This window comes from Lytechinus pictus, chromosome 15 (assembly GCF_037042905.1).
Source record: "Lytechinus pictus isolate F3 Inbred chromosome 15, Lp3.0, whole genome shotgun sequence".
Lineage (NCBI taxonomy): Eukaryota > Metazoa > Echinodermata > Echinoidea > Temnopleuroida > Toxopneustidae > Lytechinus > Lytechinus pictus.
In genome coordinates this window covers 31,040,076-31,112,164 of record NC_087259.1, presented here as the reverse complement: position 1 = coordinate 31,112,164, position 72,089 = coordinate 31,040,076, and the positions used below count along the sequence as shown (strand labels likewise).

General features: G+C 36.3%; 1 protein-coding gene across 2 annotated transcripts; it reads left to right on the top strand.

Moving 5' to 3' along the window:
• Positions 1 to 26,253: 26,253 nt before the first annotated feature.
• On the top strand, positions 26,254 to 61,475 carry LOC129278095 (cell division cycle and apoptosis regulator protein 1-like). Of its 2 annotated transcripts, XM_064110710.1 has the most exons (20): positions 26,254 to 26,343; positions 28,055 to 28,233; positions 30,385 to 30,581; positions 30,743 to 30,935; positions 31,212 to 31,277; positions 32,465 to 32,648; positions 33,834 to 34,185; positions 35,638 to 35,863; positions 37,541 to 37,821; positions 40,066 to 40,294; positions 41,506 to 41,607; positions 44,351 to 44,635; positions 47,324 to 47,515; positions 49,245 to 49,361; positions 51,735 to 51,899; positions 54,537 to 54,633; positions 55,001 to 55,188; positions 57,209 to 57,341; positions 57,777 to 57,968; positions 59,635 to 61,475. In XM_064110710.1, exons 1-20 carry the CDS (start codon positions 26,280 to 26,282, stop codon positions 59,967 to 59,969), a joined length of 3,777 nt encoding a protein of 1,258 aa, XP_063966780.1. In that variant the 5' UTR covers positions 26,254 to 26,279; the 3' UTR covers positions 59,970 to 61,475. The 2 variants fall into 2 exon arrangements, with proteins under 2 accessions (XP_063966780.1, XP_063966781.1); XM_064110711.1 differs by lacking the exon at positions 31,212 to 31,277.
• Positions 61,476 to 72,089: the final 10,614 nt, after the last annotated feature.

Genomic DNA, 72,089 nt, shown 5'->3' with positions numbered 1-72,089 from the left:
TGACAATCAAAAAAAAAAAAAAGTCTTCAAGCTCGTCCTTTTCATGGGTTGTGACTCGTCAGGGGGGCAGACTCTCCCCCCTGCCCCCCCCCCCCCCCCCCCCGTAGGTACGCTAGTGATACTACCTCATCTTTAATTTAACAGTGACTTGATAAAATGACACAGATTATTTATAATAATAATGATAATAACGTCATATTTTACCTAGGGAAGCCACTTCAGTTCTCAAAACTGTTCTTCCAGCGGGCCCTGCTTAACATGATCATGTTATTATTACCCCGGTTTAAGCACGGCTTGTCTACATAATATTGATAATAATTGGCATTTATATAGCGCTTTATCAATCTACGACTGTTCAAAGCGCTTCACAATTTATTATTATTACCCGGTCACTGGATTCATAGCATTTCAAGCAGCCTGTATGTAAACACAATTTCTACTAGAATTTTGCAATATAAGGCCTTTCGGTGTCTGGGTGATTCGATGATTTAGCTCAATTATAATTCTAATCCAATGATAAAACTCAAAGTCATCAAGAACATATCACTCTCCTCTCAATCATGAAAATTAGAAATAAATCGCTCACCTCAAGAAAAGACACTATGAAGAATAGTGGAATAGCGCCATCTCGCGTCTTGTTGACAACTGTCATTAGAATCGTTTTTTTTTATCTTTCAAAGGTTTTTTATTTTTACTGGTTTATTTTGTATGCTCTAGCTTTCCTTTTTTTGTTTATTGCTTTTCGTTTTTCGTTGGGTTTCCCCACTCTGTTTCTGTATGTATTTTTGTTTTATTTCTCTCATTGTACCTATCTATCTATATAAGTATCTATCTATTCTTCTATCTATCTATATCTATCTATCTATTCTTCTATCTATTTATCTATCTATCTATCTATTCATCTATCTTCCTTTCCTTCCATAATTCATAATTAGTGATTGTTTTTTATGAATCAATTGATATATTGATTATCAGTTCATTTATTCATTAACTGATATTTAATCAATTCATTTATTCACTAATCCTTCATTTATTGTTTATTCATTTATCTAATGATATTGTATACACTCTACTTTTTAATTATTAGTTTATTTATTTTCTATTACTTTCTTCCCTTTTCCTTTCTTTCTCTCTTTTTATCGATTTTTCTCTATTCATATCTGTATATCATCCTTCCTTTTCTTGCTCCTGATGCACTGATAATCATTATATCAATTGATTCATCAAAATCAATTAGTTATTATGAATAATAGAAGGAAAGGAAGATGTAAGATATGATGTTATTTTCTGAATACCATGACAAAATCAATTTCAAAGTTAGATTCTCATGAAAAGCTGATTTTTTTTCTCGCTCGCTCGGGACTTGCAACTTTTTGCTGTGCGCACTATGCTGAGCCTTCTCTCTTTTTTTTTTTTGGGGGGGGGCACTTATAACGCATTGCGCTTCGCCCTAATACTCGGGGCACAATAACAAAAATTATGTTCATACCATGATATGACTGGGAAATGTTTGGCTCTTCCCCCCTAACCCCTAACCCTCCTATAACCCTAACTCGAACCCTAACTGGCTAACCTTAACCCTAAAACCCAAACCCAACCACAAGTCTCACAAGTTTAAACTGTATCTGGATAATCGTCAATTACCAGAAGTTAAAAGAGAATGAAACCCTTGAAACCAGCTGAATCCATATCAAAGAGAAAAATCAAAGAATCATACTGTTGAAAGTTTGAGGAAGATTGAATGAATGATAAGAAAGTTATGAGCATTTGAATATTGAGATCACTAATGCCATGTAGATCCTCCTATTGGCAATGCGACCATGATCTTTGATGTCACACACGTACAACTCCCTCATTACTTTAGTACTTATTTCACTTATATTCTCACTTTTATAGAGTCTATTACAAGGTGATGTGTTCTCTTTATGAGAGGACAGGTACAGAGGTTTCACAACATATTATCATTGATGAATCGTTTGTCATATGATTAGAATGAGCAAGAAGAGATGTTTTGGGGTATATTTTCAGGGTCCAAAAGGGGAGAGTTGTTCATCTGTGACATCATAAATCTTGGTCGCATTGCCAATAGGAGGATCTCCATAGCATTAGTGATCTAGACATTCAAATGCTCATAACTCTTCTATTGCTAGTCCTATTTTACTCAAACATTTGTTGATTTTTCTGCTTTCACAAAAGCTAACTTGCTCCAAGAGTTTCATTCTCCTTTAAGATCGGGAAACCTACAGGAGAAGTCCTTCATTTCCGTACCTGATGTGATGTGTGATGTGATGTGACACATTTTTTTCACCGTGGGCACAGAGATACGATCTTACGTATACGTAAGCTCCCGAAGGGAGCTAGAGAGGGAACTCTTTCCGCGCGTTTTTGATTTTCCATAGGTTTTGTACATAACAAACATGGCTGCCATTTGGCCAATTTGAAGGTTGATTTTGGAAGGTCAATGTTTAATTCATGAGCAATGACGTCAAAATACGCACAATGCACTTGTGTGATTGGATAAAACGCTAATGTTTTATTCATGTCTTCATGCATTAAACATTTTTTTCCATCCCACAATTCCCTACGATATCTGTGCGAAGTGTCGTTCTTTTTTACTCCGCGAAATTCAACTTTTTGAAGTACAATAGCAAGACTAATTAACTGTTTATAGAATTAGTGTCCGGAATCATGATTTCTGAGTGAAATTCAGTTGAGCAGAAAATCTTTGAGGGAACATCTACATCAAAGTAATGGCATTCCATACAAATTAAAGTAAGTTATGTTCAATTTCGTGCTTTGATCTCAGTTGTAATTGTGATGTGTTTGATGGGGTTCGGCGTCGCAATCAGGGCCATACCGGTACGTACCGGTACAGTATGTGCAGTTTACTACGGAAACCACAATTTCCATATTTCCATTTCTTTTTCCTAATCCCAAATAAATCTGAGATCTGACTGACATATTTTCTCAGAAAATAATACAGTTTTTCGTAGAACTAAGTTTGTTAATTCTAATTAGAATGCTTCATGTCCGTCCTTATTAAATATGTATTTCAGTTCTATTGTATATCAGGGGTAGATGTGGACTTGTTCAGTAACGGCAAAGCTGCATCAAATCTAAGCCTAATATAGTCAGAGCGGGATACGGCCTTTGATGCCGCCGGTGCCAGCCGGCTGCGAAAGCGCCGATGTAAGCTAGGTCATTAGGTGTTGGGAATTAGTGTCAAACTAACCAGGAGCTCCCTGGGCCTGGGTCAGTGTCAAACAAGATTGAGTTGAAGTTTGAAGTTGGGCCTGGGCCTACTGATTTTTTGACACCGCTATTTCATCTTTATATGAATCAATATAATTTTCTGCATTTTATTAAAAAGAAATTAAATTAAAATGAAATTAACTAAATCTATTTGGAATGATATCGATAGATTTTGCCATGGTTATGCAATGTCAATGATTTGAGACAGATTTTAGTCTTTTTTTTTTACTAAAGTAAGGCCCTCCTGCCCTCTAGGATAGGTCTAACTTAGATCTAGATTTCTAAAATGAAATTCTATATCTGTCTGATTTGATTTTTTTTCTACAAAGATTTAAGTTAACTTTATTTTAGTCCCTGCCTGGACCATTGGACTAAAATTATAATTAGCCTAACATAACAGAGTTAAATGATTCTTATTTTCGGCGGCCAACATTTCTTTGTCAGGTTTCAACTTATAACGTCTTTGGGTTTCAAACTGCTCAATTATCGTATACCATGAGTGTGTAATTTTTATGGGAAGGGTTGAGAAAATTTATAGTGTCTCATTTTGAATTTTATAAGTATAAGCAGAGAGAGGAGCTGATCCAATTGATTTATCTTTATTGTCCTCATCACTGGACCTTATTAATGGTGAAAGGCAAAGGGTCATTTAAACTTGCAAGCAAGCTAACCTTTTTTTTTATAAAAATTAAACTTAAAGAGGAACTCACTTAGACGTAGAGATTCACATGTTTATAGACGAGTGCAAAAAAATTAAATAATTGTCTCGCACTGGTGAATGAGCGAGAGCCAAATTATCACACAAATAATAATTATCCTACATCTGTCAAAGCTGGCTTGGTGTATATTTATTAAAGATTGACAAAAGGCCTCACTATAGTAGGCCATGTATGCTTGAACCATTTACTGACTCTTATTGACAATGAAGATGGTCAGCGGAAACAGAGCCAGGTAGGCCTATGCCTATTTTGTCAGTGGAACATGATACAGAGAGAAGGGAAGTTTTCAGTCAAGACCAGCTTTTCTTTCTAGTTGGGAATATTCATAGGCTTAGGATATGACAAGCTGGAAATTTTGAAAATATTGTTTTAAAAGAGGAATTTATTTATCACCTCTAAAATTCTAAACTGTAAAGTACATGTATTGTGTGTATTTTTCATTGCAGATCCAATGGAATCAAGTTCTTAGCAGTCCCAGCCCAGTCAGAAGTACAAAGTCAACTACCATTTGCACATCACCAAGAGTTACAATCTGATGAGGAACAGGATATCTGAACTAAAAACTTGCAAGGTATGCTTGTTTTCGTAAGAAATGCCCCCTATTTTATTTATTTATTTATTTATTTATTTTTTTTTTTTGGGGGGGCTATAGCAACTTTTTCTGAATCATTTAATTCCATATAGTAAAGCTCCATTGTGAGTTAATATTTATTTGGATTCAGATTCACCATTCCATTCTCATCAATGCATACTTATTGTCCATGTCTCTCATCTATATTAGTCATACAGAATATCACTTTAAAACTCAGTTACTCTGTAGACAGAAATAAAAAGGACAAAATATTGAGAGTAATCTTATGATATATATTTGAATGAGTTTACACACTTAATCAAAAAAGTTCTATGAATAATGATCTATAAATAGTGATCTATGATTTTTATCTGTCTAAATAGATTACTACATGTGCATTATCTAAATAATATTGCATGGAAGAGTAGGGCCTAATAAAAAGTTTTAAAGTTCTTAATAAACTGGACTAGATGAGTAAGAATAATTTGTATCAGCAGCTCATTTTGTTCTTTTCTCTTTTTTGTTTACCATGCAGGTTTTGCAGGCCGTTTGAGTATCACCATGGCAGATTAAGAAGAAATATATTGGCCAAGTTCATAACAAGTAGTTACTTCATCACAATTACACATTTTAAAAATTGAATGAATTTGAATAAATGTGTCAATACATATTGAATGTTGCTTGAACTACACATCTGTAGAAAAAATAATAACATTGGAGCATAAATATTTAAGTCCATAGGTTTCACACAATATTAAAATATTTTCCCAAAGGGCACACCTACCCACCCTTTATTAAAGTTCTAATCATCTAAATGGAGTAGTAGTGAAATAACTTGTAATATTACTATTTTGAAAGGGATATGTTGCTTTCTGGTAATATAATCAATTCAGAATGGGTCTTTACTGAGGTCTGGGCTATGTAACATACATGCCTACAGACATACATAAGACAATAAGAAATAATGGGTTTTCATTGAAAAATGTGCATACTAAAACAGGTGACAGAACAAAGGACTAAGAAATCACTCTCATTCCTGGACCCCATTTCATTAAGACTAACCACTACCCTAACTTTGCCATTCTAGTTACAATTACCATGGAAACATTAAAGCAACAGATCAACATTGAGGTTAGTTGCTGGTTACAATTGGGGCAAATTTACAATAATTGAAGTCTTCATAAAACAAGGACCCAGCTGTAGTGCTGGACATTAAGCTGTTGAATTTATTTTTTGAGAAGTGAAAAGTGGCACTGTTTTGTTTGTTTTTAATCCCTTCTTATTCTCATAACACTGTATTGTCCATGTCCCGTATTATGAACTAAATTAGCTCTGCAAATAAAAAAAAAATGTTGGAAAAAGAACACAGCACTTCACAACAATAGACAATATGCAATTTTGTTACTGATTTACTAATATGCAGATTTGGGAAGGCACTCTTTAGAGAAATGTGGAAACAGGCTCCCCTTTCTTGTGAAGTGCCCCCAGTTAGATAAGCATGCTATTTCTTGTCAGCAAATGCTGAAAAAATTACTTGATATTTGAGGAACCGACTTTGAGAGGTATATTAATCTTTTTTAATGACATCCTTCATGCCCCATTATATTGACTATATAAGGCTTATCAATACCTGTGAAAGTGAATATACATACTTATTTTTTTATTTTTTTTTCTCTAGATTTTACCCAAAAATACATCCATTCCCTTGTAACAACCTTGCAATTTCTGTTGCTTTCATCATATGCATTTTGCTAATGTAATGTGATGCTTTGGCAAAAAAAAAGGATAGGAATATTTTTATCACGTATTCAAAAATTGATTCCTTAATAAACATTTTAATTTGAAATATAATTTCTAATCTTGATTTATCCGTAATTTATTTAATCCACCAATTCATATTGCGTGAAAGATATGTGATGATGATGTTGTTGCTACCAAACTATGTTGTGATGAAATGGCACTATTTAGATGATGGTAATGATGATAATGAAGAATACTTCTATATGACTGGAATATGATGGTGCTACTGATTAATTGATTGATTGATTTTGTTTGTCAGGTATCTATTGGTATGATACTAGTACAACAGGTAAGAGTATAACATAAAGTATCAAAATACCATGCATGCATGGCTAGATATTCCATAAAAGCCATTGCAAAATAGCATACTGTGACATTTTATCATCAGGCGCAGCCAAATTAAATATTCTTCCTAAAGAGATAAATGAGTTTGATTTAAGAGTGGGATAGAAATAAAAATGATATGAGAATAATTTGTTGCTCGCATGATTATGTGGTATGTGTGTGTGTGGAAGAGAGAGCTGGAGAGGGGGGGGTGGGATCAAGAGATTTAGGGGGCGGGCATGTACAAACAAATTTATTTTGCTTGAAAGTGACCTTTATAAGATAGCCTTGATGAGAGCGAATTCATGCGGAGGGGGGGGGGGTACTGGGCTTTTTTTTTGCTCCCATCCCAAACTCAGAAAATTTGTTGTTTTTTAAATCTTCATAAGATTTGCACCAGATTGTTCATTTCAATTTCATAAGGACAAAATTACCTTCTGATTGCTTTGCTCTCTTGCTCAGATTTCTCTGATCATTTGAAGTACTTACCCCCCCCCCCCCAAAAAAAAAAAAAATAACATATAAATAATTATGGCTATTCATGATGTGTAATGAAAATAATATGCAGTGATGAACACCTGATAGAGCAAGCACATCCCAAAGTTCAATCATGATTAATAAATCCCTATTGTAAGCTTCCATATGTCTTCCAGGGAAATATAGCTAGCAAATAAATAATTGTATTAATTGATGTAGTAATAATCGCGACAGATAATAATTAAAAATATGTAAACAAAGAAAATGAATAAACAACTGAATACCGCGGGGGGATGAACGGGGAATGAATGAATTAATTTCATATTCAATCACGTCGCGCATTATGCTAATTAGTGACAATATTCTTATTTGCATATTTTTACGCTGTGCGCGCAGGCCAATTATGACCACGCCTCCGTTTCGCTGGTGTGCCATGAAGTTGCGGTGTCCATAGGCTTGTACGCGAAAAATGGGAGCAGTGTGCACTTTTGACCTTCCAAAATTTCCCCATGTCTGACCGGATGCAGAAGCGGAGTTTCACCCCCCTGACCGTGGGTTGCTACCGCGCCCTCTACGTTCTTTGGTAGTAACAGCAACAGCGTTGTTCATGTTATGGCGTGAGCGATCTTACAACTTCCAAGGCAAGCTCCACTAACTAAACGTGTGAAGTTTAGACCTAGATTTCTGTTGTTTACACCCAAACCTGAATTCTGCTTTGTGGTGAGTGAGTATGCCGTTAGTGGATTATTTTTTCAGGGTATTCTTCTGATTACAGTCCTCTTTGTAACCCACAGAGCTCCGGCCGGAGTAGCCAGGCGGCAGAGTTCTAGTTACTCCTACTCTCGACTCTAGACTCACTAGCCTAGAGAGTAACTAAAAATCATTTATGGCAGTGTATCCTATTGCCGGACACCTTTATTTCAGTGCTTTAAAAATGACAACTAGAGGAAATACAATCAAGAAAAATTCGCACTTGCTATTCCAAATATTATGAAAATTATGAATATGGTAAAATTATTTTATATTATAGTTAACCCAGAGAGCTCCCGCCCGCGTAGCGGGCGGGAGCTCTCTGGGTTAACTATAAAATATAACCCAGAGAGCTAACTATAAATATAACCCAGAGAGCTCCCGCCCGCTGTGCGGGCGGGAGCTCTCTGGGTTAATTTATAGTGAGTGATTGTATTACCGACCGGCCTTGTATTACCGAACGTGCGCATCATACGCATCAGAAAATAATTCCATACGCTCAAAATTTTGCAACATCCTTTCAAAGAGAACTTGAATAGAAAGATGATGAAAAATTGTCAAAAACACAATTTCAAAGTCTTAATATTCGATAAATATTAAGATCTGGTCAAAATAGCGCATCAGTGATTTTGTTGTTTTCTCAACTTTTCCCATAGAAAACACACGTTCGGTAATACGATACCTTTTTCAAGTGACCAAAATATTTCACATGCGAAGAGGGGTCCGATTGGAAGCTAATATCGTAAATAGGAAAAACGATTTCGGCAAAATTTTTACATATTTATATTTTGTAGGTAATTGTGTATTCATGGTGAAAGTTTGGTGAAGTTTATGAGAATAGTGTGTTTGATATGATTGAATTCATGAAAAGTGTTCGGTAATACGATCCACTACCATACCAACCATTTTCTTTGCATCGCACTTGCCGCATAGGCCTACCCCTCCACGAAAAACAGTTATTTTCGTGCGTGACAAATTACATCATGATTCCGGACGGGTAAAGATATTCTTTATTATAATGATATAAGAACAAATTTGTGTGATTTTTTCTTCTTATATCATATCATGAGTAAATTCTAAGTTTTTGTTTGCTGTTTTTATATCGAATCTGAGCAGATGTTGGTAATAAATTCGTGTTTGATTGCTTATTTTATTTTTTCTTGTTAGCTGCATGTTTCATGGAACTTTCCAATATTATGCACGTTCGTATCGTGACGCTCATCAAGTTCTATCGATGCGCTGCGGATCGTCGACGGCTCTATACTGCTCACGGTAAACCTCGCGCACGGCCACCTTGAGAACTAGCCGTCGACGATCACCCACAATAGTCAATACACCACACCTCATCATTCGATCGAAGGAGCGGACGAGATTGAAATTCGGCAGATCAGACCCATATTTCCGTTAGAAAATATATCAATTGTTAATGCAAAACTATGTTATTTGATATTTTAAGCATTATCTGTCATTTTAGAGATAAATAAGGTAAAAGTTGGATTTTTTCGCCTTGTTTTTGCAATCCTGTTCTATGTATTGCTCTGTGAAATTGAATTGCGGAAGTCTTACGGTACGAAATCGTTTTCGAACGCAGTAATATGCGCGTCCGGAATCATAATAGTGTCCGGTAATACAATACGTGACTATACTAACGTAAGGACTACTCTCACAGAGTCATACGAAGCCAGGGCTTCTATCTCATAGACCCACAGTCACAAAGGAAGCCAAAACCTGAAACTTTCACCCCCGAGATTTCTACTTTCCTTCTAAAAGATCTAGACCTAAATCATGTACATGGGATAAAACTTCATTTCCGACATTTCTACGCTCTCGTTGTTATTTTTAAACAAGAATTCATTAAAAAAAATGAAAAAATATTGTGAAAAGACGGAAGAGACTTGCCCGATGTTTACGCCGCCATTTTGTTTCTTATTGTACTTCCCCAACGTTACGGACGCGAGTTAAGAAACAAGATGGCGGCGTAAACATCGGGCAAGTCTCTTCCGTCTTTTCACAATATTTTTTCATTTTTTTTTAATGAATTCTTGTTTAAAAATAACAACGAGAGCATAGAAATGTCGGAAATGAAGTTTTATCCCATGTACATGATTTAGGTCTAGATCTTTTAGAAGGAAAGTAGAAATCTCGGGGGTGAAAGTTTCAGGTTTTGGCTTCCTTTGTGTGGGTCTATGAGATAGAAGCCCTGGCTTCGTATGAGAGTAACCTTACGTTAGTAAATGATTTTTACTCTCTAGAAGCCGCCTGGCTAGGCCGGAGCCCAGAAAAAAGTGGCAGAAGCGAACCGTGTACCGACCGTATTTACCCATACTCACGGGACTAGGGACATAGGGTAGATTGTGGTCAAAATATCTAGCAAAATAAATTATGAAAACAGAAATTATGCACTTACCACGATTATATGGATGAAGGTCTATCGTGTGGCACTCACACGTATTGTGAGGTTAGTATATGCTATTACTATTACTAACCTCGCACAACCAACGTGTTAAACAGTTTAACTTTGTTAGCATGGATTTTTAGTTATTTACTAAAATTTTTAGAGTTGTCGTTAAAAAAGGACACAAAAAGAGCAAAATAGCTTACCTCGGCCTGGATAGTGGCTTCGCATGTTTCTTCCACGGAAATAAAAGGAAGGTCGTTGTTGGCGCTAATACAGTTCACAACCTTAATTCAGCTTGTCGGTATTTTAAAAACTAGATTCTTGATTCATTGTATGCGCAATTCCAATGATTGTTTGATAAAATAAAGACACCAATAAATGCAATAACTTAAAAAACATACTTTTTTATTTTTGCTGACGATAATACTTTTTGGAAAATATTCAAAGCGATGACAGATTAAAAAAAAAATTTAAAAATTCTACGTACCTTGAACGAAGCCCCGCAAGTGCTACCGTTCGTTTGTCAATTAACGTTCCACCAAAGTCTTTACAGTTAAAAAATTGGATACTTTGCCGACTTCGCGTAACGCTTTGCATCGATTTACGTCTAAGATAGTGTTTTGTGTCTAGTCTTTCCCTTGTACTATTGTAGTGTCTTTGATATGAAGATAAATTGCGCGCCCTCTTTCGCTCATTAGACGAAAAATTTGAGAACTTGCAAGGTTGCTCCGTATTTTGTCAACGAGAAGAAAAATCAACCTTAAAATGATGCTATTTGAGGGATATTCATCATATTATTAGGAGGAATTGACTTCACATCATTTGGTAAGTTTCATAGGAGGACTTCATTCTGTAAATCCTCTTATTAAAGGAGAATGAAACCCTTGAAACCAGCTGAATCCATATCAAAGAGAAAAATCAAAGAAACATATTGTTGAAAGTTTGAGGAAGATTGAATGAATGATAAGAAAGTTATGAGCATTTGAATATTGAGATCACTAATGCCATGTAGATCCTCCCATTGGCAATGCGACCAAGATCTGTGATGTCACACACGTACAACTCCCTCATTACTTTAGTACTTATTTCACTTATATTCTCACTTTTATAGACTCTATCACAAGGTGAGGTGTTCTCTTTATGAGAGGACAAGTACAGAGGTTTCACAACATATCATTGATGAATCGTTTGTCATGATTAGAATGAGCAAAAAGAGATGTTTTGGGGTATATTTTCAGTGTCCAAAAGGGGAGAGTTGTTCATCTGTGACATCATAGATCTTGGTCGCATTGCCAATGGGAGGATCTCCATAGCATTAGTGATCTCGACATTCAAATGCTCATAACTCTTCTATTGCTAGTCCTATTTTACTCAAACTTTTGTTGATCTTATTCTTTGATTTTTCTGCTTTCACAAAAGCTAACTTGCTCCAAGAGTTTCATTCTCCTTTAAATTTGCGGGAACTTGTTGCATTGTTGAATGCGCCGTGCCTTCAATTTTCCTGTACACGGCGGCAGAGATGCACCCATGGGTGTCGTGTGGCAGTATCCTGACATCGAGGCACAGACTGGAACCTCAAAAAAACGAAAAGTTTTGTCGCGGTAGCTCTCCTTTCAAAATTCAAAACAAAATGGCCGATCGAGACCGAGGCTATATAGCACTAGCGCATAGAGACTTGGTCAAATTTGCGCATGTGCCCTACACCCTCGGTACCGGTCTCGATCAGCCATTTTGCTATTAATTCTACCCTAGTCCTGTGAGTATGGGTAAATACACTGTTCGCTTCTGGGCTCCGGCCCGCGAAGCAGGCCAGAGCTCTCTGGGTTACTTTGTTTGTAGCCTTGTAGTTGTATAGTGAGAGATTGTATTACCGAACGCGCGCATCATACGCATCAGAAAATAATTTCATACGCTCAAAATTTTGCAACATCCTTCTAAAGAGAACTTGAATAGAAAGATGATGAAAAATAGTAAAAAACACATTTTCAAAGTCTTAATATTCTAAAAATAATAAAATATGGTCAAATTAGCTCATAAGTGATTTTGTTGTTTTCTCAACTTTTCCCATAGAAAACACACGTTCAGTAATACGATACCTTTTTCAAGTGACCAAAATATTTCACATGCGAAGAGGGGTCCGATTGGAAGCTAATAACGTAAAAAGGAAAAACGATTTCGGCAAAATTTTTACATATTTATATTTTGTAGGTAATTGTGTATTTATGGTGAAAGTTTGGTGAATTTTATGAGATTAATGTGTTTGATATGATTGAATTCATGAAAAGTGTTTGGTAATACGATCCACTACCATACTACGTTTTACAGTCGCAATCACAAGTCTCTTGAATGACTCCAGCCCAGGGGCGGTATTCTGAAAACCGTGTTAGCAAAAAAAGTGAAAACGGTGTACTGTTAGCTATTATTTAAGCTAACACGATTGGTATTCTGAAAATCGTGTTAGCATGAAAAACACATGGGTCAAGTGGTAACACCATGCACGGTCATGAAATACGCGGTGTTAGGCAGTAGAGGCGCTGGTCCAAAAATTGGGATTGTCCCAGAAAACAAGGATATCCTCATAAACCAAGAGAAATCATGTCTTGATGAATTGAGACTGTCCTTGTTTTATGGGGACGTTTTTTTTTTCACTTCCCTCTAGGGGACAAAGACATCGATTACGGGAATTGAGAGTGCTAAAAATAAATTCAGTGACCTCAATTCCCCCCAGTTCACAGTCTATTTTTCATGACTTACCGTCTTCCAATAATCTTGTTGAAACCTGATATGTTTACATTGACTAGCGCACTTGATTGGTGCATGGAGGTAGTTGGTGTTGGCACTTGACAGGAGAATGAACTTTCCTAGATATCTTGTGTGAAGAAATCTTTAAAAACTGAGACAGTCCCTGTAAACTGGGACGATCCCAATTTTCTGACCAGCACCTCTACTGTTAGGTAGGAAGATAACACGAAATTTGGTATTCTGAAAATGGTGTTAGCAAAAATTTGGTTCAAAGATATAAACAAAAACATTTAACACTGCGCCGGCACTGCGCTAAGGAGAGGTTAAGTTGGGGACGACGATTGCACCTCTTATAGCAGACGCAAACCTCAATAACAACAGTACCGACATAGGGCTAGTAATGTTAGCTGTCGTCTGGGAGAACTTCCTGTAATTTTCTTTCATTTTTTTCTAGGTTTTTCCCTTTTCACTCTACCTTTCTCTCTAATGTCAATGATTAAACAATTATTTTGGAACTTAATTTGGATTATTTAAAAATCATTATTTGTACTCATGAATTATTTATTTGGCTACCTTTTGCAATCGTAAAAAAGTACAAAAGATAATTAAACACCGGCGTCTAAAAAGCACAAACAGCATGTCAATATGAGAATGGAATTGTTAAGGACATGAGACGGGAACTTTTCTATATAATATTCTCAAATTGTTTTACTCTTTTCTCTGGTTATGCTATCTAGGTTTTCCTTAATCTAACCCCCCCCCCCCCCCCCCCCCCGGACGTCAATCGTATGCTTTCGGGGGAGGGGGTAAATGTGAACAAAATATTTCTTCCTTTTTTTGCTGATGGTTCTGCACACCAAATAATACCAAAGAATTTTACATAAAGTACGCACAGATAGAAAACACAATTTTGTGTGTTTGATTATATTTCTGTCAGGTTTGATGTTTTTTTTAATGTTTTTCAAATTTTTGCATTGCATAACATTCAAGTTTTCAAAATTATTTGGGAGCAACTAGATATGTTTGCCCCCATATTTTCATGGGTTCATCGCCACCTGCACCCTCCACAATCGATCGAGGCCTCTGTCTCCTATTATAATTTCGGACCCATGATGTCTGAAATCCATTCTTAATTGCCACAATCACCCCTCCCAACATCTAGCTCTAGCTTTTATTTAGCTGTAAGTGCTTACAAAATGATGTCACAATGCAGGCTTCGTGTCACGTCACCGCGTGCGCACTTATTTTAATTTTTTTTCCTGAAACCTCTGCGCGATCTGTTTTTTCACAATGCATTTGATTGGATTAAGTCTATGCAGAGTCGGAGGAGCTGAAGATGACACGAAATGAGATAACACGCAGATAGCACCGTTTTCAGAATACCGATTTGGGGGTGGATTGTTGAGGACAAAAAGAAGATTCTGCACGAAATTGTATTAAGGCGTTGATTTGACGTTTAATAAAACAACCAATGATGTAGTTCTGGTTCAACGCAGTTCAAGAGATATAATCTCTAAAAGCATACACTGTAGCATAGCATAGCGTAGCATAACTTGGCATAATTCAATCTGTATAAAGAGAACGAACAAATTGAACCGGAAATTAGACATGTGTCTTCAATACATAGTCAGTTAACTCTGAATATCTATATTTGTCTAAATCATATCACTTTTTGAATTGTACTTTCTTAAATAAATGATAAACCTGAATGAATCATCAAACCATGTCTCTTTGTGTGATTATTGACTTTTGACCGCCCTATCTTAACTTGCAAAAGGACCATAAAATTATCAGTAGTAATCATAATTATCTTCATGAAATATCTGCATTATTTTCCTAGCAAATATTCAAGAAAAAGCTACATCAGTAATCTTTTTGATGTTTGTACTGGAAAATAAATATCCAGGAAAATATAATAAGTTCACTTCAACTTGAATTTAAGTATAAATATTTTCACCTGACAAATTGTAAAATCCTACTCAAAACAACTCTTTAAAAGTTGCTTAAATTCGTTTGACTAGCCACATTAAATTACTTGGGTCTAGTTTGATTTATAATACACTCAGTTATTCTATAAATCTGAAATGCTTGTATAATATGTCAATAATATTCCATAAGATATATAAGCTTTCATAAACCCTGGACATTACTACCTGTTGCTTTATATAAAAAATGCAAATTTATTGTGCTAACTTCAGTTTTGGTTTCATGCCCCGAAACTACGTAGCTTACATATCCCTCTTTTATCCAAAGAAACCAATTTTATTTCTTAAATAATTCTCATCAAAATAATTTCTCCTCTACTCAATATATTTCTTTCCGTACTCTTTCCTTGACAAGTATAACATCTTGAATTTTATACCTTTTTTCATACAAAACGTGTCGCATTCTGTCATCTTTACGGCGACCTCACAATATGCAAATGAACATTTAACCACGTGAATTTTTTTTCATTTTCATTTTTACATTTTAGATAATTGGTTCATAAATCCTTTTAACACAATATCTAAGCACACTTCTTTGGCAGGAACTATGAACTTTGTTTTACATAATACCAGTTGACCAAGCTTCATCCTTGACGAAATCTGCTACTTTGATGAAATTTCAAGCACTCGGTCGAAACTTGTTGCTCGATGTTTTGTGACATGTTTCGTAGCTGAAATTATAGGCCGAAACCGATTTTTTCCTATAAACATATTATGGTATCTGCAACAAATAAATAGTTTCTATCATTGAAACAGGGGGTATGTTAGAGGCGTGTTAAATCAGAGAGATAACACGATATTTAACACGAAAGTTAACACAATATTCAGAAACTGCCCCAGAGTGCTCGGCCTCGGGAGAACCAGGGCCCGGGCGCGAAATTATTTTTCCCACCGCAGTTCCGGGCGCAAATGTGAATATTCATGACTTAAGTCTTTGTGTGGACTTGAGCTTTGAAAAATGAATTGTGGCTGCCGTTCACATTAACGTTGCCACGTACAAATGAATCAGCACCCTCAAATTACTGGGACCCTTACATCATAGACCTTATCGCAGATAGATTTACGCAAAAGATCATGGGATTGAAAAGGGAGCAATAGCGGCTATTGTCCAGATGCGACCACGCAAACACTAGCAGCAGACAATATAGTGTACGATTTCCATGGCGCATCAAAATATGATCGACGCCCGCAGCCAACATTTTGCTTTCTTCAAGTAAACGCCTCGTCATATTTATTCAAGAGTCTAACCATCACTTTTCTTTTTTTATAATGGGTGGAAGAGATAGATGTGCTGTCCCTCGCTGCAAGAATTACCACAGATATCATGAAGACAAGTGCAATTTTGTTTCATTTTCGCGCACTGTCTGTGCGTATTCTGAGCTGTGCAGCTGTGACTGTGCAAAGAGCGCTTGTATGCACGGACTGTCATGACTGTGGGCACTCTCGGCCCAGGGACAGTGTATGTCGGCGAGGTGGAGGAAAGTCCCGGAATTCCGCCAAGGAAAATAATCAAATGATGGTCAATAAAACAAACTATGAAGTAGATTTTATTACTTTATTCTAGTTATATTTTAGTAATATATATATCAATCGATTGTCAAGAAAACATCTTTTATGAATAATTATCTCAATCATTCAGATAACCTGGATGTGTTTTCTTTTTCTCCATTATTGCATGTAATTCATGTTCATGACTGGACATTCTGAAGTTCTATTAGTGGCCTGGGCCCGTATTCCATAAACGAGATAAGCATGCTTAAGTAAAAAATCTAAGCATTTTGTCTTATTTGCTGTCTAAGACAAAATTCTTAGCCAAAACGCATATTCCATAAAGAGTTGGCCAAGAAATTTGTCATAGAATTTGGCTAAGAGCTTTTGCGCGACTAAGACAGATATAGGATGAATGGCTAAGCAACTGTTCTTAAAACAGAGGAGTCTGTATTCCATAAATTCAAAGGGGCTAAGAATTTTGCCCTAACTTTAAAGACAGTTGTGAGTTGTCTTAATTGTTTTAGTTTCAAGGCAATTTCGGCCCACGCCTTTTCTTAATCCTGAAAAGTGATACGTGAATTAAGCATGGGTCTCAACATCTCTTCACGTTCTCTTATTTCTGCTATTAGGCATTAGCGTGATTTTCTCTCCTTCAGTGAAATTGGCCTTCCCTTTTTCTCAGCCTCCATCTTGATATTTGTTATGATGCGATTTTTGCTTTAACACATAAAACGCATAGACTTTTTACCGCGGAGCAGCTGTTCCGTTCGCGACAAAAGTTGCGTGACGTTGCAATTTTCTCATGACGTCATAGAATTTGAGACTTTGGCTTCGCCATATCGTCTGACTTGAGACAAATGACTTAAAGTTTATAGAATATCGTTAGGGAAGATTTCTTAGACAAGCAAAATGCTCAGACAAATTGCTTAAACAAAAGCTTATCTCGTTTATGGAATACAGGCCCTGGTCCCAAGATTTTATAATACTGCAAATACAAAATAATGAATGAAATAGAAAAAAATGTGAGAAAAGATGAAAGTATGATAAGAGAAAAATAAATGATGAAGGTCATCTGTGAGAGTAGTAATTAGTGACTGAAATTAATTGAAGATGAAACTTTTGAAATAATATTTGTTTTATTAATAAAGCTGTAAACATGGAAAATATATCATTTATATGAATTAAATATCCACCAGCTGATTCAGACAAAATAAAATTACAGATAGGTTAGAGGGAGACTTTGAAGAATGCTTGGGCCTTTACGGCATCCTAAAATGTATGATTCAGCTTATTTTTAATATACACATGTACTTTATATTTAGTCTCACCCCCCCCCCCCCCTCTCTAACATTAGCTAAGATCTTGTAATGATCAAACTCAAAAGCCCCATTTGCAAAGGACTTTATTTCCCCCAAAATAACAAAAACTAGCTAAATTTACTAGTTATAGAGATAAAATATATTATGGTCTACATTATGATTCTCGTCAATATTCTTTAGTGGAAAAATAGTCTCAGGTAATGTAAGTTAGAGCAATAACGGGATCAGAGTTCGGTTAGGAAGTTTTGCTCCTAAAATCGAAATAGGTTCGGAAATCGGATTGGCAGATATTAAATAAATAAATAAAATTTGTGGGTGGCCGGCACGTGGACAAATGCTGCAAGCTAGACTGATGACAGAATTTGTTTTGATCTCCGACATAATCGGAGGAAGGAGAAGAAGATAATGATGATGCAGCGTGCAACACTACCGCCAATCAATGATATTCACCTTCTCTACAACATCGTGGTGATTGCGGAGGCAATCGCACACTCTTAGAGGTCGCATTACTTCCGGAAATAGACGCACTACGATCTGAAGTTGTTTACGATGATATTCACCTTCTCTACAACATTGTGGTAAATGCGGAGGCAATCGCAAACTTTAAAAGGTCGCATTACTTCTGGAAATAGACGCGCTTCAATCTGAATTTGTTTCCGATGAAATTCACCTTCTCTACAACATCGTGGTGATGGCAGAGGCAATCGTAAACTCTTAGAGCTTTCATGACTTACCGAAAAAGACGTACTTCTATCCCAAGTTGTTTACGATGCTATTCACCTTCTCTACAACATCGCGGTGATGGCGGAGGCAATCGTAAACTCTTAGAGGACGCATGACCTACCGAAATAGACGCACTATTATCCGAAGTTGTTTACAATGATATTCACCTTCTCTACAACATCGTGGTGATTGCGGAGGCAGTCGTAAACTCTAACTTAAGATGTCACAGCTAGAGATAATTCCTAAAAAATATATATATTAATATCTATTTTGAATCGCTAGCATCTAAATTAAAAAAGATTTTTAAAACATGTGCCAGCGATCTGTCATTATTCTGTTGGAGACTTCTGTTCAATTTTATTTGCATTTGTGACATAGTCAGGAAGATGCGCCTTTTATATTTCTTCTACTTCTAGGAGAGCAAGAGATCGTTGCTAATAATAATTCTAAATCGTTAGCTCCTCCAAACACGTCTAAAACATTACTGTGCATGTCAGCATGTTTAACTAAATTTTATTTGCCTCCGCTTAAGATCAAAACATATCATCATCTTCTTGTTGTTTTTCTTCTTCCTCCGTTTTTGTCAGAGATCAAAACAAATTATCACCTATCATCATCATCATCTTTTTCTTCTTCCTCCGATTATGTCGGAGACCAAAACAAATCATCATCTTCTTCCTCCGCTTACGTCGTAGATCAAAACAAATCATAATTTTCTTTTCCTTTAACTTTTTTCCTTCTACCGCTTTTGTCCGAGATCAAAACAAATCATCAGCGCATTTTGACGACAAACATGAGGACTTCGCTCGGAGCTTGTTCATTCACAGGAATAGCACTCCGCCGCAGTGCATGTCGCCACATGTCTTTTTGTCTTATGTTTTGGTTTTTCTGATCCGATTTTTATCCCACTCATCAAAAATCAGAGTTTGGAAAAATGTAGAAAAAAGGGGAAAATCGGATCAGATTGGGAATTGCAATAAAAATTGGTTACAACATTAGTCTCAGGCTCTCTTCGGATCGCCGACATGCTATTTTCTAAAGTCGATCGGCATTGACCAGCAATCAACACGCTCACTTTTCCTACAAAATCTTCCCAAATTTAGCCCTAGAAAACTATGAAAATATTGTGAGCATTGAGTTCATACTTTTACTTGCAATCATGATACAAAGATTGTTGTATAAATCCACATTCAAGTATCCAAAATAATTTCAATACGAAGAAATCAGACTTATAAGAAAGCCTGGATTTGAGTGACACTACACAAAACATATGGCGTTGTATGGCTTCCCAAAAGCCGATCCATGTTTGCTCCCTTTTTATTCCTGTGATCCTTTGCGGTGACATACGCCCTCACACGACGAACGCGAAAAGGTCTATGTCCATAAGCCTCAGGCTTAGATCTGTAATCTAGATGCAATTCGTGAACACTTATCATATTGCCATTAATTGACAAGATGAAGTGCTAGGCTAGACTATAGGGCTAGCCTAGGCTACCGACAGTGCATTAACTTTGCTAGTATCTCAAATCTGGACCTGTCTAATGCCATGGACCATGGTAGACCAAAAGCTTCGGTCTTTGTTTTATTGGTTGCTCTGGTGAACTCCGTTGGCTCCACTCGCAGTCACACACATGACTAGTCCTAACGCTTAACTGTATGGCAAGTTCCCCCAAGTCTGCGCGGTCCCCCTTGTCTGCACACACGCGTATCTGCGCGATTCTAAAAAGAAGATATGCAACGAACCCAGAGCTTACACATGCAATACAAAGACAGATATTCATTAAAAAATCCAACTAAATAATGAATTTTTGGCATTCCATGTGACGGCCTCAAAATGCAGCCTTTCTCATCAAAATCCCTGAATCGTGTGCAAAGTGAATGGGTGCGCAGACATGGTGTACCATTTGTTTTTTTCAATCTTAAAATGACTGCCCGAGGTTTTTCTAAGAAAATCCTATACTAGTTTCAAATTTTTATGAGATAGTTGGTATACCTGGGAGTAAAATTCGATCCATCGAAGCATTCGATCAGTTTGCCAACAATCGGCACTCGAATGTTACTTTTTACACTAATCGAATGTTCGCCAGATGATGATTACTGATTTGAAACATTCGATTATCAAAAGTACATGACTGTAAACTTAGATTTTTAAAAAACAAAGTGCAAGATATCAAATGAAAATTATGCTAAAATTAACAAATTCCAAAGATCGTATCTCTTTCATGACACACAATGACGACTAAGCCGCGGCGACCGCGCACAATTCAGATGTGTTGGGCTGATGTGCACGTACGTCTCTATAGGCGCTGTGCTGGACGCACTGAGTCGGGTCAGCTCAGTTTGCTCATTATACATTGTATGTGATTACAGCCACGCCCAATAATCATTCCAAAAGCGCTAACAAATACACCCATATTGTCATAATAGTTAACTTGTACGCGAATCCTCTGAATCAGTCCTGAGAAGCCACACCTCAGTATCGAACTTGCTATATTATGATGGGTAGGGCCTAGTGAGGGGGTTTCCCAATGACAAATTCGGTGCAAAAGCACATATACCGCACATCCCTTCCCACTAATTCCCACCCTATGGGCGGGATGTCAGCACAAGTACGAAATGCAATACACAGCACATCCATTTCCAGGCACGGGCATATTTCTCATTTTCCTTTCCTATTGGTTCTTTGATTGGGCTTATGGGTGGGATTTATGATAAAAGTCAGCGCAATCATGAACATAATTATTATGTAGATTACGTACGCAATACGATACATGTACATGCACAGGACATCCATTCCCAGACACGTGCAGTTCTCAATCTCCTTTGCTATTCGTCCTTTGAGTGGGCTTGTAGGCGGGATCTAAGGTCGTATCAGCGCAAGTCTCACATACGTAATAGTATACATACAACACATCCATTAATCAGTCACGCGCAGTTCTCAATATCCTTTGCTATTCGTTCTTTGAGTGGGACCGTGGGCGTGATCTACGTTCGCACCAGCACAAGTACTAACATACGTAATACATACATCACATCCATTCCCAGTCACGCGCAGTTCTCAATCTCCTTTGCTATTCGTTCTTTGAGTTGGGCTCATGGGCGGGATCTACGTTCTCATCAGCGCAAGTACTAACATACGTAAGACATACAACACATCCATTCCCAGTCACGCGCAGTTCTCAATCTCCATCGCTATTTGTTCTGTGAATGGGCTTGTGGGCGGGATCTACGTTCGCATCAGCGCAATACATACAACACGTCCATTCACAGTCACGCACAGTTCTCAATCTCCTTTGCTATTCGTTCTTGGAATGGGCTCATGGGCGGGACCTACATGTATGTTCATATCAGCGCAAGTACTAACATACGCAATACAGACATACAACACATCCATGCATTCTAGAGGTCACGCACATAGTTCTCAAACTCCTTGTTATTCGTCCATTGTGTGCACTCATGGGCGGGATTTGTGACATACCAGAGCAAGTGCAAGCATAGCTTATACATACAACACATCCATGCACCATATAGCGGTCACGCACAGTTCTCAATCTCCTTTGCTATTCGTTCATTGTGTGCAGTGAGGGCAGGATAAATGACAAAGTAGAGCAAGTACATGTTCCTTGTATGTACATACAATGCATTTATTCCAAGTTCCACTCCCATCATACCAGTTAGCGCAGCTACCGGTAGGTCATGGAAGTAGGTCAACTTTTGTGTGTGTGATTTCTGATATTCCAGGAATCTCGATTAATCGAACTAATCGATTGTTTACTCTGGCGAACAATCGAATGGCAAAAAGGGTATTCGTCCCAGGCCTAATATTTGGTACACTTACTCATAATAATATAAAGAATAATATTAACTGAAAGATTTTGTGAAATAAAAAAAATTCATGTTAAATCTTAACTCAAATTGTTAGGTGCGCAGACTTGGGGACCACCATCATAAATGTACTAACTGATTGCTCATGCATAGATAGACCAAAAGCTTCAGTCTCTGTATTTTGTTTGTTCTGCTGAACTGCGTTGGCTCCATCCACCAATACATAGACTGAAGAGTTGTTGGCCCGTACGTAAAGACAACGTATTAGCAGTAACGTTAGATCTAACAATCAGCGGAAACCTGATTTTCAGATCGTTTTTTGTACATGAAATGTCACATTAAAATTTTTAAGAAATTTCATCCAAATTTACGAAAAAATCTATAAAATTCAGAAATATCGTACCTAATGCATAGACAGCTGGCAGCCATCTGTTTCGAGGAGTTTTTTATCATTTGTATTTTTTTTATTTCTCCTCGTACACAGACGGCTCGCGATTGTGCAGCTGCCATGATTAGGGGGTTAACAGTGCAAAATCCCCCCGACAGCACTCATCCTACGAACGAAGTCGAGGGTATAATAATATAACCTCGTTTTCGGCAGCATACCGTGCAATTGTGAAAATATACATTGCTTGTTTTTCCCCCCATCTGTCATTCCAAGTATCACAAATTCATGCAATTTTATAAACGTGATACTTAGGAATATCTGTTCATAAAAAGATCATTCCAATTTAGACCAAAAGCTTCGGACTCTGTTTTATTGGTTGGTCCGCTGAACTCCGTTGGCTCCACTCACCAATTACAGAGACCGAAGTTCTAACTCGATCTGTACAGGGACTCAATGGCCATATGTTTATGTATTAAGTTTGGATAAACCAGGGAAGTGAAGTTGCGCGACAGCCGAAGTAAGTCACTGTTTTTGCCCGGGGGGGCCACCCCCATTGACGAGTGGATACCATGCGCAACCATGGGGTCCCGAAAAGCACCCTAAACAAGTATTTTCCATATTCTGAAAATTCACCCCTTAACAAGTATTGGCTTGTGAAACCCTACCCTTAAAGTTGAATTAAGAAGACAATTCCAAATATTGAGATATTTACATTAATAGCAACCTTACAACCCCCCCAAACACTAAGGGGTGATTCGACCCCCCCATTTTCTTTTTTTAGAATAGTGAATTTGAACGATTTATCCCTACCCATTTTCCTTGAGTTCGCTCCTGCAATGCCTACCGAGACGGGTGTTCTTTTACTGTGACGTCACCGGGGGGTATTTGGTCCCGGTGTAGTAAACAAGGCAGTGCCGTTTTGTGTACTATGCACGTACGCCTTCATATTTACTTTTGTGTAAAAACTTCATTTTATCGCTATTGATTTTAAGTGAACGATACTGAAAGGAAGTAATAATTATTCATAGTCAATAATATATCCCTACATTGTTAAACTGTTCTTCTTTGTAGCGATTTTAGACCATTTTAATGCCTTGTTTTTGTTCGGGACTGTGTCCGTGGCGAAACAAGTCATAATGGAATAAACTGCAGTTGAAGTTGTATCTGCGAGCCGGAGAACTTGCAAAGAGGAAATGATTAATAGTATATTTATGGCCGTACTATTATTCAAAATATGTAAATTCCCTCAGAATGATACCATAGACCCTAAAGGAATAATTTCAAGGCGAATAATATGAAATTTGATCGAGATCTTCTCACCAGTCGATAACGTAGCAGACGTGTTATTATGACATATTTATCCGCGTGTGACGCGGCTCTTGCAAAAAACACGGTTGCGGAATTGCTTTATGCCGACCGGCCGCCTGCTCCGGCTCAGCTAGCTGTCGAGCTACCGTACCACATATACCTTTCTTGCTGTCTTCAACTCACTTGCGAATTGCGTTTGTATGTGTGACGATGATCTCTAGCGTAATTAAATATAGAAAACAACTCGGAAGGCCAAGAAGAATAGTACGTTTGATTCAAGATTGTTCTGTGGAATGAGCTATGAGTGGAAATGATCCAGAGGATATAAAAATGGAGTCAAAGACAGAAGGAAAGAAGAAAAAGACGCCAGGGGATCGCTGCATGGTCATGAACTGCGGGTTGACGTACCGTTACCAGTACACTCAATGCCTGGGTGTTGTGTGTATTGTATAGGCGTGCAGCGCGCGCAGAGCTGAGCTAGCCGCCGGAATTACTTTCCAGCTACTCACTTGATTACTACTCACAAGTATTACTGAATATCCTGCCTGAGTTTCAGGTCACATGACCAAGGTCAAAGGTCATTTAGGGTCAATGAACTTAGACTATGTTGGGGGAATCAACATCAAAATCTTAACCTAAGGTTAAGTTTTTGAAATGTCATCATAACTTAGAAAATATATGGACCTAGCTCATGAACAAGGTCAAAGGTCATTTAGGGTCAATGAACTTTGGCCATGTTGGGGGTATCTGTTGAATTACCATCATAACTTTGAAAGTTTGTGGATCTGATTCATGAAACTTGGACAGAGTAATCAAGTATCACTGAACATCCAGTGCGAGTTTCAAGTCACATGACTATGGTCAAAGGTCATTTAAGGTCAGTAAACTTTGGTCATGTTGGGGGGTATTCGTTGAATTACCATAATAACTCTGTAAGTGTATTGGTCTAGTTCATAAAACTTCGACGTAAGAGTAATCAAGTATCATCTTGTGCAAGTTTCAGGTCACATGACCAAGGTCAATGGATTTTGGCCCTGTTGAATAACCATCATAACTCTGAAAGTGTATGGATCTAGTTCATAAAACTTTCAAGATGGCAATTTTCGATGACAAACAAAAGGATTGAGGATACAGACATGCCAACTGTTCCCTTTTAGAGTATTTCATCCTCTTTTTTGCTATGAATGCACCAATACTTTTTTTGTATGATTTGTTCCTTTTTAAAAATTTCTGATCAAGGAGTATGTATTATACACATATGTATTATAAATTTTTAAAAATACTCTTTTTTTGTAAAAAAATACTATTTTTTCCTCCTAAGAATACTTGTTTTTGTTGTAGAAGGTTGGCAGGTCTGAGGATGACTGTTTTGACTGTCAAGTTTGATGTAATTTCTTTTTTTTTAATAAGATATTTTATGTACAAAAAATCAGAAAATCGGCTTTCCGCAGAATGTTAGATCCAACGTTACTGCTAATACGTTGTTTTTACGTACGGGCCTCCAATTTTGTTCGCTGAACTACGTTGGCTTCTCTCACCAATACATAGACTGAAGCTTTTGGTCTATTGCTCGAGCTGGCGATGGAAGTACCGGGACAACCAGCGTGGTGACATCATAGAACTGACTTGGGGGAGTCAAGATATTTTGCCAACGCTCAAGAATCGGCACTAAAATCAGTATATGGCGGGTGGTCGGTCCTAAAAAGGGGGTGCAAATGAGCAAATTTAATATTGTCACATTCGTTCCTCGCCGATATCTATGTGCTCAGAATCTGAGTCGTCGATCTAAACATGGAATTGTGATCTGCTCAATTTTCTGTAGAAATGATAAAAAACTAGATAAAACTGAAATATATTTTTGCAGATGTGATGCTTCAAAAAATTAGGTGGTCGATAAGGGGTAGGTCCAACCATACTGCCTGTGTGGGGAAATAAGGTTGGCAATGTTTGGCTTATTTTCTCTTGTTCTTGGGGACAAATGCTTGATTTTTTTGACACTGTCAGTTTCATGTACAGGTATTCATCGTATAACTTGGCTCTTAAGTAAATTTAACTATTTTACTGAATTAAAAATAGTGATTGAAAAATGACAATTTTTGCAATTTTACTTTTGAAGTAGGCTAGGGAAACAAATGACAATACTAATTTCAAGTTTGTTTTTATCCCTTTCAAAATCTTAGGAAACTGGTTAAGAATCAGAGGGTAATATGTCTCAGTACACCCGCAAAGACCCTCCCTGGAGTCATGTTGGCGTTGCAGGTGCTGGGCTGAGTAAGTTGTTGTTTTTAAATACTTCTAATACTTGTAGTGGCCACCTTACCTTACCTTTCCAAAAATACATGTTGTTTGTGTTTATATTTAAGGAATCATGTGTCTAGTAGTTATAACTCGTCTTTCAATCTGAAGGACAGGGGATCGATTCTAAGCCATTGCATGTTTTCCTTTAGCAAAAATATTAGATTGTGTTGCACTAAAAGCAGTTGAGATTAATGGGTACCTGGTAGGAATTAATTCCCTGAAACGCAACATGCATAACAGGTGCTCTGCTAAAGCCTGTATAGCGCTTAGAGACTTCTGAGTGTTCAGCAAGTACTATATAAACAAGTGTGCTAATTATTATTGCTAATAAAATTATTAGTGCCTAGATATTATTATTCTCTCTTTAATTTCTTGATTGTCGTAAGTCATTTTTGTCTCGCCTGCATAGCAGAGCGAGACTATAGGCGCCGCTTTTCCGACGGCGGCGGCGTCAACATCAAATCTTAACCTAAGGTTAAGTTTTTGAAATGACATCATAACTTAGAAAGTATATGGACCTAGTTCATGAAACTTGGACATAAAGTTAATCAAGTATTACTGAACATCCTGCCTGAGTTTCAGGTCACATGACCAAGGTCAAAGGTCATTTAGGGTCAATGAACTTAGACCATGTTGGGAAAATTATTTTCAAAATCTTAACCGAAGGTTAAGTTTTTGAAATGACATCATAACTTAGAAAATTTATGGATCTAGTCCATGAAACTTGGACATAACGTTAATCAAGTATTAGTGAACATCCTGCCTGAGTTTCAGGTCACACGACCAAGGTCAAAGGTCATTTAGGGTCAATGAACTTTGGCCAAGTTGGGGGTATTTGTTGAATTACCATCATAACTTTGAAAATTTATGGATTTAGTTCATGAAACTTGGACATTAGGTTAATCAAGTACCACTGAATATCCTGTGCGAGTTTCAGGTCACATGACCGTGGTTAATGGTCATTTAAGGTCAATGAACTTTGGCCGTGTTGGGGGTATATGTTAAATTACCATCCTAGCTCTGAAAGTTTATGGATCTAGTTCATAAAACTTGGACATAAGAGTAATCAAGTATCACTGAACATCCTGTACGAGTTTCAGGTCACATGACCATGGTCAAAGGTAATTAAAGGTCAATAAACTTTGGCCGTGTTGGGGGTATTTGTTGAATTACCATCCTAACTGAAAGTTTATGGATCTAGTTCATAAAACTTGGGATATAAGAGTAATCAAGCATCACTGAACATCCCCTGTGAGTTTCAGGTCACAAAACCAAGTCAAAGGTCAGTTAAGGTCAATAAACTTAGGCCATGTTGGGGTAATTGTTGAAGTGCCATCATAACTTTGAAAGTTTATGGATAGAGTGAATGAAATGTGGACATGGGTGTAGTTGACAGTCTTAAGTCTCCTTTCAAATGTCATTTATGGTCAATGAACGTGGTATTATGTCATTATATGAATGATGTTTTTGTGAATGATTATTTTATAGTAGTTTTCAAAGTTAGCACTGCTGCTATATTAAATTGCGTAATGCAGGCGAGACTGCCAGAGGCGTTCCACTTGTTTAGAGTTTTGATGTTATCAGCATCTTCTGTGGAGAAAATGTATGCCCCTGTACTGATGCATAGCCTTGGCAGTGAGAATACTCTTTTAAATGGCTGTTATTTGTACTTTGTTGATATCAGATCAGACTATTATGCAGCAGAATCAGTCATTATTAGGTGCCCAGCCTGGTGTAGTAGGTACCCCTACCACTGTCTATGGTCAATCTATGGTGAGCAGTGCTGGGCTAGCAGGAGCTACAACAGCATACCCTACTCCACAGCAAACCATGCAACAAAGACAAAACATTGCCATACAACAGGTAAGTCTTTTATTCTTCAGACATACAAGGTCCAAAGGAAATAATTGAACACCTTACATTAATTTCTTCCTCCTCTCCATAGATTTATCTGTCCATGCCCTGACTCTCAATACCCTCTTTTTTTTCTATTTTTCTCTCTTATCTCCAAACCACCCCCCCCCCCACCTCCTTCTGACTTAAGGGAAATACCTTAAGCAAAATTAATTGAACAAATTTAGTCCAATAAATTGTTTGTCAGTAAAATTGTGTAAGAAAGATGTTTTAATTCCTGCTATTCGTGTATCAATGCCCCAAGGTCAACTCTCTGTTCTGAGGCATGCATGTTCTTTGGTTTATTCACACAACGCCACTTTATTTACAGGCAGTCTTCGGAGTGTTTCATGGAAAGTTTAGTCATTGCATCTGATTGGCAAAGAGCAAATTATTTGGTGGAAATCACTGACAAAAGTCCCCATTAATTACACCCCTGAAGTCAAATCGTTGGTGTTTGGCTAGAATTGATTTAAGCTGCGAGTGGTAGAATGCAGCATACATTGTACATTCAATGTCGTTGTCATGTATATTGGTTTGCGCTTGCAGGCGTGATAGTGATAAAGCTCAGACGTTGAGTCCAGGAGCAATTTTATAACATCGAGGTTAGAATATGTGTGGAGAAACCAAAGCAATGCATTATTTAAGCCTGACTGAAAGTGCATAGATGACTATGAAAACTTCAAATATTTGTACCACATGTTGAACCCACTATACATGTATGACAGTATTGCAGTCTTACTAATACTGGTTGACCATACAATCTTACATGTACATGTAGTTACTACCACAGACATGCCAACTGTTCCCTTTTTAGAGTATTTGTTCCTCTTTTTTGCTATGAATACACCAATACCCGGTACTATTTTTTGTATTATTTGTTGCTTCTTTTTTTTTCAATTTCCGATCATGGAGTATGTATTTATACACAGTGCATGACACTAGCGCCAGTCCAACAGTACCAGACCGGTAAAAATCACCGTCGGGCCATAAGTAAATTCTTGCCTACGAGCACATGTTTAAAAGGGTGAATTATCAAGTTTTCAAGTTGAGTCATTTCACATGTTTTTTCACCCATCTCACTACAACAGGGTGGCAATTGTTACGTTGAGACAAATTTTTTAAAATCCTCTTTTTTGTCAAAATTACTTTTTTTTCCTTCTAAGAATAATTTTTTTTTTGTAGAAGGTTGGCAGGTCTGCTTCCATGGTAAAAGTGTCTAGTGGCCAATCAAAGTAAAAGTTTCCATTGTATGTAGCATATTGTTTTACCATGTCACCCCTAATGTTATTTGTTCTTTTATTTTATTCTGTTATTTATTATACCACTGCCAAACAGAATGTGAAAGGGGTACATGTATGTAGGAATCGTCGCATACTAGTGGTTGGGGAATCGGTTGGTGAGTCTGTCTGATGTTAATCTTTTGAGATCAGACTAATTCATGTGCCCAATGCTCATGAGACTAGACACACTCATTAGGTGGTTTCAGACCGCCTCGAAGTTCGTCAGTTCCAGGTATTCTCTGATTGGGAAATTTACCCCGATCAGAAAATACCAGGTATTCTCTGATCGGGAAATTTACCCCGATCAGAAAATACCAGGTATTTTGGTAATGTGAAAGCAAACTACGCGTAATTTCCCCGAAAGAAAATACCCGCTAAATAGTAGGTACTTGGCAAAATTACGAGAACTGTCGCGGGGATTTTTCCAAGGTCGCAGGTATTTTGGCAATGTGAAAGCAATTTACGGGAACTTTTAGCCCAGCGTGTCGTTGGGCGCGGGAGCCGTGGGTGGCTGCTGGGCTAGAGGTTTTGAATCTCACGCCTTGCCTGCTTATTAGACCATACTGCGCATGCTCCTAACTTCAGGAATTTATCCCGAAGGGTATGTTTCGGGGCGGTGTGAATGCAGGAATAATTAATGGGTATTTTTTAGCCTAAAAATGTTCTCGTAATTTAACGGGGATTCTTGTGATCGAGGCGGTTTGAAACCACCTATTGGTACTACTTTGTCATGGGATTGACATATGGTTTTGAATCAGGGAATGTTCATTTGGGTTGCTATGATAATTCTATTTGAACTCAAAATAATAATTTGTATCAATATTCTTTCTTGATTCAGCAACAAGCAGCTGCCCAGAACGCTGCAGCGGTAGCAGCAGGCTCTCAGGGAGGTGGTACCCCTCAGCTAACAGTTAGTTACCCAACAACCAGAGCCACACAAGGAGGACAACCTCGTCAGAGAGTCTTTACTGGAACAGTCACTAAGCTCCATGATACATTTGGCTTTGTGGATGAGGATGTTTTCTTTCAAACAAAGTGAGTCAAGAAAAGGCTTGAATCAACCCATTGCATAGTGGAGCTGAATGATCAGTTGATATATTTGTTTCGTTTTAGTATGTTCATACTTTCATAGCTTTTAATGCTATTTTCAGATTTTACAGTGCTTAACACGTTTTATCACATATTCATTTCTACAGCACCGTAAAAGGATCCATGCCCAAGATTGGTGAGCGGGTATTGGTTGAAGCTACCTATAATGCCAGCATGCCATTTAAATGGAATGCTACTCGTATACAACTCTTGAATAGTCCTATGGAGCAACAGGTTGCTCAGGCGCCACCACCACAACAGCAGCAACACCATGCTGCCATGAAGATGCAACAACTTAAGGTTGGTGGAAATTCCTAGCAGAAAACTTGCAAACAACTTATTGAAACTGCCATCTGCCTTGACAAAAACTCTTATTAATATTTTCTTTTGCATCACTTGTAGCAGTAGAGGAACGGTGTAAAATATGAAACAGAAGAATGCATTCGAATTTACTGGAAAAAAACACCCAATTTTTATTTAATACAAAACAAGTAATTTTGCTTTAAAATGGTTCTGATTGATTTGATGTAATTTTCCCTACTCACTATCCCCTTATATCCTGCTTTGTTATCACAGCAAATGCAACAACAACAGCAATCAAGTCGCATTGAAAATGTTTCTCAGCAATTTAAAATGCTAAAGGTAAGAAAAGTAAATGTATTTTGTTCTTTCTAACAGAAATGTGACATGTTTTCATCTTCCCTTCTGCAGTCCTTGTAAATGCAATAACTTCAGTTTAACTTAACCTAGGCTCATACAATTTGGTGTGTATGATACTAGCATGGATCCCAGGAAGCCTATTGATTTCAAGGTCAAAAGGTCAAAGTCACAGTGACATGTTTTCATCTTGCCCTTCTGCAGTCCTTGTAAACGTGATAACTTCAGTTTAACTTAACCTAGGCTCATATAATTTGGTGTGTATGATACTAGTATGGATCCAAAAAGCCTAATGATTTTTAGGTCAAAGGTCAAGGTCACAGTGATATGTTTTCATTTTATCCTAACTTCAGTTTAACTTAACCTAGGCTCATATAATTTTGTGTTTATACTATTATGGATCCCAGGAATTCTATGTATTTTGAGGTCAAAAGGTCAAGTCGCCACCTTCCACTTTACTTGCTTGACCAATGACTCCATTTTCCGTGTTACAGGCGGATGTATTATGTGCTTGCCCCAGCGACACTCTTGTTTTAGAGGGAAATATCCTGCCTTTTGGTTTGGTCCTTTATGATGAATGTTGTAGTGCAGTTTAGCATTGGTGTTAATGCTAATGCAATCAATTCTGCAAATTGGATAACCCATTTAAAGCTCCTTGTAGATTTTTGGTTTTTCCTATATTTTTCTCTTATGAATTTTATAATTTATATTTCATCTACCTATAGATGTACTACGTCATGACTTCAGTTCTTATCATTATCTAGGCAGGGGGGGGGTGCTCGGAGGCCTCCCTCAACGATTTGCTATATTGTCGCTGCGCAAAACTTTTTGACTGCGCCGCTCGCTGACTCCCAAAATAACCCGGCCTAGATAGGGTTAAGTTTTTAATGTTTGACTGTCTATATTTTGTATTGTTTTTTATAATGAGAAATGAAATCAATCAGTCAATCCATCAATTCATGGTTACAGTTCTTAATGTGCACAATTTTCTCACCTTTCTTAGAACAATGGAAAAAAAGTAGTAAATGTTTCTTTCTTCAACCAGATTGCATGTCAAGGAATTCCTAGATGTTTCACTAGATACAACATGCAACATAGAAGAGACCCTCCTGGGATAGAGTTAGGTATAATTGTAATTAAATTTTGTTTTTGTTTCCTCCTGAAATATTAAGCAAAGTCAGCAGCCCCTCTTGAAAACCCCACAGGGAGGGAACATGATGCCCACACACAATCAACAACCCCCACCCCCAGGCCTCCTGGGCAACCCACCCCCATTGCTACAGCAACCTCCACAGGGAGTGGTTCAGCAACCGGCTTTGCTACAGGGAAACACTCAGGCAATGCAGAATCTAGCTGGTAAGTGCACTCAACAGGAATATAATCGCACCAGGTTTTTTATCTCTAATTTCTGAATCCAATTTTCATGTATAATCTTTCTACTGTGCTAATAGTGCTTTGAAAGTATTTTGAAAAAAATTGCCCTGAAACATGTTTTTATATTCATCATTTTTTGGGCGATGTTTTTAAACAGACTCTGTCAAAATTTATAACAGGAGTACTCACTCAGCTTGAATGCCTCATCAATGGAATATTATTTGCCTGGACTTTAACAGCTGGTTATAATATGAATATATTGACTGCTCACTCGCTTATGTAGATTTTTTTTTTTCAAGAGGGAATATCACCCCTGCAATACATGTTCTATGAATTGCTTAATTTGTTGGAGAGGGCATTTTGGAGTATTTTTGGACTGAATTGGCACCTCATTTTTGGTTAGTAGTCACAGAATTCAAGTTTTCAGTAGCTTTGCGTGATTTAAGTTCCGTAAATTGTTTCATTTAATAATAATAATAGTTACATTAATATAGCACTTAGAAACCAACGTATGAAATGCTATATGAATGTAACTGTTTTAATTTGTAAATGAAATAATACTTATTTTCTGTTGTGTCCAAATCACCCCTGTTTACATTTTTCAAAAAATTGCACAAATTTCAATAATCAATTCTGATTGGTAAAATAATGCCTGAGCTTGAAATGGAAAAAAAGGAGACAGTAATTTGAGCTATAAAATACCAGATATTGTAAATTCTAAGAATTGAATAGGTTGTATTTCAATCATTTTCTTTTCTCTTGCAGGTTCTAATGTATAGCACTCAATAGAATGCCGTCGTAATTTTGAGATTACAGTACTTCGTTTTATACAAATAGCCCTTTTTTTAAGTAAACATGTACCCTAATTGTAAAACATCTCCATTCCTTGAGATTGATCTGTATACCAATGTGGTTCGGCATCCAATCAGTTACCCATTTTTATTGTAACTACCATGGTAATGAACAGCTAATAAAGTCATGCATTTCATGAAAGTTACCATAACCATCTACACACACACTTAAGAGACCTATGCCGAGAATAACAAGTGTGCAAATGATGTGACATAGCAGATTCGAGCATCAGTAGATAATCGTCTTAATGATAATTGAAAAGCATGAAGTACAATGTCATTATTCTTCTGCTTGGTTGTAATTGATTTTCTATAGGTGCCTATGCACATCAAGGCAGATCAAGTCAGATCAGTCAGCAGTCCATCGGACGACGTGACTTCAGCAGCAGTGGAAGCAGCAGAGATAGAGACCGTGAAAGAGACCGTGAACGAGAGAGGGATCGTGCCCAGCGAGAAAGAGAACGAGAAAGGGAACGCGAACATCGAGAGAGGGAACGCGAACGAGAGAGGGAACGTCGCGAACGTGAAAGGGTAAGGGAAAGGGAGAAGTCTCCAGTGAAGCGATCCAGGTCTCCACGTCGTTCCAAGTCTCCAAGAAGATCACCAAGGCGTACAAAGAGGGTAGTACAGCGATACTGTGTTCAGATCCCACGCTTTGCTCTGGATATGTAAGTCATTACACCTTTATTCTTGTTTTTTTTTTAATGATAATGATGATTTTATGGATGACTGCCAATTTAGCTTTTGCTGCTCTTTCATCAGGTGCTGCAAAACATACAGGTTTTCTCTATTCGAATGCATGTGTGCCCAGTAATAGGCTTCAAGGCAGGAAGGCATAAGATCCTACTTTTCAACTCTGATTTAAAGTTTGTACATCATAGTAGTTCACATGTCATCGTCTAAGCAGCATCTATTGTTCAGAAAGGGATTTTTCATCTTATAATTATAACTTTGATGCATTTGAATGTTCATATGAATAAATAAACACCCAGGAAGAAAGAAAGATCAAATTCATTCAGACACTTTCAATATATCTGTAACTGAAAAATCAGATTAAATCTTAGATTAGTAATGATAATGAATTTGGTTTGGTTTTATTTACCGTATAAAAATCACAACAAAATACATTGTACAAAATATTAAGATGAAATATATAAACACTTAAAAAGACATGGATGGATCACTCTATTCAGAGCCATTGATATAATGGCTCTGTTCTTCCTAGAGGTTCAATCAAAGTAACATGAGAAATCATATGACATAATTGTATATAATAATACATTAATAATAACAAATAGTTGAATAATTAAACATTAAATGGTAATAAAAATGATAACAAGAGCAAAGTATCTTTTAAATAGATTGCAGTTGATGATATTATGATTTTTATTCCACAATATCTCATATGCTATTTACCTCAGATATGTATTTTGAAAGTGTGAACTACAGTATTTCGTCATGTTGTGTTCTTATGTTATTTTGATGTATACTTATTTTTTATTGTACAAAAATCTGTAATCCGGCCTCTGGGCCGCAAGTATTTTTTGTTTAATAAACTATTTCTATTATATTGTATTCTAATTACTATCGCCTAAGGAGATCAATATATCACATGTTAGGGTGTTATGTTAATCTCCTTAGATTAACTGAACTTGAGATGGTCTTTCTGGTCACTTGATATGTCACTTTTTAAAGTTACTACTAAATGATTTATAGACACAGGTGACTAGTGGGACCTTGTAGCTCAGATATTTTTAAGTCAAATCAATGTTAGCTTATGCCTCTTATAGGCAGGTATTGGATATAATTGTTACATTCAGGACCTGGGGGTGTTTCACAAAAGATTTAAGTATGACTTTAGTCGCACTTAAATGCCGACGTGTATATGATATGCAACGCGCGATCTTATTGATAGATATGCAGTAGTGCGCGTCCTCATGACACGATCTGACCAATGCTTTCAAGCCTTTCATACCGTACGCAACTCAGTATTCAAGTGCGAATCTAAGTCATAATTAAATCTTTGTGAAACACCCCCCAGATAATGTTAAAATCTAACATTTGGAAGAGATTTGCTTAGATTTAATAAACTTTGAATTACACAATCTTTCCCCTCACAGCCCCAAGTCAGATGTGATTGAACTCCACAAGCGTTACATGAATATGTACATCCCGAGTGATTTCTTTATGGCTAATTTTGCCTGGCAGGATGTGTTTCCAATTCATCGTCCAATGAATGTAGCTCAACCATGTAGCTTTCACATCATGCACAAAGAAGCCCCTCCTCCCCAGGGTGCTGCTACCGTCATTGACCCTCCTGATGTAAACTACTCCTATTCTGCCAAGGTAGGTGTTGTTATATCTTATTGAAGTCTTCTTGACTCAGTACACAATTCCTAATCATTGCAGAACACACAATCATGCTCTGACATTAAAGGGGAAGTTCACCCTGACAAAAAGTTCATTGCTAAAATAGCCAAAAAAAATTATTGGCAAGGGTTTGAGGCAAATCCATAAAAGAATTAAAAAAGATTTTAGAACTTTAAATGTTTGATTTTTGACTTCGTATGCAAGCATCTTTCCTTCATAGCGAATTGTATAAAATCAATGAAATGCCATTGTCTGAGAAAATTAAAATTGGTTTTTATTTTACCTTTACCCTAAAGCCACCGGGAGGGGTTCAATCAACCCCCCCCCCCTCGAGATTTTCCGCGACCAATCTATTGCATGAAACTTTTCGACCGCGCCGCCTGCTGACTTTTCACTTTGAAGTCTAACGCATCTTTTGAGACTGAAGTCACAATGCCCGGGTATGTGGTTCGAAAATTGTGCAACATTACATAAGTGCATGTCAGACCTAAAATTGCTCCAAAACATGATTACGTGTACAAAGCCAGTGTAAATTGTATTTCTCACCTTATTCATAAAGATATGATTAGTACTTTCATCAGCTGAAATTAATTGATTTTAGTATAATTATGCTTCAAAAAGTTTCTGCTATACATTTGGCAAAAAAAACAAAGAAATACATAAGTAATTCATAAATCAATAAAATACATAAGAAATTCATTTTCAAGCCAGGATTTTTTTTTCCATTTTTGTCTCACCTGCATCGCAGAGTGAGACTATAGGCGCCGCTTTTCCGACAGCGGAAGCGGCGGCGTCGTCATTTAAGGTCAATGAACTTTGGCAACTTGTTGAATAACCATCATAGCTCTTAAAGTGTATGGATCTAGTTCATAAAACTTGGACATAAGAGTAATCAAGTATCACTGAACATCTCATGCGAGTTTCAGGTCACATGACTAAAGTCAAAGGTCATTTAAGGTCAATGAACTTTGGCCATCTTGGAGGTATTTATTAAATTGCTGTCATGAGTTTAAAGTTTATGGGTATAGTTTATAAAATGTGGACATTTAATTAATAATTATTTTATAGTAGTTTTCAAAGTCAACACTGCTGCTATATTGAATTGCGTAATGCAGGGGAGACTGCCAGAGGCGCTCCACTTGTTAATTGGTAACAATGGTATAAAGAATATTAACACAAAAAATTAACACTCTATGAGCGTTTTATAGTGAATTAGAGGAAAAGGTATGATTTATGCATAAATTAGCATAATGAATTCATATAGAAAAATCTGATTTCGGAAAAATTAGCCTTGTAGATTGCATTCCACACTGTTATCATGCCAATTTTCATGGCCTTTGCATGATCGACGGCCGAGATCTCAACCCCCTGTCATATAACACCCCAAAAAGCCCGGTCTGGTTTGGGTTAACTATATCACTAATCAAATGATTTCATACCCACTCCTGAAAAGAAAATAAAAATGATGACCCATTAAAAAGGGAAACCAAATAATGTAATGTAGAATTGAAAAGTGTAACGTCCCCCTCCCCCCCCCCCCCCCCCCCGATTTAAAAGATGTCACTTAGGGGGATAATACTCATTTGTCAGATCTATAATATTCCTTGCTGTCGAATGCACTCCTTTCATTTTCTCCTTGTTATATATTACCAGGTGATGCTGATGACATCAGTCTCTCAGGATGAACTCTACGAGAAGTGTAGCGCACGAGCCCAGGATTCCTCAGAGATTAGGGAGAACTTTCAGCACCCCACTCGCCTTATTAATTTCTTAGTTGGACAGAAGGGCAAGAATGAGGTGATGGCTATTGGTGGACCTTGGTCTCCTTCTCAAGATGGTGCTGACCCTGTTAATGATACATCCGTATTGATCAAGACAGCCATTAGGACAACAAAAGCATTGACTGGGATTGACCTGACTGCCTGCACACAATGGTATGTATCTCTACTGGGGGTTGGGTATCAGGAATGGTGGATAAAATAGGACAATCTCAGTGTTTTACTCGTTTTTTCATGTTTGAAGTTTTGTGACCTTGAGGTAGCTTGTAATAAGGATATTTTACTTTGATTTATTCTAGGTTATAACATTTGTGGGTGTGTAATAAAATGTTCCTTCAGTGTTATGTTTTATTAGTTTTCCTTGGTAAAGAACTCTTTTGGATTATGTTTTAAGGTAAGTATACTTCCTTGTTTCATTGTAAAAAGAAGAAAGTGCCATCATTACCCTAGCTCATTGTGAATCGATAAAGCATAAGAACTTAATAATATGAATATTTACATTTCAAGAAGTTATTCCTTGTAATCCCTTGGCTTTAAACTAATGTCATGACCTCAAAATTATAAATCTTTCTGAAAACTAATATTCTGTACAAATATTCCTTACCTAAGGATGTTTAAAATATATCTTGTTAAATGACTGCATGCACGGGAATGAACCACTATTCACTTGCAAAACCAGAACATAGTCAAAGAAGAATTTATCAAGTGATTGGATCGAATCCCTTTTAAATGAGGTAAACTGTCCTGTTGACAAACATGATGTATTTTTTACCATTGAAAAATTGTAATTTAGTCTGAGTTTAGGTTTATTAACTTGAAAAGGATACTTTAACCTGATGAATTATCATTTTTTGGGGGGTAAGTATGTCACAATGTAAAATAATATTACTTTCTGGAATTGAGCAGGTACTGAGAGAATGTTGTCTCTGAAAAAGGTATATTTCTGTGAAATATAAATGTGTTGTATAATCAATTAGGGAAAGCAATATATAGATTTAATATTTGAAATAATATAAGATGTTATTTTCCCATTTGTTTGTATTTTTTGTTCAAACTTACACAAGTAACCAATTGTTTAATTTTGATCAGGATATTATTCAATTCCAACTGTTGCATTAGTGCCTTTGGTAAATTAGCTAATATTTTACTCTAAGATAGCATACCTGGAATATTTATTACTACTAGGAGGAAGAAGATTTTTGGCTGCTTGAATGCCTAGTCCCTACAGTTTTGTCAAGGCGATGCAGATCACCATATAACGCTACCCTGGATCACTATTAGAGCTACCCTGGAGCATCCTTTAGATAATTAAGCTATTTACTTTGACTCTTTGATCTTTAATTAGTCCACCTTGTAAGGAAAATGCAGTTCCTAGCTTTACATATTCAATCTTGGTGTAAGAATGTTTCGTAACCCTGTTTGTCTCTGAGAGTTTGGAAGATTTGCATGTTTATTGGAAATTCTGGGGTTTCATTCAAATTGATTTTGAAATTTATCCCCACTTTACTTATTCAAACAACATCAGGGATCAGTAAAGTTAACATTCCAAGTATCAAATTAAATGGAAAGGTGGTAGTGATTTAACAGATTTCTTTAGTGTGATTCTCAAGTTGTTATATTGGAATTGATGTAGAAAGGAACTTGGTCCTGTGGTTGTTTCGGCTGGAATAAACAGATGTAAAAGAAATTGCTGGTCCAAAAAAAAAACAAGGATTGCAGAGATATTAAAGAGTTGAGTACTCGGTGTACTGCTATTTGCTGGGAATTTGGAGCCTTCTATCATGAAAATGATCTGCAAAGTTATAATGACATTGTCTACATTTACCTACGGTGATCAACTAAAGCTAATGAATGTCAAACAAATATACCATCACTCCCTTCATAATCTGATCTTATTTGGCGTACCTGTCCTTTGTAATATCTACTATTTTTCTTTTCATTAGTACTATCTCTCCTAGTTTGTTTGCTTTCTTTGTCAAATTGAATTCTGCTGCTGTTTGTGTTCCTTTCTGTCAGGACTATTATGTTGACTTTGTCCATTTTGAATTCTGTACTAGTTTTCTATTTCATTTTTCGAATCATTTCTGCATGCATGACCCCATGGTACCTCCTACTTGTGCAAAACTCTCCTGTCATCTCTATATATCATCTTCATCCATTTCCTCTATTAGATTCCCTCTCCAAGTAACGTAGCAAAGACTTGTTTGATGTAAATATTTATCAAGAACATACTTATCAACTCTGGAAGATTATAATGATAATTAGGATGTATCTCTTCATCAGAAAGGGAACTTGACATATGATACCTTACGGGGTATGGATCTATATTTAATAGTATGCTTAATTGTTGTGATATGAAACCAAAATGGTGTGTTCCACCCTTTTAAACCCTCCCCGCAGGTACCGGTTCTTGGAGCTAAGCTACCATCGTCCAGAGGAGATTCACAAAGGCCGAGTCATCCCGGCGCGAGTCGAAACTGTCGTAATTTTCGTGCCTGACGTGTGGCACATTTTACCCACGAAGGTTGAATGGGAGAATCTTGTGGAGCTGTACAGAAAGACACTGAGCAGCAAATTAGCAGCAGTGGACAACCGAGATAAGAAAATAGAGGACTCCGCCCCAACCCAGGCACTACAGGCTTTTCATTGATTTCTTTCAGTTTATATTATATGCCACTGATATCAACTTGACACGATTAAATATCAACAAAACAACCATGAAACATGTAGTATACATATAAAATTAGAATTTATGAACATACACATATCAGACATCGAGTTAGATCTTAACTGCAGACAGCATATACAACTGAGATGCATACAGCAATCATGATTAAAGATTACATAAAGAAGTTATCTTTCACCCTTACAATAACCGGTCATGTGAATAATGAACAAAAATATTACACAGAGAAAATTCATGCACAAGACTAATCATCACGGATAAATTCGTCACAAATGAATTATATACATAATAAGAATATACCACTCTAGATGTACCTGTTGTAATCATTTTAATATAAACATCTTTTTGTCCATAACAGTTTCTTGAGATGGTGAGTTTATCTGTTAGAGGGTTCCCCCAACCACCCCTTCTTTCTCTCTCTCTCTCTGTCAACTGAAGTGTCGGTAGGAAGCAGTCTATGAGAAAGAGAATTCTCTTAATCACCTAAACGGTGTAGAGGTCGGCATTCCAATTTTTCCAGCAAATAATCTTGAGAGAAAAATCTTTGTCATGGAACAAGATTAATTAACATCATCCAAAACCTTGACGCATCACAATCACAGCAAACATAGAATTGTCTTTGAAAATAACAATTTCTTTTTTTTTAATCAAATTCTCTTGGGGGAAACACCAGGATGCTTAAAAACAGTCTTCACTCTGGCACCATTATCAACACCAATGCAGTAATTCTATTGTTGGATGTCTTTGATTGGCTGCTGAATTTAGTGAATGAGAATGTGGGTGTGTTTGTGTACATTCTCAAAAGTTGCTGTCTTAGATTCCAAAGCTAGTTTTTAGCACATTTTTTTGGTTTGTGCTGATGTCAGGGTCACCTCTCAACAATATAACTTGGCACAAACTATGATAATCATAGCATGCACTCTCTTTCCCACTCTTATGTTATTATTCCTTTGAAGAATAGTTAATCACCCATAATTGAGTTGTAAAATGTGTTTTCACCTGTGTATATAGAGAAAGTTTGTTGACATCTTTGTATGAGTGTGTGAATGAAGAGTGCATTGACCTGCATGTCTCACTGTCTTCACACAATAAGGCATGGTGTGTCTCTTGAACTATTGCTCATATTCTCCATCTATTTCTTGCTTTGATTCCAGGAGGAGACTGCTGCTGTCAAAGAGGAAGAAGAAGATGAGACTGAAGAGCCGGAGCAACAGACACCTACCAACTGGAAGGAGCTTGATCCTAAAAATATGAAGGTAAGACTTTATTTCATAGACCATCGGCTGTAGTATAAGTAGAAGTAGTATTAGTAGAAGCAGTAGCAGTAGTAGTAGTAGTAGTAGTAGTAGTAGTAGTAGTAGTAGTAGTAGAACTAGTAGTAGTAGTAGTAGTAGTAGTAGTAGTAGTAGTAGTAGTAGTAGTCAGTAGTAGTAGTAGTAGTAAGTAGTAGTAGTAGTAGTAGTAGTAGTAGTCAGTAGTAGTAGTCAGTAGTAGTAGTAGTAAGTAGTAGTAGTAGTAGTAGTAGTAGTAGTAGTAGTAGTAGCAGTAGTAGTAGTAGTAGTAGTAGTAGTAGTAGTAGTCAGTAGTAGTAGTAGTAGTAAGTAGTAGTAGTAGTAGCAGTAGTAGTAGTAGTCAGTAGAAGTAGTAAGTAGTAGTAGTAGTAGTAGTAGTAGAAGTAGTAGTAGTAGTAGTAGTAGTAGTAGTAGTAGTAGTAGTAGTAGTAGTAGTAGTAGTGGTAAGTAGTAGTAGTAGTAGTAGTAGTAGTCAGTAGAAGTAGTAAGTAGTAGTAGTAGTAGAACTAGTAGTAGTAGTAGAACTAGTAGTAGTAGTAGTAGTAGTAATATATAGAACTAGTAGTAGTAGTAGAACTAGTAGTAGTAGTAGTAGTAGTAGTAGTAGTAATAGTAGTAGTAGTCAGTAGTAGTAGTAGTAGTAAGTAGTAGTAGTAGTAGTAGTAGTAGTAGTAGTAGTAGTAGTAGTAGTAGTAGTAGTAGTAGTCAGTAGTAGTAGTCAGTAGTAGTAGTAGTAGTAGTAAGTAGTAGTAGTAGTCAGTAGTCAGTAGAAGTAGTAAGTAGTAGTAGTAGTAGTAGTAGAACTAGTAGTAGTAGTAGTAGTCAGTAGTAGTAGTAGTAGTAGTAGTAGTAGTAGTAGTAGTAGAAGTAGTAATTCTAGTAGCAGTAGTATGTATTCATTCAAACAAGGAAATGTAATGGGAACAAAAATCTTGAGACTGCAAAATCTGGTGTACAATTGCAAAAAAAGAGTACAATAAAATTTATAAACAGTAGTGATATTCCATAATTTTGAATCATACTTTATCCTTGTGGTTGAGGTTGGTCAGATTTATCTCAGAAGCTCTGTAATCACCTCAATTCTTGGTACATGTAATTCATCAAAATCATTAGATATCTAAGGCTTCATGTTATAGAAATTTGTCTAAAGGCCACCGCACACCTTACGACCCGACTGGCTTGCGACTGAGTGAGGGGAGATGTGACGTCACAGCTCTTGTCAGCTTGAGAGTCGCAGACCGGTCAGAGACAAGTCACAAGGAAAATCATAAGGATTTGACATGTCGAATCCTTTTGACTGGATCGCAAGCTCAATCCAACTTCCAGCCAATCAGACAGCAGAGTTGCACGACGCGTATATTATAAACAACGTGCATACACAGTAGTAAGCGCAATTTCTCAATTGCTATGGCAAAAAGCACATGCGTGAGTCGCTGACAGCATGGTAGTCCGATCCTGGTCGGATCGCAAGGTGTGCGGTCCGACTACCTTGCGATTCATCCCCCCTCACTCAGTCACAAGCCAGTCGGAGACCAGTCGGGTCGTAAGGTGTGCGGTGGCCTTAATTTACAAATTCAAAATTTTTATGATACAATAAGATGCTACTTTTAGAAGCTGCTAACTGTTATCAGAATTGTATTTATCATGCCTCGCATATTTTAAAGAACCTGTGGAGTAATTTGACCCAGCAGAAGGGTCACATTTTTTTTGTATTTGTATTTTTTCTTTGACCACCCCCCCCCCTCCTTCATTTGTGCACCTTGAGCATCTCCTACAAGATGGATATGGCACCTAACATATTATTGTTATTCTTTTTCTTTTTTTTATTGTCTCACCTGCAAAGTGTCGTCAACATTGAAATCTTAACCAAGGTTAAGTTTTTGAAATGTCATCATAACTTAGAAAGTATATGGATCTAGTTCATGAAACTTGGACATAAGGGTAATCAAGTATTACTGAATATTTTGCCTAGGTTTCAGGTCACGTGACCAAGGTCAAAGGTCATTTAGGGTCAATGAACTTAGACCATGTTGGGGGAATCAATATCAAAATCTTAACCAAGGTTAAGTTTTTGAAATGTCATCATAACTTAAAACGTATGTGGACCTAGTTCATGAAACTTACACAGAAGGGTAATGAAGTATTACTGAACATCCTGCATGAGTTTTAGGTCACATGACCAAGGTCAAAGGTCATTTAGGGTCAATGAACTTTGGGCATGTTAGGGGTATTTGTTGAATTTCTATCGTAACTTTAAATTTTATGGAGCTAGTTCATAAAACTTGGACATAAGGGTAATCAAGTATCACTGAACATCCTGTGCGAGTTTCAGGTCACATGACCAAGGTCAAAGGTCATTTAGGGTCAGTGAACTTCTGCCATGTTAGGGATATTTTTTGAATTGGCATCAAAACTTAGAAAGTTAATTGATCTACACATGTAGTTCATGAAACATAGACATAAGGGTAATCAAGTATGTTTTGCACATGTCTTTAATAGGTCACATGATCATAGTAAATGGTCATGTTGGGTCAATTGACATAGTTTTTTTATTATCATTTGAGTGTTTTCTTTTGTGAATCATTATTTGATTGCTGTTTTCAAAGTCAGCACTGCTGCTATATCGAATTGTGTAATGCAGACGAGACTGCCATAGGCGTTCCACTTGTTTCTTGAACATATCAATTATATATTAATTTGCTTGCAGGTGAATGAACTTCGTCAGGAGCTTGAGATCCGTGGCTTGAATTCCAAAGGTCTGAAATCTCAGCTCATTGCTCGCCTTACCAAGATGCTCAAATCAGAACAGGAGATGGAGGATGCAGAGCCTGCTGCCATGGAAACAGATGGAGCTCCAGATGATTCTAAGGATGAACTAAAGGATACTCCAAAGGAGGAAGATGTTTCAGAGAAGGATAAAGAAAAGGAGAAAAAAGACAAAGAAGAGAAAGAGAAGAAGGACAAAGAGGATGAGCAAAAGAAGGAATTGGTTGTGAGTATAGTTGTAACCAAGTAGGCCTTTTCAAATCTCAAATATAATGGGGGTTGGTCAAATCTTTCCATAGCCCTTAGATCTCTATAGTAAATATTACAGAGATGCAGTTAACTTTCCTGTTTTTTTTAATAAAAATCTATATTCCTCATTTTGTCATCTGTTGCTTCCACTGACTCTCTCTCTAAATGCCATATCCAGAGACGATCATGGCATAACACAAATCTCTGTTTCTGGCATTTTTAATCAGCTCCACCTCCTTCTAACCCTCACCTCTCTCTGTACTCTATGGCCCGTATTCTGAAGTCGGGATTAACTTAGACCATGGTCTAACTCTGTGCTGAAATGATGGGAAGCCAAAAGTGTCAAAATTTTGTTTACAGTGAATGCTTCTCATGTTTACTGTGCTCTTAAATTAGACTCTTTAATAATTCTTTAATGGTGAAGACAACTGTCATACTTGTCCTTCCCAGGCAGTAAGTAATGTTTTGTGAGTCAAACTCAGGTGTAAAGTTGTGGTTTAAGTATGGATAGCCAATTGATACATAAATCATTGACAATAGAGATATCATATTTCATTTCATTTGGCTCTCAAATCATTCATAATTGTCTAGGAAGTATAAATTGATGATTGTCTTCACCATCAATGAATCAGGAAAGAGCACAGTAAACATAAGAAACATACAACTTAATACAAATTTTGACACTTTTGGCTTCCCATAATGTAAGCACAGAGTTTGACCTAGGTCTAAGTTAAACCTGACTTCAGAATACGGGCCTATGCATGCAGATTGGTGATCCAGTTCATTTGTTTCATTCCTCTACCCCTCTTACCCTCTATCTTACCCATCAAAGCTACATTTTCAAGACCGTCCTTATTATATGAACTATGAAACTCATTTGCCTTATTCTTATCTCTATAATTAGCTTTTCCTCTAAACCAGCTCTTCTTCGGACCACTTCATTGGTTACTGGGTCCATGGAATCCTCATGCAGGATATAGTGTGTTAATTATTAGAATATTTATCCGATATCTGTATTCATGCTATTTGAAAGTGAAATATTAAAATTAAAGGGGAAGTTCACTCTGACAATAAGATGATTTGAAAAAAGCAGAAAAATCATAGATAAATATTGGAGAAAATTTAATGAAAATCTGTCAAAGTATAACAGAGTTATACATTTGTTAAATTTTGGTTTTATGACATCACAGTCAAGCAACTTCACCATGTGTCATGTGATATGAATTCAATTAAATATTATTTTTTTCCCAAAAAAATTACAAAAATGAAAGTGATTTTATTTGTGTGAGGGATATATCATCAGACATATCATTTTATACCCCATTCTATAATACGAATAGTTGTATTCGTCAGTGTTCAATTAAAAATGGAATTTATATTATATATGATAATTTAGATGTAGGGTTTTAGTGGCGCAGATATATTTTGCGAGGTTGTTTAAAGAGACAAAATATTAAAACTGATTTTTAATGTGTATGCCTATGAAAACCATCCAATATTCAATATGCCTATGAAAACCATCAAATTCTTGGTCGCCATGCTCAATACAGGATTGACATAAAATGGTGAGGAAAAACAATGTTTTTTTGCCTTATTGATTTGTATGTTTTAATAGCTTTGTGGGGGTATCTAAATAATGATAATACTATTTGATTACAAAGTTTCGTGCGATGCGTAGAAATATTGTTACTCGCTGAAGAACAATATTTATACGCATCCCACTCAAGGCTATAAAATATTCCCTAAATATATATTGGGGAGCTGCTCCCACATGCCATCACAAATTAAAAACTGTAAAAATTTAGATAATTCCTTATTTTTTATTTTAATCAAACCTTCATTTTTCTGCTTTTATCAAAACCCAACTTATCATAAGGGTGAACTTCCTCTTAACCCTAAAAGGACTAAAAGGACCCCCTTGACGCTTCCAAAACGCAAAAAGATAGCGCCGCAAAATTTTATGACTTTTTCCTTTGAAGTCTTGCGTAACTTTTGAGACCAAATTTGCTACATACGATACGGGTATAGAATCGCGACGTCACATGACTTTACGAGACAATGTCATGCCGAAAATGGCTCATTTTTATACTTTGTGTACAAAGTCTATGGGAGATGAAATTCATAAAAGGGTGATTATTTTTCATTCTAATTGGTCTGCTTAATTAATTTAGGGTTTAATCTAGTTATTACGTGGTCTGTTATAATTTCCATTGAAGAAAAGACAATGAAAAAGAAAAGATGAAAAATTTGCTTTTGCAATTCTTCTCTGTGGCAACATTTAAATTAGATTACAAGGATGACATCTGGAAAAAAAAGAAGAAAATTTGAAGTGAAATTGGGTGTTAAATATGCAAATAAAATTTTTGATGAATAAATTTGCATATTTTATTCATAATAGATGAAAAATAATTAATTTCAGATTTTTTTTTATAGTTTGTAGTTTATGTGGTAAAGAATGTTTGTGCCAAACGGAGGCCGAGATCAGAAGGGGGTGCCATCATCATCCTAAATAGATCTGAAATAGCCCAGTCCTTTTAGGGTTAAAGCTGCTTCTTCTTTGAAAACCAAACTTTGTCATCATATAGGAAAAAATCTCTATCTTACAATTTACCCTAGTTTTTTTTTTTTATTGCAATGAAATGATAAAGCTTTGCTTTTCTTTCAGGAAGAGGAGAAGAGGCGCCAGCGAGATCGAGAGAAGCGTGACCTTGAGTCACGATATGCCATGCCTGATGGTCCAGTAATCTTAGTTCATCCTTCACCCATTGCTAAGAGTGGAAAGTTTGACTGTTCTCAGCAGTCTCTTAGTGTCTTGCTTGACTACAGGGTAGAAGATAACAAAGAACATTCTTTTGAGGTAACTATACCAGCTTGTATTCACTTGGTGTAACTGTCTACTGCAGAGCTGCAACCATTAGGAAAAAAGCCTAATTATTACGCTTTTCACACCAATTACGCCAGTACGCTTTTGAGCTTTATTACTATGCTTTTCAGCGCCAATAGCTTTGTACAAAATTTTAATACATAGATAATATATTGCGCAGTGCAGAACTCATCCAAAGGTGGCAATTACTGCCATTGCATGCATGATTGTATCACTTTCTTTACATTGCTGTGCATGTGATGATTGCCTAATTGGTTGGGCGGCGCACACTTCTATTCCTTTTACATGTATTTCCGTGGCAGCGTACCTAAGTGTGCGTGCATTGCATTGCCTATGGAAGATTCTTGCATGAATCCATATCCAGTATGCATGTGCGCAAAACAGGAAATTACCTTTCCATTTTGTTTCCAACGAAAAAATCACCATATTTGAGGATTGTTTGATTAGGCGCTGATCAGTTTAACATTTCATTTATCGTGGATTAGAATTTGCGTCACTTCTTTGGATTGTTAAAATGGATTATTTGATGTGATATACTGCAAAGAATCAAATATTAACGATTTAGCAGACCTCGCCTGCTTATCCAGTTCAGCGAAGCCTCCAAACTTGCTACGCCGCTGGGACAGGCAGCATTTGAACATCGTTAGAGCCGGGTTATTTGGACCCATCTCACAGCCGGGGAGGGGCTGATTCCGCCCCTCCATACCCCCCCCCCCCCCCCCCCCCGAGATCTCGGCCTTAGATTGCGCAATAATAATAATATAATATAGGGTATTTATATTGCGCACATATCCACCTTGTTAGGTGCTCAAGGCGCTCCTGCGCAAGAGCCGCAAAAATTTGCACAGTGGTAGTGTGCGATATAATATACAAGGCTGTATGGTTTATTTTTTTTTAATAATAAGATTTTTCATTTAATGAATTAATTATGCTAATTTTATTATTTTTTTATTTCTATGTTTTTTATTGTTTTTTCGATGGAAATTGTTGATGATAATCAAGATAAAATTGATTAAATTTAATCAGTTAAAGTAGAAATAATGATACATTTATGAATTTTGGCTAAATACACAATTTGCATGATGTGGAAAATGTGTATGTTTCTTCCTCTCCTATGCCGGGTAATTCTTGTTTACGGTACCGTATCGTACATGTACTTTGCAATGTACAAGAATGGCAGTGCTGTGTGTGTGTGTGTGTAACTGTGAGGTTAATGTGTAAGTGTCCAATTATGTTGGAACCTTTCTTTCTTGCTATCATTTGTAGACAAATTGATCAAGAACAGCAGATTTTCGTGTGATCTCTTTTGATACTTTGAAATCTCTTATTTTCGTTTCTTGGTACCTCAAATATGCATGTAAATTTGAGAAGGATTTAGAAAGAGAGTGTGATGACTTTTTTTTGTGTGATTAGTCCAAAGTTGGGGGTGTGGTTAATCCACGGGTGGGTTTATAGTCAGTTACTTATGGTAAATAAATTGCACATTTTCAATTTTGTGATGTTAGTGACAGTGCAGACATCTCTGGTTTAAAAATATTATGCAAGAGCACTCGGCGCTAGTGCCTTGTGCTTGTCATATGTTGTAAATATCCACTGGGTGTATTTCATTTGTTATTCATATAATACCTAGTGCCATACACATCATATGCATTATTATTGTATACTGATATATGTCTTCAAATTATTTTTTTATTTTGTCTAGGTTTTTCTTTTTGCTGAGTTATTCAATGAGATGTTACAAAGAGACTTTGCCTTCAACATGTATAAAGCTATCGTCAGGGCTCCTGAGAAGAAAGAAGAAAAGAAAGATGACAAGAAGGTGTGTTTTACCTTATTCATTAAGTATATCAAAAGAATATTCAATTCAATTCAATTTATTTTTTCATTCTTCAACATAATACAAATAAGTACAAGATAAATTAATTCAATTTTTTTTTTAAAGCATGAACAAAATTCAACATTGAATAAATGATATACATATTCAATAAGTGATTCAAATATAAATTAACATGCATGTCAAATTTAAATCAATATAATTAAATCAATATAATTAAATCAATATAATTATATATCATGAGAAGAATGGAGGGCTCCACTGAAAAGCAAAGCTTGTAAAATGTGGACCCGTAATATCAATTGAAGCCTGCCTCTAGTTTTAGTAAATCCCTAACTGTTAGTCACTATTATTATGTTGTGGATGAATGAAATAAAAACTTGTTTTTAGTGGATGTATTAAGTGATTTTTGCATGAATTATATTTTAGACAGGATAGCAATCAAATGTAACTTTTTTTTATATGGTATGAAGCAAATTTTAACCTGATAGGCCATGATACCAGCTGCGCAGTGAACTTAAAACTACCTGATATGCCAGAATAACGGCCTGAAGCTTTGTGACTTGAAAAACGTGGGTTCTAAATGTCAGATGATCTTTTAAAAATGACATCTTTGTAGTACATTTCAGAATATTCAGTCGATAATTTCAGTCAAGATTGATATTGACTTTAGAAGGTTTTAGCATTAAAAAATGGTCAAAATATACTAATCTACTAAGAATGCTCATGTGACATATGCGAGTCAACTGCTGACTATGGAGAAGCTAGTGATAATTCTTACTTCAGTTGAATCAGTGATTTTGAGGATAAAACAGACACTAAATAATAGGGTTCAAATAGGTTCAAATAATTAAGGGTTCAAAGAGTTTAAGCATTTAATAGGCTGAACGTTTCTTCTGTAAAGCTTTTGGATAGACAAATTTCTAAGATGAGTGTTTTAAAGGGTCATTTTTAAAGAAAGTTTAGAATATTGCTGAGAGCTTTATGTTTTATATCCTCAAAATGTTTTTAAAACTACAATTTTCAACAAATTCGTCACAGATGGAAAAAAAATTGATATTCACGACACTTTTAAGATTAGAGTGTTAGATGCTACTCTAATATGATTCACATTGTTGAAACAATACCAAAGCTTTAGACATTATACATTGATAACATTGAGGATGCTTACAGTTCACCATGGGTGATTTCAGCCACAAGACCGTACTTGAAATCATGCTGTTGTTGGAGTTGATCTTGGAAAATATGATGTATTTCCGGCAGTTCATGTTGAGCGCTGGTGTTGAATGTTGTCTGCTGAACCGAGCATTACAGCTGGTGTTGACGATCTACGTGTAATTTCACTATTCACCGACACCAACCCCCAGGGATTGGGAAAATTGTGATTTCAAGTTCGGTGTTGATGTTGGTGTTGATGAACTGTACATGTAGACCACGAAAAGGTGGCGAACACGATGAAACATTCCTGTAAAAATATCTTTTACAGTGAAGATGAGCGCAAATCATTAGAGTTTTATACATTTTAATGAAAAATAATATTTATGCTTTCTGATTCTTGCAGTGATTTTAACCTTTGCATTCTGTACGATAAGATTTTATTGCGATTTCTTCCTGATTTCTCTTTTGTCAAGAATTTCTCGCATTGAGATGATCAGCAGCGCAGAGGCGTGATATCATAGGCTATCGATAACGCGATCGTTATCGCTTCTCTGAACCCAGCTCAGTGTTGGAGCTCGGTTCAGCAGCCTTTTCATGCTCTAAACACCAATACCGAATACTTTACTTGAAATTAACACCCCATGTTCTTGGTCTTGAAAATGACTATTGCATGAGGAGAGATACCATCCAGTCCTCATCAAGACTAAACATATGGTAAACCCTAAATCTCCTCTATGACAGGTTTTCATACAGACTTACAATGGACATCATCTTTCAAATTTCAGTCTATGGTATTCCAATTTCTACATAAAGTGAATATAAATGGATGTGTTTTGTCTTGTAGCATAGGTTGCAGATATTTGAATATGCCTTTTTTTTAACAGTCTATTTTCTTAGATATTATGCACACTATCAGAGCTACTTTGTCTCTATGTTGAGATTAGTTAGTTTAAAACCATACATAAACTCTGCAGAGAAAGCATTCAAAGATACAGTATGTTTTGTGTTTCTTTTTTCTTTTTAAATGTTTCTAAAACAATATGGTTTTTACCAATTCCATTAAATTTCATCATTTGAACGATACTGTTTTTCCATCAGATGTACTCTATTTCATCCTTCAGAGTGGCATCTCTATTTGTAGAGGTTGTATTAGTTGGTAGACTATATGCTTATATCTAGTCTATATTGTTGATTTTGCAGAAGGATAAAGATGAGAAAGAAAAGAAGGAAAAGAGGGATGAAAAGAAGGAGGAACGTAAGGATGAAAAAGATGAGAAGAAGGAAGATAAGAAAGATGATGAACCAAAGACGAAGAGACGCAAAACAGAAGAAAAGGATGCAGATAAAGAAGAAAGGAAAGACAAGGTTAGTATAGGGTTTTTTCTGTCTTTTTTTTTTTTCTCAATTTCTATGAAGACGGTTCATGTTGTGAAAAAGTTCCGCATAGGACTGAGTGAGATGTACAGACTTAAATATTTACTTTTCAAATATGATATATAATATGGGACAAGATATGGTACTTCAAAATTTTCAGCTGTGATTAGGCTCAACCTTCAATTCACAAGAAATAAGAACCATGCTTAATATCATAAAGTTTCAAATTTCAAAGAGGTTACCTGTTACTTTTTAGCTCATCCTGCCGAAGGGCCAGATTAGCTTTTGTGGTGGCATGTCATCCGTCCACAATTTTTAAATGCTTCTTCTTCGTCATTTCAAGTCCGATTTCAATTCTGTTTGCTTTATATGAAAGCACTAGGTGGGGGATTCAAAACTTCTACACAGAATTTTGAAACTCATTAAATATGCCAATTTTTCAAAATTCACAAAAGAATGCTTCTCCATTTGTTGACCGATTTTTTTTTTTTCTTCTTCTTCCATCTGGTAGAACTTAATGAGGTTTACCAAACTTCTACACAGAATTTCAAAATTTTGAGTTGAAAATTATTCATGCTAATGTATGCAAACTTTATTCATAAATCATAGAAAATGCCTCTTCTTTATTTTTTGACCGATTTTGATTTTTTTTCCATCCATCAGGTAGACAAGAGCTACATGATGGTCACCAAATCTCCACACAGAATTTTGACATTTTAACTAGATAATTATTTATGCTAATTTATGCAAAATTTATTCATAAATCACAAAAAATTGCATTTTCTCCTTTATTTGTAGATCAATTTCAATTTTGTTTGCTTTATTTGATAGCTCTAGGTGGGGATACAAAATTTCAACACAGAATTTTGAAACTCATTAAGTATGCTGATTTATGCATATTTTTCAAAACTCTCAAAAAATACTTATTTCTTTGTTGACTGATTTTGATTTTTTGTTCCATCTGAGAGCTACATGAGGTTCACCAAGGTTCTACTCAGAATTTAGAAATTTTGACTAGAAAATTATTTATGCTAATTCATACAAAATTTATTCATAAATCACAAAAATTATTCTATGTCATTTCGTCATCAATTTCAATTCTGTTTCCTCAATTTATGTCACCAATACAGTCAGACCGCAGGTCCCTATGCTAATGAGCAAAAAGGCCAGATTCATCCAAATCATCTCGTGGCTGAATCCTCCTCCTTGCAAAATCTCATGATTCGTGAGATTTTCTTTCTCTCAGAATTTACCTGTTTTAACCTCAAGTTAAATGAAATATTATTGCACCATCAGATAGAGTAAATGTTACTCTTTCATATTGGTCATTTATTTTGTATACAATATTTCGTTAAAAAAGTAAATTTCTGGCCTGAAAATGTGCCTCAAAACTGAATTTTCTTCCTCTGTTTTCTTTTGCAAATTGTGCAAAACTTTTTATTTTGAGCTTCAATGATATCTACATCACCATAAAGCTGAACTTCTGTACTTTCTCACAATGCCACTCTTGATATGCGGCACCTTTTAATCGGGTCAAGATCACACTTTTCCCACCAAGGTACAAGACGAGATTTCTGAAATTTTGTACTTGCATGAAATCCAGAGTTCTGATTGGCTGGATAAGGTTCACAGAACAACAGGCGCGGGGTATTTGAGGAGATTACCACATGGGAAGTGTGACCTTCCCATGAACACAGGCACTGGAACCGTTGGAATTTGCCACTGTGTGGTCTCTTTGACCAATCAGAGTGCAGTATTCTTGTTTTCAAGCTGCTTTATGTACTTGGCAAATGAAAAGTGTGATCTTGACCCGATTAAACCAATTCTTATTTTGAAACCTATATCATTTTAAAGCATACATATTCAGCTTTATCATGATCTAAAAATCATTTGGGCTCAAACAAAAATAAAGTGTGAAAATAGCAGCTTTTGTCTGGTGAAAATAATTATTTTGTAGCATATTTTAGATCAAAATTTTAACCTATATTACAAAATCTTTGAATAAATTCAAACACATGACTTGAAAGAATGATTCTTCTTCTTTACAATGACACCAAATTCATGAAATTCGATGCACAATTAGAGCAGCAATGACCGAATGAAAAGAGGTGTTTTGGTCCGCATCAGGCTAATTAAATATGCAAAACATCTCAAGTCATGAATATCACTTGGATGAAAGAAGCCACTTTCTTGGGACCTGCCGTCTGACTGAATACATGTATAATTCACTATAGTGTCAACTGGGCTGAAATTGAAAATTGTGTTAAATTTTGTTGCGAGATGCCGGATGAGCTCCACATCGATGATGTGCTAGTTTAATATAGTAATTCCACAAAAGCAGCTCCCTGGAAGCTATATTGGAATGTTATTCATGTCATGTGTCAATGGAGGTGACAAGATGATAGACTTGTTTCACTCATATGCAATGTATATATATATATATATATATACAATGAAGATGTATTGATCCATTTTTACAAATTTGTAATATCGTTATTGTTATTGTGATCTGTATTTTGTTGCAATAGTTTCATCTAGTTAAGTTTTGCAATATCAAAGTTGTATAACATGATGTGTTCTGTTGAAATAACTGATGAACATGACATTTACTCTGTTACGTTTGAACAGGATGAAGAACGAAAGGAGGAAGATAGCAAGGATAATGATAAAGATGGAGATGAAGAAGAGAATGAAACAAAGACCAATGAAGATGATGATGATGATGGTAAGATGATCCATCTCAAATTTAGTGTTCCTTGAGGGGCTATCTCAGAATTAGCAGCGTGATTTGGGAAGTGTATCAGCAATTCATAATGTTAGGGAGGGCACCATAAAAATATACTTCTGTGTTTTTAACTTAACAATAAGTCAAATATTTTTGCATCACTGCCTCCTCAATATACCTTGATAAATTTCTTCAGTTACCAAGAATAATTATTGTAATTTTTAGGCTCGAGTACCTGCTTTACATAAAAATACAAACCAGTGTAGCTATACATCTTTGACAAACCATTTATAAATAGTTATAATCAATATCAATATGTTTACAATCCATGGTCTAAGACCCTTTTTTGCTCATGCGTCTCTTGCAGATGAGAAGAAGAAGGGCGATAAGAAGAATAAAGATGATAAGAGCAAGCCGAGAGTTAAGATAGAAACACATGATCCTCATCTTCTTCTATCCTGCATCTACTTTGATCAGAATCATTGTGGTTATATCTTAGAGAGAGACTTGGAAGAGATACTGTATACCATTGGTGTTCATCTATCAAGGGCTCAGGTATGCTGATCTTTGATCAGAATCATTGTGGTTATATCTTAGAAATTTGGAAGAGATCCTCTACACCATTGGTGTTCATCTACCTATCGAGTACGTCAGAAAAAACCTCAGACCTTATTGATTATTGTTTGGAATAAGACACGAATGTAATGAAAGAGATCTGTATGTCTTGAATGCCTTAATCCTTAATGAATTCCAGTAAACCTCAAATTCAAAAATACATTTTAAATTAACCTTTATTTAACTGGGCTATATCAGATCTGGGTCCCATAACACAAAGGTTAGTGATTAATTTAATTGTACACTCAATTTTCATAAATTGATTGTACATTGTTGTCAATGAAATCAATCATAGAAAAATGTCAATGGAATCAATCCTAGAAAAATGTTCTATGATCATTGCTAAGCTTTGTGTTACGGGCCCCATGCTTTCACATGGAAGGGAGGGTCAATTTGGCGATCTTGCCGTTCTCTTATTTTTCTTCAAAATTATCTTCACCCATGCGTCATGATGTTACAGTAGAGTAGTAGGCGATGCTATAAAGAGGCTACATCAATTTACAACAAGTAGATCTAACTTAGATAGAATTATTTCAAGGTAAGGATTAGGGCTCAGGTCGCCGATGTCTGGACAGTAGCAGAAAAAGATATTTGTTGCTCTGGATTTTCTCAAAAGTCATGCTTTAAATAGCAAAACCAATTGTGAATGTTTGTTCTTTGTAATATTGATTTATGAATTATTGATTGCAAGTTCCTGAAGGGACTGGGAAGTTTCTTGTTTTCCCTCAGCATACAACACACATGTCACATTAATTTTCCCATTTTGAAATCTGTCCATTACTACATGTATGTATCTATTCATACCATTTTATCATGACATGTGTGTTTCTGCCCCTTATTGAGTGCTCTCAGCAGGGTGCTACATAACTTTTTAAAAGCACTTGCCCAGTCAGGCAAGTAAATTTTTAAATGGTTGGAATATACTTTCCCAAAAATCTATTTCACTTGCCCGAAAAAATCCTTGAAAAAAAAGTTTTACCTCTTCAAAATAAAGTTTTGCGGTTTTATAAACCATTGACCTTTTTCTCTCTTTTGACATGAACTGATCTACCTTGTTATTGCATTTCTTTTTCGAAAGTGATTTTATCTTGCCTGCCATGACCAAAATTAGGGTCAATATCATATCACATCGACCCTAATTTTGGTCATTCTACTGTGAGAATTTTGCTTAACGTTTTTGAAATGTCATCATAACTTAGAAAGTATATGGACCTAGTTCATGAAACTTGGACATCAGGTAATCAAGTATTCCTGAACTTATCCAAGGTTAAGTTTTTGAATTGTCGTAGCTTTGAAATTATATGGACTAGTTCATGAAACGTAAACATAAGGTTATACTGCTTGAGTTTCAGGTCTTATGACCAAGGTCAAAAGTCACTTAGGGTCAAAAAACTTTGGCCATGTTGGGAGTATTTGTGGAATTATTGTCATAACTTTGAAATTTTATGAATTTAGTTCATAAAACTTGGACGTGAGAGCAACCATGTATCCCTAAATATCCTGTGCGCATTTCAGGTCACATGCCCGACATCAAAGGCAATTTAAGATCAATGAATTTGAACCTTATGATGTGGGGTATTGAATTTGCATCATAACTTAAAAAGTTCTAGTTCATGAAACATAGACATAAGGGTAATCAAGTATGGATGATTGTTTTACACATGTCTTAGGTCACATGATCATGGTCAAAGGTCATTTTGGGTCAATTTTATTATCATATGAAAGTTTTCTTTTGTGAATTATTATTCAATAGCTGTTATCATATTCAGCACTGCTGCTAATTCGCGTATTGCAGGCAAGACTGCAAGAGGCGTTCCACTTGTTTTAATAAGTTTGCAGGGGATCTGTCTGAGGGACTTTATCATCAATACCATCAACGTCACCATTACCATCATCATTGTTATCATCGTTAACACTATTAGCACTGATCCTTTCTTTGTTTTCCCTGTTTTTCTTCCAGGTTCGTAAGCTGCTTCAGAAGGTAGTCACCAGAGACTGTTGGAGTTACAGAAAGCTTACAGATGGACCTAAGAAGGACAAAGATGATACAATAGATGTTAAACATGAACTTTCTGATCTAGATCTTTCTAAGGGTGAGCTTGTGTTTTTTTATCCTTTGTCTATCATTGCTTTCAGTAGTAAATAACCAATGATATTGGCTTCATTCTTGAGGTCTTAGAGCTGTAGTAGTCTGTTAATGATAATAAGTAATAGTTGCTGGATTTATATAGCACATTTTCCTTTTGGAACAAAATGCAACTGTTATTACTCTGGCTTTTGCACAAAGACTCCTCTTAATTCTAGCACTTAATAGAGCTGCCAACCAGTACATTTTGGCGTATTTAGTATGTTTTTGCAACCAAAATGATGTTGAAGAAAAATATGCTATGGTTAGGATTTTAACCAACGACCCTCTTTGAAAGACAGAACCACTAGACCACAACCCTTCCACAATTTATCATTCGCATTGTTAATTTAATCCTTACAATTTAAGACAATGTTTGGATTTATTATTTTTATATAATCAGGTAATCAAGCGATTCTTGATAGTATGTCATCCAACAAGAAAGGATCAAAGACCATAGCTCCTGATGGTGTTACCATGGTAAAGTATGGTGGAACAGTGATTGATATCGCTAACCTGTTGAAACAAGTACAGAAGGCTGATCAAGAGCGATCTATGGCAGAGAAGAAGATTGAATCTTTGGAGAAACAGATAGGTATGTAGTACCTTCATTGAAGATAAAAAAAATTGATGACATGCCTTGAGGAATTTAAAATTTATTTCCTTGCAGCATCTCCTGAAACACATAGACTGTGATTTTCTTTGACATTGTAAGCTACTGAAATCTTTGCATCTGATTGGCTCAGGACAAATTAGTCATTGGAAAACACTGACAAGATGTTAATTGAAACATTCCCCTGATTATGACTAACCTTCAATGTCACCATTTGAAAGTTATCCCTCAGGATTCATATCATTGTCTTCTGAATCAGTCTGTAATTTGAACAAGTAATAGGATTACATTTACAAAAGTGCTAAATCACATGGTTCATTCCCAATTTCCGCAGGCCATTTTGTTTGGGCCATTTTCTTAGATTGACACACAAACACACAGAATCAACGTACATAACTAAACTACCATAAATCTACTGCATCATTTAGCTTTGCAGCCAGCTAAGCTAGCCATTGCACAGCCCATCAAGCAAGCAGTAAAAGGGGACATTATCACTTCTGTTTATCTAAAAAAGATTGGGTTTCAAAAAACATTGTCTATCATTATCAAAACACACTTACATTGCTGAATATATTACAGCCCCACCTTTGCATTTGTGTGTGTGTAAAAATTATCCTTTTAAGCCAAAAAGAAACTGACAATTTGTTTCTTTATTGTTAGTTTGAATGACTTTTTAGTTTTAGCTTTCTTCCTCTTTTTCTTTCTTTCTTTTTTTTTTTCTTTCTTTTTTTATTTCCCTTCCTTCTTTAATTGCGTCCCTTTTCATTTCTTTAATTTTTTCCTTTCCTTCTTTTTTTTCTTTCTTTTGTTTCTCGTTTATTACTTTATTTCCTAATTCTTTCTTCTTTTTTTCCTTCTTTTTTTTTTTTTCTTTTCTTCTTTCATTTCTTCTTTCTGTCCTACTTCTCTTTCTTTTCTTTCTTTCCTTCTTTTCCCCTTTCATTCTTTGTTACTTTCCCCATTTCATTCTTTCTTTCTCTCTTTTTTCTTCCTTTATTTAGTTATTTTCAGGTATTGTGTGTCCTAATCCCCTAAAAAGTACATGAAAAAACATTTTTGTCATGATGGACAAAATGAGATCACTTTGAAAAAAAAACACGATATATTGAAAATGAGTCATTAGTAAGTTAAACAGGATTTTTTTTTGAGGGGGGGGGGCAGGTATTTTTCAAGTGCATTGCTAAAGCACCCTGTGACTAGATCACACAAGCTACTTTTATATTGGTAGACTACGAACATATTGTTTGCTTCACTTTGATTTGACATCAAATTTTCAGTTTTCTGTTTAAAATGAAATTTGTACAAGTCATGGAATGATCATAGAAATTCATTGAATTCAATTTATGAGAAAGAGTATTAACCCTGCTGTGTTACCTATTTTCATGAAAAGGCTTATTCTGTTTCCAATTCTGTTCGTTCAGTTCATGACAGGCAATACTCAGACCTTTCATTGATTGTGTATTCTACTATGTGTAGATTTTTTACACAGATTCTATTTTAACGGTGAACCAGAGGCTTTAATGTGGTTTATTGAAAAGAGAACTAATGTGTACAACTTAACTTGGTTCATCTGATAACATACATTACATCTTAAAGCAATTAAAGGATGCATCTCATCATACAGTATCTACTTTTGTTTTTTGCTCAGACACCCTGAAGAGTAAAGCCAGCTCCAGTGAAGCCACCGTTACCAACGTCAGCGGTGAGCTACTAGACGTCCAGAAGAAACTCTCTACTTCTGAGCGTGCCCTCATCGGCTCATCAACTCGCTCCAAGAAGCTCATTGACGTCATTGGGACCGCTCAGAAAAACCTGGATGAAATCATGCTTAAGTTTAACGAGGTCCTGGAGGAAGCCCTGCTGCCCCCTACAGTCAAGATTCCTGAGAAGGTTATTGAGAAAGGCAAGGAAGATATCAAGGTCAAGACAGAGAGCAAACCTGTCGTTAAATCAGAACCAAAAAGCCCAAGAGTAGAGAAGTAGAGATTGAGTGGGGTAGTTTAATACTGTAAGCACTTAGGAAAGGTAAATACAATTAAGACTACAATAAATAGCACCCTCCTTGTGACCCATGACAAGTTTGGGGATTTTTATTCACTTGTTGATCAGCATTTTTTATTGAGACAGTATCCATCTTTGTTCACAGCAGTGCTAACCACCTGTTGAATTGCCAAAAGTAATTTGATATTATCAATAAGATAATGATTGGTATCACTTGATTATTTCATCCTGAATAAGCTGTTTGAAAAAAAAACTTTCCCCACCAAAAACTCTTGTCTAATCCCAAAATCTATGAATTATTTGCTTATGTTTTGCCCATTGATGTACAAATACGATTGAGCTGTATCTTGTGAATCCATGGTAATTCAATAACTGCCAAACTACCTAGGGATGATCTTAGTTACCACTTCATATTATGACATAGCTCATTATAGTGGCCCTTTTAAATGATAGAGACACTCCAGGTTGTATGACATGTATTAATTACATTTTCACTATAAATTCAACTGGATATCATTTTTAGACCCTTTGAAATCATGTTTGGTTATGTGTTGGAAGTAACAACTTTTCTGTTCTCAACTTTCATTTAAACTTGTTGATTATTGCCAAACATTCCGATTTTTAACAAATTTTAAAAATTTATTTTTATGGATGTTTTATCAAAGATGAGTGAATATAAGGTAGGATGCAGGGGGATGGTGATTTATTAATTGTCATGGTTTATTGAAAAGCTTTATTACTTGAATTATGAATGATGACAAAACTCAGAATTTAGACTTGAAACTCAGCTGTCCTGAATCTCAGTGAAATTATACGCTACTTTGGGGGAATAAATGATAATGAATAAAAGTCAGACTTCTTCATTATGCACTTGACCTCATATTACTAAAAGACAAATGTAAAATTAGTGATTTGTTTGAAACCAAATAAGACAAATTTCTATTGTTTTCAACTGGAATAAGTATTGCAAAAGACTTACCTGCTCAATTAAAAACAATTTTTTCCATGATATATTGTTGTTTGTATAAAGTAATAATTTTAAATGTTTTGAAACGTCTAAAAATTTGAAAGGGCATTGAAGTGCGGTATATTTTAATAGTTCTTACATGTGCTCTATAAAGAAGAAATTGGTTTGTAATTGTATATTAGATTTAATTAATTTGGTAATCCTTCCATGTTCATGCAGGGCTGAAATAACACAAAATAAATTATTTTGTTTAGAGAGTATGCACGGGATGATAATGTTATCTTCTTTAGTTAATTTGCTCTCAGAATTATACATTATGATTCATTGTTAAGTAAATAATGTGCTCATTTAGGATAGAGGGCGGGACCAGAGAGGATGATATGCCCACATTCTCTGATCAGTACATTTGTGAACTGGCAAATCTGCCCATTGAAATGTTATTCAAAATGGACATCATAGATTGATTTGATGGTCTTTTTTTCTTGTGAGATAAAATGTTTCCCTTAATGTGGAACTGCAAATATTTGTTTCCTTTTCTTTTATAAAGTGTTTTGTTGTTGACAACCTTGATATCAAGCTTATTTTAATATGTAGGAATAAGAGAGAGAGAGAATGGTGAGAGGGGAAAGGTAATACAAAGAGCACAGAAAGAAAGAGATATACAGAGATGAATGCTAATAAGAGAGATAGAAATGAGAGGAAGTGAAAAACAAGATAGAGAGAGGGGAAGGAAAGAAAGAAATAGAGATTAAATTAACAAATAAATAACAAGTAAAATAAGTAATTTATATTTCTTAAATAAACAAAGAAATGAATGAATACATAAACAAATGAATTAATTAATTAATTAATTAATAGATAAATTATTTATTGATTGATTAATTAATAAGAATAAGGAAAGGAGGGAAAAAAGAAAGATGCATAGAAAGATAGAAAAGAGAAAACAGAAAGAAATAGAATGGAGAAATCAAAGAAAAAAAAGGAGAAAGAAAGATAGCGAAAATGAAACCAATAAACAAACAAAGAAAAAGGAAAAACAAATAGGGAAGACCGAACGTGATGAAAGAAATGGGACCCCCAAAAAGGAGCTACATACTGGTGTCATCAAGACGAGAGATGGCGCTATACAATTTTACTTCGTGGTGACTTTACTTCGGGGTGAGCGAAATTGAGTGTGATCATCCTGTTCTCATTGACTTAGTACTATGACTTTTTCCAAACGATTATAATGAAATAATTGTACTAAATAAAATAAATGAATCATTCAGACACCGATAGTGCTTACTGCAGCAAAATTGTTGCAGATTTTTTTCCCCTTGACCATGTTAACACAACTGTCTAGGCAGTGTCATATCGGTGAGTTTAACGGGAGCCATTTTTATTTTATTCATTTATTCATTTTACTTCTGGCAAAAGGAATACAAGAAATTACAAATACAAGAAATTACAAATGCAAGAAAATTTATAGACCTGTCTACCGATGGGCAGGGATAGCCAAAATTGCACTAGTTCCTTAAGGTTCTCCCATCACAATGTGAGTTAATTAGTTTACAAACATAATTCTTAACATTAAAATTGAATAAAAATACAAAGATTTAAATGTCATCTAAACATATTTAGATACAGTATATTGTATTAAAAAAGAAGAAAAAAATAATATAAAAGAATAAGTAAATTAATCAATTAATAAATATACGAATAAATTAATAAATTGGTAAATCATAAAAAGACACATTATAAAGAGGAAAAATGAACAAAAATATAAAGGAAAAAAAAACAGAAATAAAAGAAGAAAAAAAGAAGCATGAATTAACTAGGAAACAAAGAAAGATGGAGTAAAATGGAACAAATTTACAAAGGAACAAATAAAAAACAACGAAAAAAGAAAGGAAAGTACGAAATGTAAGATACTATTAAGTACAGAAATGATGCTCAGTGGCGTGTTTAGGGGGCAGGGGACACATGCCCAATGCGCCAATTATTTACACCATTATTTGCTTTAGCTTTCGTCTTTTACTTGAGACTTCGTCAGACGCTTCTGATGAAGTCTCAATTAAAAGACGAAAGCTAAAGCAAATAATATATATATATATATATATATATATATATATATATATATATATATATATATATATATATATATATATACATGAATTCCTACAAATAGTCTTTACAATTTTCCCCTTTCAGGTAAGTATATAATAATATTCAGCTCACCCCTCGTGCTTACATCAATTGCTTAGTTAGAAGGAATCGTGAGAGTATACCTCTCCCTAAAATGTCCCGATTTCAGGTCTAATTATCAATAAATTTCAGCTCTCGCTTTGCACTCGCATTAATTGATTAGGTATGCTCATGTAAATGATTATAAAAAGTGCTTAGAATATTCATTGAAGATCTTGATATTAAAAAAATGGTTGGCCCTTCACCCACGTATTAGGTCGATTTATTTAATGACATACCTCTCAGCATTTTAAATGTTCCCTTTTTCAGGTCTGAATATACATTTTTAGCTCGCGCTTCGCGCTCGCATTCCTTGTTTGGTTAAACACGAATCGTGTTTATGATTACAAAAAAAAATTAGAATAGTCCGTTTTAACGCCTTAATATTGAAAAATATTCACATTCTCATGAGTGAAAGTTTGTGTGTATAGATATCAGAATCGTTCCCCCACTTGCCCCCTCCGAGGAGTTTTGAAAACTGAAAAAAAAATCGTGTAGTAAATGCTTTCATAAACATCCTACTCAAGCTGTAAAGTGCTCCAAAGCAGCATTTTTCACTCTTCAAATTTTGACAATTTTCTCATCCAGTCACTGTTAGCTGCCAATACTATTAGTCACTTACACCAGGGAAGTCCCACCATAATAATAATAACGCAGTTCTTGTATAGCGCATATGACATTATGTCATTTCGTCCCTATGCGCTTCCAAAGGACTTTGATATTATTACCCTATAGCTTTAGCCCATCAGCCTACAGCGCGGTGGAATTTCAAGGAATAAATTCCTGCCAGGTACCCATTCACCTCACCTGGGTATAGAGTGCAGCACAATGTGGATGAATTTCTTGCTAAAGGAAATTATGCCATGGCTGGGATTCGAACCCACTACCCTCTGTTTCAAAGTCAGAAGACTAATCCACTGGGCCACAGCGCTCCACCATGGAGCTAATGGTCCCACTTCCCTGCTTACACAAATATTTCAGGTCAATATAAAGAGCTCCATTGCAAAAGGGGTTAAACCATATTTCATTAGTTTGATTTTTTTGTCTCGATGTATAAATTTTTAGTAGCTCTATAAGAACCAAGGAAAGGTTAAAATTCCCATTAAAACGTGAATAAAAATGGCAAAGAAAAGTCACCTTCTTATTCAAAACGGGCTGGATCCATTTCAGTTTGTTTGCAAAAGGGGTTAGATCCAAATGGTAATTTTTTGAGAAAAAAATATTTCAAAAATATGAAGACAGGTAGATCTCTGTTTTATATTCACATGGTAGGGTAGTATATCTTGACAATTTAGTTTCGCGTGAGAATATTGCAATATGGGAAAATACAAAACACAATTTTTTTTTCGGAATGGTCTCACCCCTTTTGCAAACAAACTCATCATAATATATATATAATTAAAAATTTCGCTCGCGCAACGCACTCACAGTGGATTTAACCAGTGTTCAAATCAATATGCGAAAATTATCATTCGAGTTTTTATTATTCGTTTTAGTGAGATACGCATCCTGCATGTTCATAATCACCACCCCCCCCCCCCCAAAAAAAAAAATGCTGAAGATAAAAAAAAATCAGTTCAAGAGACGCGCTCGCATCAATTGTTTTTCTACATACCGATCCTGTTCATGGTTTTAAAATAAAGAACGCCCAGTTATCATCTGAAGTGCTTCGCGCTCGCATTATTTATTCGAGATATAATCTTCGCAAGTCACTGCAAACAGTTCTTAAAGAGATGGTCCAGGCTGGAGATATTTACATCTCAATAAACAGAGTAAAATTCACAAAACAAAATGCTGAAACTTCGATCAAAATCGGATAACAAATAACAAAGTTATTGAATAAAGATTTGCATTATTCCGGTGAAACAGTTCTAGGCACATAGGCGGCGGAAGCGCGGGGGGGGGGCGCGTCCCTCCTATATTTCAGGCGGGGACAGCCCCCCCAGGCGCGGATCCAAGATTTCGTGGGGAGGGGGGCCCAAGTTTGACCTGATTTTTGGCGCCCATGTGTACTTTTCGAAAAATGGCGCCCCCTCCCTCCCGGCCAGGCTAACTTAAATGTAACTTAAATGCCTTAAATGTATTTTGAATTATCTTATTACATAATCACATTTAAAAAAAAGGCAATTAAAGACCATTTTTTAAATGTGTTCTTGAAAAAAAAAATCCATGAATATATAATGTAATATCAATGGGAGCGCGAAGCGCGAGCGATTTTTTGGGGTCTCAATTTGGTTTAACTTCTCACCAGAGTAGGCCCTACTAGAATATTGTGTGAACGGGAGCTGTAGTTTCCTTACTAGTTGTTTAGAATAGCCTTCAATAATATCAATGATAACCTCTTGGGAATAATGCAATCTCGAAGCAATCGATCAATCTCCTCATCAGTGGCGAAGCTGTGATTTATTCAGCAGGGTTGCACGGGGGGGGGGGGGGCTTGCTGAACTTTTGTAGAGGGCGCCAAGATAAAAAAATAAAAATAAAATGGGGGGGTAGAAGTTAAAGAAATTCCGAAATTTTATTCTTAAAAATACATTGAGGTATCTCACAAGGCCTAGATAAATAATGATAACGCGAAGCGCGATATATTTGACATAATATTTGGAAAATAATATTATATTTCACCATAATCCCTTTCCTTTTTTCTCTTTTTTTTTCTTAGTTGTGATTTTTTTTTTGGGCGGGGGCAAAACGCCCATGTCCTAACAGTCATTTTCTAGCTTTACTTTATAAACAACATTAATGTGCAATAATCTCATAAGCCCTATGCGAGATTAAAAAAAATAATTAAATTTCATGTATTTTGACCTGAAAATTGAACATTCTGGGCAATGTTTGTGAACCTGAACAAGATGCGTATGTAACTAAATAGTTACTACGAGTGCGAAGCGCGAGCAGAAATTTTTAATGTGCGTTCTGGCCTGGTCGAAAAGGGACCTGTTAAGGAAGTTTTGCAGTTAGCCATTAAGACGATACATATTTCAACGATTAAATAATGCGAGAGCGAAGCGCGAGCTGAACATTTTTTATATTCCAACCTAAAAAAATAGATTTCAAACCCCCAATGGGACACTCGATTCATGTTTTGTCACTCATGAAAAACGATGGTTAGTTTTTGGTATCTTCCTACATTAATAATGCGAGCGCAAAGCGCGAGCAGAAAATTTTTGATATTCTGATCTGAAACTGGATAATTTTAGCACGTTTTTAATAAGATCAAGATGCGTATCACAATAAACATGCGTGCACGTGTTTTAGAGTTAGACAGAATCTGGGCATTCTGAATACATTTCATTTTTCATCATGAAAATCAATAATGCGAGCGCGGGTCGCGAGCTGGACATAATATTTGAAATTCCGATATGAAATGGGTCAATTTCAGCAATATTTAAAGCACTGTGTATATAGGGGAATTGTGAAGTGGATGTGGAAAGCACTTAATAAATGATGCGAGCGCGAAGCGCGAGCTGATATTTTATTATTATTTTAAACGAGGATCGAGACATTTTAGGCCTAAGGACATTTTGTCATTAAATGAAAATGATGCCTATCTTCTATTCCTCTTCCTAAAACTTGTCGATATTTTTTTCTGAAAAAGGGACAATTTAGTTATGAATTCATAACAAATTTATTTCATATTTATTAATCTAATAAGCCTAATGAGTGCGTGAAATTTGTTGACAGTGCATGAGGCCTGAAAAACTGGATATTTTATATTTTTTGTAATCATGAACAGCATTCATGGGTTGATACATTTATAGCAAATAATGCGAGCGCAAATCGCGATCCGAAATTTTTAAATGGGGGGAATTCAAGTAATTTGTTATAGAATATATAGGTACAGTGGCGTACCGTGGGTCACGGCATTGGGGGGAGGGGCACCACCACAAATTTGGTGTCACTTAGGGAGCGCGCTCAGTTGCCAGGTATACTGATCTAATAGAGAAATTTTAAGGACATGCAATGTCATTAAACGGATAAGTATCTCACTGATTAAATAATGCGAGCGCAAAGCGCGAGCTGAAAATTTTTGATATTCAGACCCAAAAGGGACATAATAAGCAAATTTTTGGTAATCGTGATACGTACCTGTCTCGCTAAACAAACAATGCGAGCGCGAAGCGCGAGCTGAAATTTTTGTATATATTGACCCCAAACAGGGACATTTTAAGAACTATATTTTAGGTATCCATTAAGAGTATAAATATCTCAGCATAGTCATCTAATGATAGTAGCATCCTTTGTAGTCTTTTTGTAGCACTATTTGTAGTCATTGTAATCATGATTATCATACGCATAGATCAAAAACTGCGAGCGCGAAGCGCGAGCTGAAAATTTATGAAATTCAGACCTAAAGAGGGGCATTCTAAGGCTCGTTTGTAGGAATTCACTAAGTCCTTACGTATTTCACGAACCAAATGATGCGAGCGCGAAGCGCGAGCTAAAAAAATGTGATATTCAGATCAGAAAAATTGACATTTTAAGGACTGATTTTAGGAATTCGTGAAGAGCAGACATCTCACCAATCAACTAATGCGAACGTTAGCACGGACAGGAAATGTTTTATATTAAGACCTTAAAATTGGGCAATCACTTTAAAGGGGAATCCAACCCAAATAAAAACTTGTTTTTATAAGGAAAAGAAAAATGAGACAAGATGATAGGTGAAAGTTTGAACAATATTGGACAAACAACAAGAAAGTTATGAATTTTTAAAAGTTGTATATATTGGTAATCACTATACCCATGGAGACTTCAAATTGGCCACATATGGGATGTCATAGTGATGTAAGGCAAGGACTACTCTTCCATGTACTCCAATACATATTATGGCTAAAATGTCATTTTCCCCAAAAGTTTTATTTCAAATTATATTTTTCTTTCATGAGGACATAAAACATTATACTACCTGGGTTATATATAGATTACTGCCCCAGGGGAATGGGTACTTAGGAGAAAACCACAAATCCCTGATAATAAAGTACATGGCCTATGGGATAGTTGTCCTTGCCCCTTGTCATAATTTACTTACCCAGTTGCCAATTTGAAATCTACATAGTATTAGAGATCTCAATTTTAAAGCAGCTATAACTTTCTTATTGCTTGTCCGATTTCTTTCAAACTTTCACCATTCTGTTTAATTTATTTTTCTCCTTCCCAACACTACATTTTATGGCCAAGGCTGGATTCCCCTTTAAGTAGTCATGAAAAAGAAGCAAATGTCACTACATAAAACAATAACTCGAATTGCGAGGAAATATATTTGGTGTATATTGATTTGAAAACGAGAGGTTTTAGTACAACAGGATTATACATCTCGTTAAACAGTCTATGCGAGCACCAGGAACAATGAAGACATAGGCCCTGAGCAAACTGTTTCATAAAGTCATGAAAAAAAATGCTTCTTATGTAACATAATTATGATATAATATAACATTATAATAAACAATAATTTCTTCTTTCCACATTACGTTTCTCTTCCTTTCTCCCTCTTTTTATCCTTTTCCCCGTTTTTTTTTTTTTTTTTTTTTTTTTTTGGGGGGGGGGGGGGGCAGCCGATGGGGGGGGGGGGGGGGCACGTGCCCCCATGTCCCCTGGTAGTTACGCCACTGTATATGTATACAGAACTCACCAATCAAAATGCGAGCGCACAGCGCTAGCTCATAGGCCTTCATATTTGACAATCGAGACATCTGAAAAGGAATATTTTGAGAATCTTATATGAAATACACAAAGATAATAGGTAGGCCTACAACATTTTAAAGTTTCGCTTTATTTCACAAACCAGTTATATTCACATCATTGTCGGTATGCAAATGAGGAGACTGATGATATAACTCACTCACTACTTCTTTTTGTATTTTAGTATATGAAATATGAAATATTCCATTTTTTGTCCGTTGTCGTGTGAAACAACGATTAATTCCTCCCTGAACATGAGCAATTAGCATTGTTTAATACTAAATGGTTCAATCAAGTTGGTCCACATTGTAAAATCTGTAAAAATAAAAAATAAAGGAATTAGTGAGTGAGGGACATCATCGACTGTCTCATTTGCATGTCACTGAGTTGTGCATATCACTGTTTTGTGAAAAATAAGCAAAATTTTAAAATATATAATTTTCTTATTTTACATCCGATTTTGATGAAATTTTCAGCATAATGCTTGTTTGATTTTTTTTCTATTTATTCAAATCAACATTTTTTGGGGGGTGGACTTGTCCTTTAAGAAATGAATGCGAGCGCGAAGCGCTAGCCGAAAACTTTTTTAATGATGAAATGAAAAGAACATTTTCAGTTGTTAGATTAGAATATAAAATATTTTCAGCTTGTGCTTCTCGTTCGCATAAAAATAACTGTGAGGTCGGGATGCATATATAATTAAACAGTGATGCGAGCGCGAAGCGCGAGCTCAATTTTTTTTTTATATACTGACTTAAGAAGGACTCTTTTAAGGTATAATTCCTATTCTAAAAGTTTTTCCTTTTTCTCTTCGTCTTTTTTTCTTTTTCTTTCCTTTTTTTTCGCCACCATGGGGGGGGGGGGGCAAAAACTCTGCCCCCTGGATCGGCCTATGTATATTGACTTGAAAAACACTGAAATTTTAAGGACTTATGTACGTGTGATCGATGGAAAGGATACACACCTCACTAATCAAATATTGCGAGCGCGTAGCGCCAGCTGAATTTGATATTAACCCCTTTTTCTGACCCTGAACAGGATACCTATCTCGCCAAACAAACTTCAAACTCGAGCACATTGATTTTTGTCTATTATTGTAAAAACGGGATATTTTAAATCAGCCGCATTAATTTAACCTTTTGGGGCAGGAAATGAATTTCACTATAAACAGGCAATACGAGCAATGTTGCGCCCCCGGTCGAACATGAATTTGCATGGAGCCCCCTAAGTTCAAGGTCAATTTGGCGCCCTCGGTTGAACATGAATTTGGCGTCATGTGAAATATCACTTTGCCTAGCTCCCCCTTCTGAAACATGTATTTGTCGCCTTGTGGTCAAACATCAAATTAGCGCTCCCCTAGTTCGATCATCAATTTGGCGCCCCGCTAGTTTGGACATCAATTCGGCGCTCCCCTAGTTCGAACATCAATTTGGCGCCCCCATCTACTTCGAAAATTTATTCGCCCCCTCCCCCTTGTTCAAACATCAATTCGGCGCCCCATAGTTCGAACGTCATTTTGGCGCCGCCTAGTTCAAACATCAATTTGGCGCCCCCCTCGTTCGAACATCAATTTGGCGCCCCAAATTCGAATAGCAATTCGGCGCCCCCTAGTTCGAACATCAATTTGGCGCCCCTAGTTCGAACATTCAATCGGCGCCCCCCGATGTCGAACACAAATTTTGCGCCCCTACGTCGAACATCAATTCGGCGCAACCCCTCCCCCCTACGTCGAACATCAATTTGACCCCCAGTTCGAACATCATTTTAGCATCCCTTCGAACTTAATTGGGCTTCCCTAGTTCGAATATCATTTCGCCCCCCTAGCTCGAGTATCAATTTGGCGCCCCCCTAGTTCGAACATAAATTCGGCGCCCCCCTAGCTCGAGTATCAATTTGGCGCCCTCCTAGCTCGAGTATCAATTTGGCGCCCCCAGTTCGAACATCATTTTAACATCCCTTCGAACATCATTTTGGCGCCCTCCTAGTTCGAATATCAATTCGGCGCCCCTACATGTAGGTCCAACATCAATTTGGCGCCCCTAGTTCGAATATCATTTCGGCACCCCCCCCTAGCTCGAGTATCAATTTGGCGTCCCCCAGTTCCAACATCAATTTGGCGCCCCCTAGTTTGAACATCAATTTGGCCCCCAGTTCGAACATCATTTTGACATTCATTCGAACATCATTTCGGCGCCCTTTAGGTTCGAACATCATTTTCTTTCCTCCTCTCCCTCTTTTTTTCTTCTCGTCCTTCCCCCTTTCTCTCTCTTTTTTCTTCTCTTCTTTCTTCCCTCTTCCTCTTTCTCCTTTTTTCTCCTTTTCCTTTTCCCCTCTTCCTCTCTCTTTTCCCCCTCTTCTTTCCCCTCTTTCTCTTTTTTCTCCCCCTCCCCCTCCCTTTTCTTCTCTTCCTTCCCCCTCTTCCTCCTTTTTTCTCTTTCTTTCCCCTCTTCTTCTCCTTTTTTCTTCTTTTCTTTCCCCTCTTCTTTTTTCTTCTTTTCTTTCCCTTCTCTTTTTTTTCTCTTCTTTCCTCCCTCTTCCCCTCTCTCCTTTTTCTCCTTTTCTTTCCCCTCTTCCTCTTTTTCTTTCCCCCTCTCCCTCCCCCTCCCTTTTCTTCTCTTCCTCTTTTTTCTCCTTTTCTTTCCCTCTCCTTTTCCTTCTCTTTCTTTCCCCTTTTCCTTCCCTTCCTTCCCCCCTCTTCCCTTTTTCTTCTTTTCTTTCCCCCTTTCCTCTCTCTTTTTTCTCCTCTTCTTCCTTCCCCCTCTTCCTCTCACTTTTCCCCTCTTCTTTTCCCCTTTCTCTCTCTTCTCTTCTTTCCTCCTTCTTCCTCTGTCTTTTTTTCTCCTTTTCCTTTCCCCCTCTCCCTCTCTCCTTTCCTCTTTTCTTTCCCCCTTTTCCTCTCTCTTTTTTCTTTCCTTTTTCCCCCTCTTCCTTTCTTCTTTTTCTTCTTTTCTTTCCCCTCTTCCCCTCTTTTTTCTCTTTCTCTCCCTCTCTTCTTTTTATTTTAGCCGAAGGGGGGGCCGAGGGGGCCTTGGCCCCCCCCCCTTCGGCTAAAAAAAAAAGAGAAGAAGGAAAAAATAGAAAGGAAAAAGAAAAAAAGAGGAAAGAAAAGGAAAAAGATAACAAGTGTAGGCCTAATTAACAGTTGAAACAATAAAATTTGAAACCTATATAGAATAACGAAAAATTACAATTTTCCTATGGAAATTTTCCTACACAAAATTTAAACTTGT

What these genes read in the sequence shown, in the direction of transcription:
- LOC129278095 (XM_064110710.1), top strand. Translation starts at nt 26,280, where the DNA reads ATGTCTCAGTACACCCGCAAAGACCCTCCCTGGAGTCATGTTGGCGTT. An exon ending in GGCAATGCAGAATCTAGCTG is followed by an intron (nt 32,649 to 33,833) that starts GTAAGTGCACTC and finishes GATTTTCTATAG; the next exon opens with GTGCCTATGCACATCAAGGC. An exon ending in CTGACTGCCTGCACACAATG is followed by an intron (nt 37,822 to 40,065) that starts GTATGTATCTCT and finishes CCCTCCCCGCAG; the next exon opens with GTACCGGTTCTTGGAGCTAA.